The sequence below is a fragment of the Thermobia domestica genome, chromosome 18 (assembly GCF_964235325.1).
Source record: "Thermobia domestica chromosome 18, izTheDome1.hap1.1, whole genome shotgun sequence".
Classification (NCBI taxonomy): domain Eukaryota; kingdom Metazoa; phylum Arthropoda; class Insecta; order Zygentoma; family Lepismatidae; genus Thermobia; species Thermobia domestica.
Window position 1 is genome coordinate 158,129,918 of NC_137471.1, and position 72,089 is coordinate 158,202,006.

Consider the following 72,089-nt stretch of genomic DNA (forward strand, 5'->3'; position numbering starts at 1 on the left):
ATTCCATGATTTTCCGAAATCCGGAAAGTGAAAGTCCCGCTTCCGAAAAATGGATTTATTTTGGTTAGTATGAATGGTGGCGGGAATAAATCTTTGACCAGGTAATGGCGACGAATATGAAAGAAATGGGGTGTATGAGAATTCAATCTGTCATATTTGTAGTTTCGTGTGGAGAAAAAGAAAACTTGTGAACCAGCGGTTTAGAACAACTCAAGTTATTAATGTAAACGTTTCCGAGTTCATAAAGAAATACGAAAGACATTTTGAATCAAAGAAATATAACATACAAGTTTGCAAGCGGAGACAAAGAAACCTAACGTAACCAGGCTAAAAACGAATTTTTACCGCATAGCGATCGCGGTTCAGTGGTCATGGTGCTTGTGCAAATGCACATTGTATATTTTTTTTACTTTAGGATTTTTGATGGCGATTGATCGGCGATAACATATGTTTTATTATATTCAGCTATTTGAATACTCGGATGTTTCAATACTTGAACTATCAAATCTTCAGCAATAATAATAGTAATAATAATAAACTAATAATAATTATTGTTATCTCGTAGAAGATTAAAAGCTAGGAGCTAATTATCGCTCAGGTCATACCATTACAAGCAGAAACGTGACATTTGGAAAGAATATTTTGGTTTGGTTTAATGTTGCACACGAGAAGAGGAGTTTCTCATCTCGTTTCTAAAACAAATAAAATAACATGAGAATTAACATTTTACATTCGAGACGGGTCAAGGCTAACTCAAAATTTTCGTCTGTCTTTGGAGATGAGAATCGAGATGAGGCGAAAAGTATGGTAAACATTTCCCGTCTTGTCTCGATTCTCGAAATAGTGTATGTCCATTCTTGAAGTAACAATTGCTCTGTAGACTGAATCTCATAGGCTACTTCGTTACATTATATTTCAGAGCTCATTGAATTATGCTCTGTGTAGGTATTATGTAGCAAAGCTTTTATATTTACCTCTGCATATCCTAAAAATTAGTTTATTATATGCCGTACTGTTGCTTGATATTCAGTTATATTTATTACAGTTATTTCTTTAAAACATACAGTAGAATACTTTTTACATGAAACTTCAATGGAACATTGCAGTTTAAAATGTTGGTAGTTGCAGAGGTGTGTCTTGAAGGTACGGAACCCTTTCCCCGAAATCTCTACTTTTAAGTAAGATTTGCCAAATTTCAACGGCAAGTTTAAAACTTTTATTATTATTATTATTATTATTATTATTAATATTATTATTATTATTATTATTATTATTATATCAACACCGTGTATAATCTTTAAAAGATATACGGTTTGTATCTGAATAATAAACACTAATTGACTGTCGATGTCGGTCGTCGAGAAGTCTTCAGGAGGGAAGGACAGCGGTCACGCTCTGGGTTTGAGTTCCGAAGGGGCAAGTGTTCGGGCTCGAACCAAAAATTGTTAAAAGTTATAGGCTTCAGCCAAACATGTTCAAAATAGCTGGGACCGGGTTTAGGCTTCTCATCGGCTCGAGCGGCACGGCTTACAGCTCATTAACTTCGAACAGAACCGAGAAGTGAACCGAGCCAACCGCTCACCCAACCGAGCCGATTTGAGCCATCGGCTTAGTTGAGCTGAATCGAAACGTGTCGATGGACTAGTTTCAACTTAGCTGGCTTGAACCGGTTCACATGAGCCGAGTAGAGGACCCATCCCCACCGAGAAAGCTCGAGCCATTGGCTCAATTGAGCTGAGTCGATGGCTCGCTCCAACTGAGCCGGCTCGGGTCATCGGCTCATCCGAACCGAGCCGACTCGAGCTGTTCGCTCAGTTTATACGAGCCGAGCCGGTTGATATCACTACCCGAGTTGGTCTTCTGCTTGGGCTCAAGAATTCGACAGTGAAGGTCTCAACCTTGATTTTAAGAACTACCGTATATACTTACATTGGTGACTACGACATTTGAAGCTGTCTCGTAATAATAATAAGTAGAAAATCTCTTGTCTTCTCGTTATCTAGACGAGACGAGATACACTAAAATTGACCCACGAGATGCACTAAAATTACGAGACGAGACGCAGCCCTGTCGTGAGCAACACTAAAAGTACTCCACATTACTGCTTACATTTCTCATGGCTTTCGCTTTCCAGTATAATCAGACCATTATTTCAAAACGAGTTAAAACGAGCTGAACGAGCGAGCGAGCCATTATCAAACTCGACTCAACTCGAAACTCGCCCTCAAAAACAGCTTGACCTTGATCGCTACGCGGTAAACGACTCGTCTTTAGTCTGGTTATGTTAGATTTCTTTGTCTCCGCTTGCAAATTTGTATGTTATATTTCTTCAATTCAAAATGTCTTTCGTATTTCTTTTATGATGTCGGAAAAATGTACATTAATAACTTGAGTTTTTCTTAAACCGTTGGTTCACAAGTTTGTTTTTCTCCACACGAAACTACAAATATGACAGATTGACTTGAATTGAATACACCCCATTTCTTTCAAAGCAGTCGCCATTACCTAGTCAAAGACTTATTTCCGCCACGATTCATATTAATAAAAATAAAATCATTTTTCGGAAGCGGAACTTTCACTTTCCGGATTTCGGAAAATTATGGAATTAAGTTAAACTCCATAATTCAGAAGAATTCCGGAATTTAGAAAATTCCGGAATTTAGAAAAACTCAGGATTTCGAAAAAGATCCGGATTGTTCCGAATTCCGGAATGTTAACGAAATCAGAAATTTCTAAATTCCGGATTTTTCCGAATTCCGGAATTATTCCAAAATCGGAATTTTCCGAATTCCGAAATTTGCCCGCTTTTACCTTTGGGAGTCCGGAAAGTAATAATTCCAGAATTGGCTATCTCTAGTTTATACACAACCTTTCAGAACACTAAGCTAGTAGCTGTCTACAAACAAACAAGTAATGCAAAGCATTTTGTATCCTGCAACACGTCATGTATTAAAATCCGACAGCAGTTTCAGTATATAACCAGAAATTACATTTATCTAGTTACTGGAAGCTGAGGTATGAAGAATTGAATTGTGTCTTATCTTTTTGTGTCTTATACAACCCTGCAGACCACCGAATATGTAAACAGCTTTCGTTAAATCCAAGTTGTAGCACTCACAGTTACATCCATTTGTGTCTGTATGATCGTGTTACTAAAGCTTACTATATGACAGCGTTAGTAAGTCTTTCTCTGCTCTCCCGTAAAGTTGTGATACGATCTACTACAGAATAAAGAACCAATTATCAATTTAACCAAGTTGTTGTATTACTACACATTTCCTTCCGCCTCTGTCAACTGTGGTCAATCTCGTTGACGCGACATATTTGATTTTTTTTTACCTCTTTCTTTGTTTACTGAAATAAACAGTAACTATTCTGAAATATACTACTGCGTATGCCTCGTAGATAAATATTTCTGATGCCGATAGTTTCAGTTTTGTCCAAGGAATGTTCTTTTCCTTATTCCCAGCATGACCCTTTTATTACATTATATGAAGAGCATGTAGGCCTAAATACTTCATGTATTACATAGAATGTAGGTTTAACTCTTCCAGCAAAGAAGAAACATGTGATCATAGTATACAACCCACAGAAGTGATAGCTGGCAATACAGTGGTCGTAATCCCTAACGACACAGGAAGTAAGCAGTGTCGTCCCCGCTGGTCTAGTGGCAGTCGTGTTGTAGCAGCGGTGGCGAGCAGACCTGCGGAATGCGCTGTTGCTTGTTTATACGGCATACCTTTATACTTGAAGTTTGAATTCTTCTGATCGTCTAAATGGTGGTGAAACGAGTTAATACTTCGCGTGTAAACTTTAGTAATGTACCTACTCGTCCAGTTACTTATAGAATACATGAATTCATATTTGACAATTTCAAGTTAAGCAATGACCAAGTTGTGAGTATTGAATTAGACAATTACCGACGTTGTGTGTTTGTTAAGTTAATATCCCAGCTTTTGTGTGAACAGATAATTCGAGATAATAGTACTGGATTACGTTATACTGATGAAAATGGAGTGTATGATGTGAGTGTGGAAGTTGCAGATAAGCCTGTTACTTTAGTTAAATTATCTTTAGTGCCAAGTGAATTGGACGATGAAGAAATACTAAAAGTGTTGACCCCATATGGTAGTGTCAAAAATATCAAGGACGAGTTTTATGATAATAGTCATCGATACCGAGTGCGTACTGGGCGGAAATTGGTGTACATACAGTTAGATAAGGCAATTCCATCGTCTATTGAAATCCAAGGTCAACGATACTTAGTATCTTATTTTGGTCAGGAACGTACCTGTTTTGCTTGCAATAGCCCTAATCATCGATATGACCAATGTGATAGACGTAATGTAAACTCAAAACCTAGAGTGCAACCTTCAACCGAAGTTAACCTAGTCCGGACACCTAATTCGGTTACGGGTGTACAACCTGTTGTTTCATTACCTTCGTCTTTTAGTGACAAGGATTTTCCCCCATTAACTAGTGACAGTGATAAAGCTGTGTTACCTTCTTGTGCGGAGATAGTGAACGCTGACACTGCTACTGTTCCATCGGTAGCTTCGGCTACTTCTGAATGCAGATCTAATCCAGTACTTAAGCATACTCCGGATATTCAGCCACCTGTCGAGGTTTCTTTACCTCCCGCAACAGGTTCTGTTTCATCTCCAGTTATAATTAGTGTATCCGACTCGATACCTCCAGCGGTTTCTATTGCTGACGCTGCTGACTGTGTTCCTGACGATATAAGTGATGTGGCAGATGTTCCTATTACTATTGACAGTGGTCCATCTGAGAGTGAGAAATCCATTTCATCTTATAATCATACCTTCCTTTTAGCCTCAGTTCCCTCGCAAAGTAGTTCTAAAGAGCGCTCCTCTCAAGGTAAGAAGAGACGGAAAACGGTGAAAGACTGTACAATTTCTTCATCTGTTCGAAAACCTGATAAACCAGCTAGTGATGCTTTGTACAGGATAACTAGTGCTAATGTTACCAAACAATTGCAGCTTGCTGTAACAACTTCGGTAGAAGACAGTGCTTCTGTATCTGTAGAGTCTCCACTTTCTGGTGTAACTGTCACCTAGTGATTCTTGTGTGTGTGCCATGATATGTTTTCTAGTGTGTTTCCGAGTTAGTCCTCCCACTTCGTACCTACGTCATCTCATCATGTTCTATCAAGTCTGTCTCCTTCTCTACCTCTTCATGGCAATTGTTCTTACCATTGCTAGTATTAATCTAAATGGAATATCTTCACCCACACAGTATCACGCTCTGTCTGACTTTTTGTTAAAATCTGAAATTGAGGTGGCTTTTCTGCAAGAGGTAGGTCCGGAAGTGGTGAATGTACATGATTCATATCACGTTTATAACAATTCAACGTATAATCGTCTTGGTACTGCGATATTGGTTAAAGATGGGTTACCGTTTACGAATGTACAATGTCACCCCAGTGGTAGAATTATACGAGGTGATTTGTTCTGTATGACTATGATCAATGTGTATTCGCCATCTGGAAGTCATAATCGTGGTGCGCGCAACACCTTTTTTTGCGACTGATGTTGCGACATCGTTTAGTTGTGCCTCAGACCATGTCATTTTGGGGGGTGATATGAATTGTGTATTGAATAGAGCAGATATGGAACCAGGGTTTAATTATTGTGCTTCTCTTGATGAACTCATCTCTCATTATCCCTTGTATGATGCATGGCAACTAAGGAACAGTGATCTGTTGGGGTACACCCTGATTCGCCAGAATAGTGCCTCGAGAATCGATAGATTCAATTTGACGGAATCTCTTAAATCTCGGCTTTTTGATATATACCGTTATCCTGTTTGTTTTAGTGATCATCTGTCTTTAGTGATGAAAGTTAAGATTCCACATGATAAAATTGTGCGTGGACGTGGTTACTATCATATGAATGAAACACTATTAACAGATGAGGGATTTCTTACATTGTTTCAGAGTAAATGGGACTATTGGAGACAGCAAGCAAAACGGTATCCAAATATTCTCATATGGTGGACTACCTATTGTAAACCTAACCTAATACGCTTCTGTAAATGGTACGCTGGTTCTGGTGAACGCTCTCGTGATCGCCTGAAATTGTATAATTTTTATTACGGATGTTTATTAGAGGCTCAACGAGATGCTCTTTCCGATAGAACATTGTTGCCACTTGTTAATAAATATAAAGCAAAACTCTTAGATTTTCATAGGACTCAAGTTCAAGGTGTAAAAATTAGGAGTAAGGCTCTTATGTTTGATGAAACTGAACAGTGTTCTCTTACTCATGTTTTGCAAGAAAACCGGCGTGGCAAGCGCCGCCTGATCAAGACGGTTCTTACTTCGGATGGAGATCGCTGCAAGAATGTTTTTGCAATTCAGAAGGTATTTTATGATCATTGTTTAAAACTTTTTGGTGAATCGCGAGGACTGGATCTTGAGAATTTTATTTTTGAAGTTATTCCTAACGTCATAACAGATGATGATAATATGTCTTTGACGGAGCCTTTTACACTTGAAGAAGTAAAGTTGGCAACATTTGCTGCAAAGCCAGGAAAATCACCCGGACAAGATGGAATATCGGGTATATTGTATCAGAAACTTTGGCCCGTCATAGGTCAGACACTTACTGATGTGGTCAATGCTTGGTTTTTTGCTTCCGAACATATCTGTCGACCCAATCCTGCTGTCACTATTTTTATACCCAAAGTGCCTCAACCAACAATGGTTGCACATTTCAGACCTATTTCCCTTTTAAATATTGATGTTAAAATTATTAGTCGTTGTTTGGCTTCTAGATTAGCTCCATATATGAATAAGTTGCTGGGTGATTTGCAATATGCTGCAGTTAAGGGTAAGACTATATATCAGATTTTAATGAACGTTAGAGATTGTATTACAATATGTCAAGATTGTGAGATTACCGCAGCTATTGTTAATTTAGATTTTCAGAATGCATTTGATAACATTGAGCATTCCTATTTGTGGAGAGTTTTGACTGGTTTTGGTTTTAATGCTCGCATTATACAATGGTTTAAATTCTTCTATAAAGACGCTGCGACTAAATTAAATATTAATGGTCATCTTACCCTTCCCATCAAAGTAGTTCGTAGTATTCGACAAGGAGATCCTATAAGCTTACAATTATTTACCTTGGCTATTGCACCCTTCTTGTATGATGTAAACCGCAAGATTCAGGGTTTTGATGTTATTACATGTCCTCTACGTGTTTGTGGATATGCTGATGATGTCAATGTTTTCCTGCATTCTGTTCATGACTATAACCTTTTGATGCAAAGTGTTGCTAAATATCAACAAGTGTCTGGAGCTCTATTGAATAGAAAAAAATCAACCGGTCTTATAATATATAATTCTGAGGAGTTTAGTAAAATTCAGGACATTGCATTTCAATCTAGGATTAAAATACTAGGAATATCATTTATGAGTAATCTTGTTGAAACAGTAAGATATAATTATGACCTTGTCATTAATAAAATCAGGCATTTAAGTTTCTTGCATAAATGTAGGTCACTATGTTTGTTGTCTCGTGCTCGACTTCTCAACGTTTATATTTTGAGTAAACTGTGGTATGTTGCTAACGTCTTTGCCCTGCCTTCTACAGCAGGCAAAAGCTACAAAGTGTTTGTGGTTGGTTTCTGTGGAACAATTGTGTGTTTCGTGTTCGCTATAATGACATCTGTTTATCGGTAGCGAACGGAGGCATTAACATGACTCACGTGCAGTTCAAGGCTGAAAGTTTGTTTATACGACGTAACTTGACTGCCTTAGTTGAAGATGTACCTTCTCCCACTAGACACTTGCTGCGATACTTATTGGATACGATCGATCCAACACTGCCGTTGGCGATCACTTCCCTCCCCTCAAGTTGCTCTTACTTAACAGATGTTCCGTGTGCCTATATCTATCAATGTCATCGAACTCCCGATGTTTTGACTTTAACAAGTAAATAATGGTACATGCACCACCTACAACAGTTATCACCATGCAAATTAATAGAAAGAGAACCAGAATACAATTGGCATATAATATTTCGTAATATACACTCAAAATATTTAACAGCAGAAAATAAATCCTTTTGGTACATAGTAGTGAATGGAATTGTAGATACGAAAGTAAAACGAAATAAATGTGGGTTTAGTGCCGATATAATATGTTCTTTCTGTGGTGTTGCTGATTCCTTGAGTCATAGATTAACAACATGTGTGAACAGTAAACAAATCTGGTACCAATTGCAGCGATTTTTGGGTCTTATTATGCGCCAACCTCCTCGCTCAATCGAGGTCAATCTCCTGTTGCGACCGGAATATTCTCTGTATCCCAAAACGAAACACAATGCTGTTACCTGGCTTATAGCACAAACAATTACGTATGTACTCTCAGTGGAAACTGCAGGTAATTCTTCGTTTTATATTGAATACCTTCAATCTAATTATGAAAAAATGAGCTCCCTTATGAAAACTTGTACTTTTGCTCGTTTTCTCGACATTACCATATATGCGTAATTAACTTCTACTCCTTTGTTATTCCAATGAGTTTTTAGTAATTTGTAAAACTTGTGTATATGCTACATACGTTCTTTAAAAAAAAGGACGCACAAAATGTACAACTTGTATCTATGCTCCATAAGCAGTTTTTTCTCATTCCTTGAGTTATATTGTGCATTATTAGCTGTATATATTTATATTGTTCTGCAGTTGTGTTAATGATCGTATGTATCCAGCTTTATTAGTTAATAAAAAAGTTGTTTAAAAAAGTGGCTAGCACGTCCGCCGAATGTATGGTGTCCCGGGTTCGATTCCCGGCGGGAGAGCATCTCTGATTTTTTAACTGTCCTCGATGTTTCTGTGTTCGTGTCCCTGTCGTTGTAAGTTATTAGAAAAAGCAAGTTAAACGAGTGAAGCAAGTAAAATTAGCAATAAGTAAGTTACTGAAACACGTTCGGTGAGTCAGTTAAAAAAAAGTGGACAAAGCACTGGCTTTTTGCGCCGTCCATGCGAGTTCAAATCTATCTCGGCTTGAATTTTTATCCATTTCAGAGAAAGTATTGTTTGTTTTCGCTACAGGTAGCCACTCTTTTCGTATTTTTCTCCGTCGTTCACAGTTAAAGTAACTGACTATTCTTATTTTTTCTACGAATGATGGATCTTCTCTTTGGCTTCATGTCAAACATGCACACGTAATGAAAAGACGCTGTTGATAATAATATTAATATGAAATATTACTAGATAACTCGTGTGTGTATTTCGACAATATAATTTTATACTATTATGTGGAAGTAAGTAAGGTTGGCTTGCGCCCGCCCCCTAATTTTTTTTCGATGCGCCTTATGGGTCCACGGTGTCCAACGTTGTTCAAACCTCACTATCACCTCCTGTCCTCTCGATATAAGTTATTGACATTTTGCCTAAAGAGGACTCTGCCGTGGCCCCATGACTACCCATGACAATGACTCTTCATTCCTTTTGCATTGAAATCGCTTATTTTTCTAAGTAATATGAGTGCATACTGTCCAACGTTGCTCCCATCACTCTACAGTTTCCCGTTCTCTCGATATAAATTGCTAATATTTTGTTTGTAAGGGAGATATGGCGTTACAATCCTTTCGTTTGAAGCAGAGTTGAAAAAGATATTCCCTTGCCGCAAACAACACCTATTATTATTATTATTATTATTATTATTATTATTATTATTGTTGTTGTTGTTGTTGTTTTACTTACAACTAATGTTGCCTACCTTTATTTGCAATGCAATATGTTACTAAAAAGCAAATCAAATAACACTCCTCGCCATTCAGGCTCCCGAACTCGAAATACATGATTTACAGTTCTCTGTGTTAGAGTAAAGCACATTTATTATATTATTCTTTCAAATAACACGTTTCACAAGTTACTTCACTCTCAATGTGTAATTCCATATCATCACTTATAATCATCTTGTTCCGAAAGGAAAATACCCCTCCTCCTGCCCAAAAAGAAAAACAACAAAAAAGCCTACCGTAGCGAAAGGGTGTGAAAAGCTTTCTGAATACCAATTTATGGGTGAAATTTGGTTCCCTTGGAAGTTTTTAAAAGTTTGAAGGGGCACCATTATGAACATTTTCATCTGATTATTCTGGTTAACGAACTCATCAAGATATTTCAACAATTAATGTTTGTGCCAAGTTTCGTCTCAATCCGCTGAAAATTAGGGTGGTTAATGCATTCACAAATAGCGTTATATATATACAGATAGATAGATAAATAGACACACAGAGGAAGAGAGAAAAAGTGTTTTGCTCCCTTCTCGCACCTGTGGTGCGTCATAGCTAAACCGGGCCCCTTTGCAAAACTTTTTGAGCAGCCTAACCTAAACAGAAACCTCTTACTTGCTAACGTAGAAACGTGGTCGGGAGATGTAAGGCATGTAGAAATTGTATTTTTAATAACCATGAGTATGGATTCGAACACTCCACTTTCATGTTTTTCTTTTTACTTTTTTGCAGCTACATCGGAACGTTCAAATTTTATTCTTTACTGATTGCAAATGGCCTTTACATTCAAAATATAAGGAATTTTGGTGGCATTTGTTCGGATTTTCTTCTCTTTCAAAATTAAGACAAGAATAAAAGCAATACGCAAAGACAAAAAGTATTATCAGTACTAAACATTACCAATAATAATTGCTACGAAAAACTAAATACGACCTCTTTTACCATCTCTCAGAAGCTGCATGTATTATTAACAAAAATTTTTAAAAAGGTCCCCACCGAAGATTCGAACTGGCGACCTTTGCATTTGTAAGCCAGCACCTTAACCACTACACCAAGATCACGGTGTGGTGAACTTTTAGTTGTCGGCATATTTGTTGTATTTATGTTTTATGTTCCCACTTCGACAATTTGTACTCTTTTTTCTAAGTTTAACAGCTGTTTCTGGCTTTCTCTTTCGGTGTCGTCCTTTATTTTCACTATGCACTATTCGTATTCACAGCTTGTGCCCCTCTGCAGTGTCTTATTCAGATTGAACTTTTCTTTTTGCCCCTCAGTAAACATTTGATTGATTTAATTCTCATACTCTCCACGGATGGAGTACAGGAATGCCAGACTCGAACAATAGGTGTACATTTACTTTCCTGACAGATAATACATAAAAGTACCTACAAACAGGTTTCTCACTTTCTCAGCTTTCTGAAGACTTGATTCCGTTATGCTCTGAAAGCCTCATGATATTCGTAAGAGATCACCAAAAACCAATAAATTTATTTGTTCACGAATTATTGTCATAATGATTTGTTTTGGTTAGCGCATGTCTATAACAAAAGTTAAATGATGGTACCAGAAAGTTCACTGATTATCTTCTGATATATTCTGCTCTCTTATATTTTTGAGTATTGTGCATCTATTGTGTGCAAATGTACAATATGCATGCTTATGCACTTAGCTATATATCATGAAGACGTCAAGAGAGAGAAAATCACGTACACGACTGCAAGATGCCCAGAAGTGTTTTATTATTATTATTATTATATCTAGTTCAATTTAAAGCAAAGGGAATTTGAGGAACTGAGCTCGGGTGTAATACTAGAAGTAGGCGAGATGAGAATGATAGGCTTATGTGGAAAATAACAAGAGTTTGAGAAACACACCCATACCCTGGGGTAGGCGGTCTCAACAAGTAGCTTTGAGTCACAATCGCGTAGGAATGGATCGCACTGCATAAAACCGTTTTTACGATATCAGATGCCACATGCTTAAAATGAAGAAGGGGTCCAGTATTTGGACATTTCCAGGTGAAATCAGTCACGTCACAGCAAAAGAGTATGCAGAATAGTTACTTCACTCAGGAGACATAGCTGAAAAGTAATAGTGAAGAACTGACACAGCAAATACGAACACTATTTACAAAGTAATCTTCACAGAAGGAGCAATTGTGGACTGTCAACGATGAAGTGCTTTTCATTCTTTTCGGAGGTGCTGTTACAGGCTTACAACCTGAAACGTGTCAAGCTAGAAAGGAACAGCAATATTAAGAGAAATTATATAGGTCACTTGTAACCATAGAAACGGTTCACTGCTTCAAATTGTAATCAAAACTAGCTTGTAGTGGCCACCTTTAACAAATTAGTATTTTTCGACATCTTGCACGCGTATACCCACCACAGCTAACGTGCCTCTTCTCTATGGACACACACGAGTTGGTGAATAGCACGCTAGTAATATATATATATATATATATATATATATATATATATATATATATACAGGGTGTCCGAGAAGTCCTTCCCTGATTACAGAAATTGATAACTCAGGCTAGAAATAAGAGAGAAATATGAAACTGGTGTTGGATTGTTTACAAACTATAAAAGTTTTTGTCTGTCTTAGGTTTGTTCTGTTTTACCAAGTCTCAATTTTTTTTGTTTTAGGTTTGTAGTACGTAAGTAAGAAGCCCAAGAAGCCATGCCAACCAACCAGGAGAAGGCACAGTGTGTCCTGTGGTACCATGAGACACGATCCCCAACCACGGTGCAGAGACAGTTCCAGACAACATTTGGGAGGACTCCACCTGATGTCAAGAGCATTAAAGCCTGGTATGAGAAGTTCAAGAACACAGGGTCGGTTGCTGACCTTCCGAGGTCTTGTCGACCAAGAATCTCAGCAGACACGGTGGAGGTTGTGCAGCAGTCTTTTCTGAGAAGTCCTAAGAAATCGGTGCGCAGGGCCTCACGTGAATTACAGATGCCAAAAAGCTCTATCCATGACATTTTACACAAACGTTTATTGTTTCGTGCTTACAAAGTGCAACTCGTTCAGGCCTTGTTGCCCGACGACGGTACACGTCGATATGACTTTGCGGTCGAAATGCTATCACGTATTGAGGACGATAATGGTTATCTCAGACGAATTGCCTTTTCCGACGAAGCGACATTCTTTGTCAGTGGAGTAGTGAATCGCCATAATGTATCGTCATCCGCAAAAAAAAGTTCGCATATACTGTAACTTCCACATTTTCATTAATAACTCAGTTTTCTTAATATATTATCGCTTCTTTGTGCTTTCCTTAACAAAGCAATGTAGTAATGAATAATTATTTATGATTTTTGTGAAAAAATAAAGCAAAATAAGAAAATTATAAGCAAAAAAACTGTGATTGTTATGAAACTTTAGTCTGTCAGATAATTACGCGGAGAATATCCCGAGGGAAATTCACTCCATACAGTGCACAGGTATTAGGAGCACTCACAAATACGTAAAATTGAAGGAACAGAAAATAATGTATTTTTGAGATGAACATACAATTCACACTTCACGTGAAGTTCCAATATGGGAAATCAATCAATATCTTCAGTTGAAATTACTGAAAAAAAAAACAGAAAATGGCTATTTAAAACTCCAAGTGTAAACCTGCGCTTGGAGCGAGTCTATTTCTAATATCAGAACGCGTTATTTCGTAGCATGCCTGCGTGGCCAAGCGGGTTTAACAATGCTGTTGAAATTCTAGAACCGAAGGGTGGCAGTTCGAGCCTGAGTGCGGAACGCTTTTTTTTTCAACATAGTGAAATATTTTTTTAAAAATATAAATGTCTAGTTTGAAGTGCTTAAAAACACAAGACCAGATGAACAATCACTTTTCAAAGCTCAGTCACATTTATTCACTATGTTCATCAATTAGGCTATATACGAAGACACTAAAATGTGGAACGTTAACGATCCTTATTAACGTTAATACCACATCCGTTATAATGAGAACAGATTTGTGATCTGAATACCAACCTTAAACCATAAGTCCAAAATGAAAATTATTCATGTTCTTGATACCTATTGCAACACTCAGTTGTAATATAGAGAGTGAGAGTGCGAAAGAGAGAGATAAAATACTGTATACAGGGTGCGGAAAAATTCCCGGAACGGTCCAATATCTCGCGAAGTATAAATATCACCAAACAAAAATAACACATGTTAAATAGTTTTAAAGAAGCTATCCAATGATAGAAAACGCAATCACCTATCCCTACCTCCTTGGGGACTACGGGGGATAACTTTAAAATTTTAAATGGGAACCCCTATTTCTTATTTCATATGTGGATTCTCCAGAAAAAGTGATAGTGATTTGATCAAAAATTGAAAACAGTGTGTGCGAAGATGAAGTTACATGGAATACAATATCGATAATTGTTTTGCAAAGTAGCTTTATGAAGTAGTTCTTAGTAGTAGGGTTATTTACAACAAAAATAAGCCCTTTTTGTCACCATTTTTATTTTCTTGCAAATTAATAAATATGGACAAATGCATTATTTTATGGAAGTTAAAATGTATGAATTCGTTATGTGGGTAAAAAAATCACATAAAAGTTTTACTCTGCGTGGGAATCGAACTCACGACCTTTCATGCCGGAGTCCCCTACGCTAACCGCATGGCCCAGAGCTCGACACTGAGAGGCCACATTTTCATAAAGATTTACCTCATCCATTTTTTATGTGTCGATTCAAGTGCTATCCGTGAAGGCACTGTTTTTAATTTTGGTCAAATCACTGTTACTTATTCTGAAGAATCCAAATGTGCAACAAAATATGGGGATTTCCATTTAAAATTTTAAAGTTACTCCCCGTGTGGGAATGGAGGGTTGCGTTTGGTATCATTGGATAGATTTTTCAAAACTGTTTAACACGTGTTATTTTTGTTTTGCTGATCTGTATATTTCGCGAGATATTGGACCGTTCCGGGACTTTCCCCGCACCCTGTATAAGCTTGTATTTTTAATTAAAACAGTTAGTGTAAATCATAATCTGGATTTTTATAAAGTAAATTAAACAATCATATAGAAAATGTATACAGTTTAAAATTGAATTAAATTGCAATTCCAGAATCTGTAACATTGTACATTTCTTATTTATTTACATCGAATGTTAACTTATTGTATAGTTTATAGCATGAGTATCAGCTGATATGTAACACAAAATTATCTATAAATTGAATTTAAATAGGAAATGATATAGTTGCTATAAGAACAAGTTTATGAAAATGAACTGTATAATAATGGTTGTATTTGAAACAGAGTTTGCGTAATGGAGTAAATATTTGCACCGCCAGCTTTGCAATACTGTGCGGTTTAAATTGTCAATCTCATCAATTTTACTTATTTCGCTTGAATGCTTATGGAATTTAGTATAGCATTATGAAACATTCAACAACTGATCTAGTAGTGAAACATATTTAATAAGATTACCGCACATTACGGTAGAGTCCGAGATCGCTCCCAGCTTTGCGAGCACTTGATAATATTTTGTTATTACATTAGATAAAATAATATGTGGAAGAGCTAAATTAAATTAGAAAATGAAATGAAATATTTAACATCCCACTATTACGCCCTTTAGGCGGGAAGGTTCTAGATTGCTGGTCCTCACATAGAGGAGAATTTGGATTAGTACCCAGTTTGGTTCTTTCCTTTATCAAATCTCAATACACAATTCATATAGTAGTAATGTCGAGCAAGCGATAGCGAGTGAAGGCAGGTTAACCAGGTTGATTGCTTTCTTCATCACCACTCAATTGGTATACGGACCAGTGTTCTAGAATCCTGTTATTTTAGGCTAAGGGAGAAGATAATTAAAGTAAGAAAAATGATATAAGAATTGGTGGAATGAGAAAGTGGAAGGAAAAGGAAATGCTTTGAGAAAAGTCACGGACATAATGTTGTTCACCACAAGCTTACTTGGACGGAATAAAACCAAAGACCGCATGCACCAAAGGTAAGCGCTCTACCAGTGAACCATCGCGCCCCATAAATTAAATAAGAAAGATAAGTAGTAGGCATTTTATAATTGAATATTGTATGTAAGAAACTTATTGTCCATAAAGATTCTTTCTCTTCAAGCTTTTGTAATTGATGTTGCAAATTGTCCGATGCTTTGCAATGCGGGCCAAAGGAATAAATGCATTTTTTCGGGATAGTATCGTCTGCCCCGCGGTGGCTCAGTGGTAGAGCGTTCACCTGTGGTGCTTGGGGTCCCGGATTCGATCCCAGCCCCCGCCAAGTGAACTTTGTGGTGGACAAACACCGTGCTCGTGGGTTTTCTCGGGGTTCTCCCGTTTCCTCCCACTTTATTCATTTCACTCATCATCACCGTCTCCTTTAGCATAACCGCGGGACGTAAAACTGAAAGATTTCATTTTCATTTTTTCCGTTGTCCTTAAAAATCCACTTTTGAGGGGGAAATGGGGCAAGTTTCAAATAAGGCGGTCAATATGTAAAAGTGACGTCGTGTTTGTCTGTCCGATCATCACGGGAAATCAAATCAGCCGTTTGAAATAAATATTTGAATACATTTAGTACTTGGAAGAAAATGGTTAGCTGACGTTCACTATAAACTTGACAAAACTTCGATACAAATTAGAGGATAGTCAGCTATGCCTAAATCTAATATTGTAGGTGGAAGTGAAAACGACGAACGAAGTAACAGCGGATTAAAATTTAGCATTAGAAGTCATTGAAAACAGAATGTGATGCGCGAAAACGAGAAAAAAAGAAAAGAAAAAACGTAACGTTGCCGACGACAACACACTGGATCGTGCTTATCGAAAGACCCATAAACGCTATTCATTAGCTCATTCTTCACGGTTTGGATTGCAAGAAATAAAACTATTTCTTTGTGTTAATACGCCTCTCAAAACGAAATGTTGTATTTCTGCAAAATTTGTTTTTCTCACATGACTGGATATTTTTTTAAAAAAATCTATTGCGCTGAAGAAAACAAAACCATATGACAAGCTGTATTTGATCTGAAGACCCCATGATCTTTACTACATGTTGTTATTCATTACATCAGCGAGACGTTGTTTGCAATGACACTGATACATTGAGTGGTTTGTTCGAGAAAGTTGCTTGTCTCGATTTTGTTTACTCTTTAGGTTTTTCGTAGAATGCATGAAAAAGAAATACATTTTTTCGCTTAGATATCCAGGAATCCTGTTTTAACTGATCAGAAAACAGCAATCTACTGGTGAAATGATATGGGGTAATGTGTAGCATTTTGTCTTCACGCCATCGATAACAGCAATGAGCACATGAATTACATAAAAAGAGAGTGTGTTGTTATGAACTACTAATATCTTTTTCAAAAAAAAAATCTACGTGTTACTTCGTAGCTCAGGGGATAAGTGAGAGATTACAATACACAAGTTCGCACGATCGAGTCTTGTCCACTGCTATTATGTTGTTTTTTTTTCATTTTCATTGAAAGTGACGGTGAAAGTGACGTAATACATTTTCATTGGCATTCAAAAAAAAAAAAGAATGGAAGGGAATACGTAGCCCTGAAAAGGGCTGTTTATATATGTGTCTAATAGGAGGTCCAATGACCTTCTACATCGATGACTGCCTGGAGCCTTCTGGACATGCTTGTTTGACTACAAGGGAGCACTTCACAACTGATTACTGAATGATAAGATCTGTGGTATTCTGTTCAACTTTCCTTTAGGCAATTTTAAAGGTAATAGACAATATTTGTCTGACCTTGTCAGTGCCTGAGGCAGAAGACAAAATCAATGAAAATGTTTTCAACATAACATTTTCGATTTATGTTTATCTCCTATCCGTTTTTATTACGATTGCCTCCTTTAGAAATATCAGCTCTCTTTTTTAGCCCGTATAAGGAAATGCTATTGCGGTTTTCCAACGTTCAATATTTTTGGCAAAATTAACACTTTCAAATAAAACTAAACAAACATATGTTTCACAGACAAAACCATATGTAAAGTTCTACTTTCCAGTTAGGCAACGTTCCTTCAAAAAATTGCAACTATAGTTTGCATCTCAAGTAATTGGGTAAATGTGCCAGTAGTCGACCATTTAAGGAGATTTTCAACTTTGTTAAAGTATAAAAAAATCATTTTTAACTAATAACTTTTACTGCATATGTCATTAGAAAGAACAGTGTTTAAATTTTACGTTTGTGTAGCTCGCATAGGAAATCTTTTATAAATAATTATACAGGAAAAAGAAAATACCAGAAACCCTGAAAAAAAACAGTAGTCGGCCTATGAAAACCAAAGGTCAGCCATTACTTTAACCAGTACTCAGCCACACTATAGAATTGACTTTTTTAATGGAATTTTAGAGATCAATTCCTCAGTAGCAAATTAAGGTACAAATATATTGCACTCAGAGTTCCTACAAAGAAAAACTACGTGGAAAACAGGCCCACAACTAGAGGGAGCTAGGGGGCCTGGCCCTCCTAAACTTTTCGTGGCCCCTCCAGACCTCAACACAAAAAACACAATTTAGATATGTGTAAGAGATTTTTAATGACTTGCCCCCCCTAACATATCTATGCCCCCCCAAACCTCTGTGGCTAGAAGCAGGCCTGGTGGAAAATATATTGCGATACAGGAAAAAAGACTTCTTGTATGATATTTACCATAAACTAAGAAAAATGTGCCTCGGCCTAGACTAGCCTATTTAAAACTAATATATAGGCCTATTTATATTTACATTGATATTTATATTTAGCTATGACATTAACCCTTTAATATGAAGTTCATTAAGCACATTCAGGACACATAAGCACTTGTTTAGCAGGTTCCTCGTACGATAATTCACTGAGGCACGTGCATTTTAAGTGATACCACTGATCACAAAAGTGACACCCTAAATATTTAAGTGTTTCGTTCTCAATATCACTTATGAATTCTTCTTCAGGCCTTAGACGGCATTTCAACCACTTCTTGCGTCTCGTCTTTTTAACTACTAGTGCTACTTTGCTTGACAGTCCTTTTCTTTTTGTTTGACTTAAAATTTTTCCTTTCTTTTGTATTCTCTCCCTTTTTCATTTTAGACGTTCCTCTTCTAGTTTTCTTTTCTTTTCATTCTTTACCATCTGATAATTTCTCCATGCTTGGGAGGATACTGCACTTTGAACTTTTTCTCTGGGCACATGTTTGGTAGTTTTGTTTTTGATTGGAGCTAGCCAGAAAAGATGATAATCAAAGCCAGATGATATGGAAGTATTTTACGAAGGTTTTCTTTGAATTTTTTCTGAGATCATATGGACTTATTTCTGGCTCTACTGACTGTAGAAACAGAAGCAGACCTTTCACCTTGCGTCGCTTCAGTACAAGATGCCATAACTTATATGTTGTTTACCTGGTTTGGGTCAGACGTAACGTCTATTTCTGATATCGAAGATATATTTGTAGGCTCTAGACGGCCAATTGCTAAATTTGGTATGTTCCAGGACTAAGATATCGAACATTTCACTAGCAAGTATCTACTGATAGCAAATCGATCCTCTTCGGACAGAACAATAGCCTTATATGTGTTCATTAGTGTAGAATAAGAAGACTCTTTGGATAGAGTATCCTCAACGCACCTGATTGCAAAACATCTGACACTGAGTCTATTCCAGTAGATGTCTTTGGACTGGTTGAAAGAAACGCTAAATCACGCGTTCTTAAACTGTTAGACATATTTTCCTCACGCTCACAGTGAGTTAGAATGTAAATATTTATGATTATTCTGTATTGTTTCGGCAATCAGGCAACTCTAGGAACAGAGCAGATAAGAACAGATAATAATAATAATAATAATAATAATAATAATAATAATAATAATAATAATAATAATAATAATAATAATAGTTGAAGAGCAATTGCAGCCTTGGAATTAAAAACGTGCAGAAACGCGACATTGTGCGGAGTAATTTAAAAAAATAAATCAATTAGATATTGATAACCCTTACTTCCTCATAGCTACCTTAGATTAAAAGACTAAGCTATGATCAGGGTCAAGGGCGTCGATCCTGCTAGGGCCGGGGGGCCCGCGCCCCCAAAGCTTTTGTTGGCCCCCTATTGTATTTATGAATATACAATATTTGGCATAATTTGAATGCAAGTTGTCTTAAAATCCTAACCTTCCGCATCCGAATGACCCCCAAATTTACAGGGAAATCGGCGCCCTTGATTAGGGTAAAATAAATACTCATTACCTGTCCTTTTTAAATTTTAGAGAAATAATTCAGACCAGCCATAAATCCTTAACCTTTTTTCCCTCAGTTCTAGAAAAATACAAGAATTGAAATGGTTACAATACCAGACTGATATTAAAGTACGGGACAAAAATAAACGACCAACATCGTCATAAGTTTTAATTGCATTTTCGATCGTTTAATTTTGTCCCGTACTTTATAACTGTATTATACTTGTATGATGCAATTAGTGACATCATAACAGTTACTTTTTCATTAAATCGTTAGAAAAGTCTTCTACGTATTAGTTAAGTGTCTTAGTTGTATGTCATGTGTCATTTAAATTGAATGAATGATAAGTGGATGACTACTGGAGTATATGTATCCAGTAGTCGTCCCTAATGGCTGACTACCGAAAAACGTTATCAAAAATGCAACTTGTAGTCAGCCCCCTTATTTCTACGCAATATCTTGTTTTGTATCATAAACCACGAATTTTTAATAAGCTACGATACATTCATGCATAGAAGAAAGCAATAACTCGTACTATTTTACAATAATATAATTTTAACTTAACTTTCAAGTAAAGCTTCTTCCTTATTTTTTTTATTAACAAAATGCGCACTTTGCTCACTTGCATCAGCAGACCTCAAATGATAATTTTTCTTTTCTACCACGAGAAGTCACACCAGGCTAGAACAAATGAGGTTGAATACTGGAGCTCTGATTTTAGTTGTAGTTGATTATTTGTTTGATAACAAGCTACTGTATGTTTATTTAATATGCTTTTTACTGAAAAATGGCTGACTACTGGAGACGGCTGACTTTAGGCACACTTACCCTCCTAACTAACTAACTAATTCTATGGCCTATGGAACCCGGAGGTTCAATGCCGCATTCACAAAAGCTCTCCACTGACTTCTATCCTTAGCTAACTGGATCCAGTTTCTACTTTGTATTCCTATTTCTGCGAGATCCATCTTAATATTGTCCTCCCATCTGCGCCTAGATCTTCCTAATTATAAGCTCAAGTAATATGTAACATAATAATAATAATAATAATAATAATAATAATAATAATAATAATAATAATAATAATAATAATAATAATAATAATAATAATAATAATATCTTAGTATCAAACTTTAAGCGATTTTTATATGATGCATATATTCATGAAAATAGTCACTACTTGTTATGTACTCATTTGGTGTTCCCCTAGGGTTACTAGGAATTGAAATCAGGATCTCTGACTATGCAGTCCAGTATGCTAACTGTATGACCACAGAGCACGGATCTGACAAAAAACATTTTGATAACGTTTTGCTACCCCTCCTTTTCCCGTATCGATTGAAGTGCCATCCGTGAAGGAATTGTTTTCAATTCTGGGTGAAATCAGTCACTTTTCTCTGGAGAATCGAAATGTCCAATAAGAAATGGGGGTCCCACTTTAAAATTTTAAAGTTACCCCTACCGCCAAAGGGAATGGGGATAGAGGATTTTGTTTGGTATAATTGAACTATACATATAAAGCAGAAACATATATTCTCATTTTGGGCGTGTGTTTTCAATTTGATATTAACTTATAAATCTATTTGAACTTTGGTAGTGCTAGCATTTCCATAGCGTCATCTTCGTATACAAACAGATGGTGAATAAAAGTGACAGAGGTTTGAAAGCTGACAGTTTATCTGATTTTGTTTTTATAACCAATTCAAATGTTAAAAATGTAACGTTGTATTTAGAAAAAATAAAATATCCTTATATTGAAAGAAAACCGGACTGGGCACCGAACCGTCAATCATTACTGTAATTTCAATCGCCTCGCTAAACCCACTTATTTTCTTCTTAATTTACGTCGCGAAAGGCGGCCCCGAAGTTCACTTACCAAAGTCTGCTTTCCCCTTATCAGTAATTTCTGCTTATTTCTTACTGGGTTATACACGTTTTACAGTAACCTTGAATGATAGGGACACAAACACAGACACGTCGAGAACATTTAAAATTCCAAAAGTTCTCCCACCGGGAATCAAACCCGGTACCCTGTACACCACAGACACACATGCCAGCCACTAGACCACACAGCCAAGTTATAAAGCCAGCGCGTTTTAATAATTCTACTGGAAATGCACGAGATATGCACTTGTAATACATTGAGTGATTTATTCGAGAGAGGCAAAGCACTTTACTTTGAATTCATTTCTTGGTTTCGTTTCTACTGTGTTTATTCTTTGTATTTTTCGTACACTACTTGAAAAAGCAAATACATTTTTCGCTACGGTGTCCAGAAATACCATTTTAACTGATCATAAAACAGAAATCTTTCGGTGAAATAATATGGGGTAATGTGTGCTATTCTAGTTTCATACCGAGTTCCTTCGTAGCTAAGCGGTTAGCATACGCACCTTTGACGTAAGAGACCCGGTTCGATTCCCGGTGTGAGCTCATGTGGTTCGGATTTCACGATAATCAGTAGGTAAACGTCTCATATAGCGTCAATGCTGAAAGGGATGTTAAAACCAACTCAACATTATTTTATACCATCAATTGAAGCAAAAGGTAGACGATACTATCCTGTTAAAAACATGCATTTATTTGTTTGGCACATATTACAAAGCATTGGACTATTTGCGACACTTCAAGAAAAAGATGCTTTATGAATATTAAGTCGCTTCAAGCGTTGAAATCGCTTTGTAAAAATCCAGATTATGAATTGCAATAACTTTTTACGTTGTAATTAAAATAACAGCATATATTGTTTTCTATCTCTCTCACATACTTTCTCTCTCTCTCTTTCTTTCTCTATATATACACACCTGTATATTACAATAGGTATCAGAACATGAATAATTTTCATTTTGGACGTGTGATTTAAGGTTGGTATTCAAATCAGAAAGTTGTTCCCATTATAACAATGTTAACGTTCTTCATTTTAGCGTCTTCGTATATAAATGATGACAGGGAGAACAAATGTAACAGGCTTTGAAACGTGATAGTTCATCTGATTTTTTTTCAAGCACTTCAAAGCAGAACTTTATATTTAAAGAAATGTTTCCATATGTTGAGAAAAATCAAAACTGCCGGAAGACAGATTCGAACTGCGATCCTCCGATGCTAGACTTTCAAGAACACTACTAAACACGCTTGACCACCGAGACAATTCATGAAAAAGTATGTTGTAATAATGCTCATATATCGCTCCAAGCGCACGTTCACACCTGAAGTTTTAAATAGTCATTTTCTCCCTATATCAGTAATTTCAACTGAAGATATTGACTGATTTTGCATATTGGAACTGTGCATGAAGTGTGAATTGCATATTAAACGCAGAAATACGTAGTTGACTCTTCAGTTCATGTTTCTGTTCAATAGCTTCACATGTTAGTGAGTGTTTCCTAATACCTGTGTCATTTTCCCTCTTTTTTCCCACGGGATATTCTTCGTGTAATTATTTGACACATTAAGGTTTCATAAGATTAAAGGTTTTTTGCTTATAATTTTCTTATTTTGCTTTATTTTTTCTCTAAATAATAAATAATTATGCATTATTACACTGCTTTGTTAAGGAAAGCACAAAGAAGCGATAATATAGTCAGAAGAGCGAGTTATTAATAAAAATGTGGAAGTTACAGTATATGCGAACTTTTATTGCGGATGACGATACGCATTTGGGGTTCAGAACCCCCCAGGGAGGTCAGGGAGTTCACCAGAAGCAGTCCAAAGGTGAATGTTTGGTGCGCGTTATTGCACGATCGAATTATCAGGCCATTCTTCTTCGCTGAGGATACTATCACATCTGCAGTGTACCTGGATATGTTCAGCTGTATGCTGTACCTCCCCCGATGTCGTTTTTCAGCAAGACTTTGCACCACCTCATTGGGGTTTGGACGTCCGTGCCTATCTCGATAGGATATTTCCTGGGCGATGGATTGGTCGTGATGGACCAACAGCTTGGCCTCCACGCTCTCCTGACATAACCGCATTAGACTTCTTTTTATGGGGTTATGTTAAGGATGAGGTCTACCGAACACGTGTACCAGATCTTGAAACCCTGCAGCAACGAATAACCATAGTCGTTGCATCGATCCCTCCAGTGATGTTGGCTAATGTGTGGATGGAAATTGAATATCGCCTAGATGTGCTACGTGCTACCAAGGGTTCTCATGTGGAAGTGTACTGATGTGACCAAAACTTTTATAGTTTGTAAACAATTCTACGCCAGTTTCATATTTCTGTCTTATTTCTAGCCTGAGTTATCAATTTCTGAAATCAGGGAAGGACTTCTCGGACACCCTGTATATATATAACAGTTCTAAGATATTTGCATCAAATTTTGCCGTTTTTAATAGACGTCAGTCTGTCTCCTCTCTCTGACTCGAATTTCTGAAGAGGTACTCGAACTTACATGTGAATTCACGCATGGAATTTCGAGAAATAGGTAGGAAGAAAAGTCGTGTGTGGCAATGTTACATGCAAAATTTAAAAAAAAAGGAAATACATGCAAATATTGTGAACATACATATTTAACCCTTTGGGGATCTTATGGTACATTTTGTACCATACGCGTTTTTCATGGTACATTGCGTTATTTCTCTTCTATTTGAGCTTTTTCGTCCGGTTGTTTTTTTTTGTTTTTCAAGTCCAGAGACATTGTAGAAGGCATTACGTATGGTTTCAGACCGTCCTGCGTCCAGACATGGGAGGTGATGACGTCATAATCTTAAAATGTATTTTTTCCCTTTTTAAGCCTATGTTCATTATTTTTTGGCAGGCTTATTTTTGAACGTAGAAGATTGAAGTTTTGCACAAACATTCAGTCCACCGAGTAGTATTTACCAGATTTTTTGTTTAGATGTCAGTGCTAAAACAGGGGGGAACCAGAGGGGCAAAGGAGTAAACAAAGGGATATTTTTACCCCAAAAATTCCGTTTGTCGTCATTTTCCCGCCTCATTTACATGATAGGACCACGTGAGTCATACCGTCTGAAAGGCCGTTCCATTCTGAAGAGAATGACAGTCGAATTATTATTCTAGGGTAATTAGGGCCGTCTCAGTGAATTTTTATCCAAATATACTTCTGTATAGGGTAAAAGTGGGGCATGGTACTGAAATTTTTTCTGGCGGGCCTATTTTTTCACGTAGATGATTGAAATTTTGCACAAACATTCAGTCCACCGAGTAGTATTTATATAAGGTTTTCTTTTTGATTTCTGCTTTAAAACAGGGGGGTCCAGAGGGGCAAAAGTTGAGAAAAGGGAAATTTTCCAGAAATTTCCCGCCTTAGATACATGATGGAGACATGTAAATGGTACCGCCTGAAAGACAGTTCTATTCTGAAGAGAATGATTGGCGGATTATAGTCCTAGGGTAATTAGGGATGTCTCAGGAATTTTTTCCCTGAGATCATAGTGTTTTATGGTGATTTGTGGGATTGTGGGAATTTTTGATAAAAATTCTCTCTCCCTTACTGTTCAAGATAGAAACTTGAAATTTGGCACATACATTCAGAATAGCAAGTACAATCTATCAGATTTTTTTTTAGATGGCTACGATCACACAGGGGGGGTCCAGGGGGGCCAAAGTTCGAGGAATTTTTTTCCCTCCGAAATTTTCACTTTGACAATTTTTTTCCCGCTTCTGGTATATGGTATGAGCATGCAAGTGGTATCATTTGAAAGCCAGCTCTATTCTGAAGAGAATGAGGTATGAACCATGATCCTAGAATAAATAGTGACGATGCAGTAGCTGCTTGACTGAAAGTTTCAAAAATAGCCCAAAAAGCCAAGATCTCCTAAGGGTTAAACGCAAGTGTTGACAAAATGGTGGGGTATCTGTGTTCTGGCAGTTACCCAACCTAATTTGTTTATAACATTTAGAAATTTAATCCGCCTTATGCAAAGTCGTTTTGACAAATGATTAGCGTCATGCTAAACGCCCGATATCTGAAGGAAGCATATATAAGTCGAACGCTTTAGTATGATACTAATCACAAGCCAGAAGGACTCTGCATATGGCCCAGTTTTCTTTATCATCTCTGACGAGTATGATCATTTCTAATTCATTTTCGTACTCATTGATAATTAAATTCCATCAAAGTGTTGCAAATCACTCATCTCCTGCTCCAACTGATATTTGATTCTTAAATATGCGCCTCAGTTTGTCTTTTGACAATTCACTTACATGAAAGAGGTTAATGCCAGCAGCCCGTCCCATTTTTTCCACACTGACCTAACACTAATTCGAGCTTACTACGACACACTGGCCGCCAGACTGATCATCACTCAGCACCTATAACGAGGAATTTAACTGCTAGTGTTTCGAAGGATAGTTGGCGTTGTCGGCGGAAAACGAGTTTTACACAAGAATTACTTATCATACAGTGTTCAGTACTTAGTCCTGTATATGTATACCAAGCTTTATACCGATCATCGCGTTTTAACCGAAATATGTCCCTTGTTAGAAAAAAATCATATGACTAGTTATATAAAATACAGTCAACGAATTTTAATTTTTGTAGCCTCCAAATTGTTTAAAACCTAGAAGTATATCATAATAAATGAAAATAAAGTAATTTGTCATACTTTTCTTATAATTTAGAAAATAAAATAAAGAAATGGAAATAAATTCCTTCCCGGAAATTGATATGCAAGAGAACAACCCGGGAATATTCCCGTTTTTTATTTTCCTTTCCACCGTAAATATTCCCACTGCCTATCACTATTCTTGAATGAGTTGACATTGGTAAAAGTTAAATTGCACTAGTTATTTATTTCGTTTATTCTATTTGTAAAATGTTAATTTACGGTGGAAAACAATAATGATATCAAAACAAAAGTACAAAGAAAACACACCAACCACTTTTCGTTTATTGTTATGCATATTATTATTATTATTATTATTATTATTATTATTATTATTATTATTATTATTATTATTATTATTATTATTATTATTATTATTATTAATATATAAAGTCAGTGGTAGCTCATGCCTTCAACATGTATACAACAGTGGTTTCAAACACATTATAAATTTCTAATGGTCTATGTCAGGTCGGGCTTTATATTTGTAAAGAAGAAGAACTAATTTTTTCAATAAGCAATTATTCTGTATCATATTAAAACCTGATTGTGTATTTGATTGCAAGTAGCGTCTATAATTGCTGGGAGAGTATCCATGAAATATCGAGTAAAGTGGCCGTTACGGCGAGTGCATCGCGCTTTGTGTGTCCTGTGATGACGAGAGTTGTGTGGGGTTTTCTATACATATTTACTGAACTTACACACTTTTTCTTTCCTTTACACGTTCATACATTCCCTCATTTTTCTACACTTTTTCCCAGTCATTTTACACTCCTCAATTTTCTCTACCTCTTGTTCTGTTGAACTTGGCCTTCAGCCCCCTTTATGTGTTCGAAATTCTCTCCTTATTCTGATCTTTTCCTATTGTACCATACTTCTCTCCAAAAAATCACAGAAGAAACAATTAAAGAGAAAGCGCAGGAAAAGTGGTATGAAGAAGGTGTCAAGAAGAACAGTTTGAAAGGAATATAAACATATAAAAAGCGTTATAAGAAAATAAATTATATGAACAATGATTTGCGAAGCATTTTTTTTTCAAAGCCAGGTCAGGGAGCCTTGAAACAAGGGTAAGATTAAAAAATTTAAAGAAGTGAACGAAAAATGTCAATTATGTTTTAAAGAAGACGAAACATTAGAACACTTATTGTTAAAATGTGTAGAAACCTTAAGATCAGGGAAAAATGGAAATGGATCGATGAAAAGAAAAAGGAAGGAAATTTGGTTAAATAAGCTTGGAGGCTAGGCTTTAATGTAAATGGAAGTTAATTAAGTGAGAAAGAAATAGAAAAAACAAAGAACTTCTTGAATTTTGATGGAAAAAGAAAATGGAAAACTTTAAATGAAAAAAGGGCAGTACTTTATTTCTCTTTTTTTCTTCTTTCAGGAACGAAACTTCCGAAGAGAAGGAAGGAAAATAACTTGAACCTGAACCTGAACCTGAAACTTGACTTTTTCCCGATTGCGACACTTCTTTTTTCACGTATTTTCGCTTTATCATACTTACTACTTTCTATCTGTTTTATGACTTTGTACACATCTTGTTACTTTTTTATCATTTTTCAACTATTCTAATATTTACATTTTACACGTTTAATTACCTTTCTAAATTGCCGATATTCTTGTTCAATAGAGTGATAATGATACTATGCAAAAAATTTTTAATGCTTACTACAAACAAACAATCAATTGCCGAGAGAGGAGTAGTGGTTGATGAAGAAAAATAAGAGGAAGAAGAAGAAGATTGGAAATACAAAGTTACTCTTGTGAACGTACTTGTAAATCATTTCATTAACACTGGCAGCGTAAAATATAAGGGGAGTATAAGAACAGTATTAAATTCTTATTATATTTCAATTCAAAATGGCTGGTAAGGCGTCTGTTAAGTCGGAATTGATGTGCAAAGAAGAAATTGCTTATGACTTACCTAGTGATGATCCGCTCGAAGGGAGAGGGTGGACATACGAACTAATGAGTGACAAAAAAGAGTTAATATTATCTACAACGGAAGGAGATGTATCAGTGAACAAGGATAAAGCTAAGTGCTCTTTGGATGTGAAACTAAACGTTGATAGGGTGAAATCAGAATTAGCACTAGAAGAAGATCCTGAATTTGAAAGTAATATAGAAACGCTAAGAAAAATTGTGGTTCAGGAGACTTGCGCGTCGTATTCTAATGACTCCCAACAATTAACAACAAAAAGTTTAAATTCAGTTCGGCCAGAAAGGTAATGTTAAATTTTTCATTAACTAATTGGCTCAGATTGATAATACGGTTACATGGTTTCGGAAATTTTGTTGGTTAAAAGCAATACTTCACGAGAAATATTTAGGTATGGGAGATATCATGAACGTAAGTTAGTAGCCTACAATTTGGAAATGACATGGCACACATAGACAAGCTGTATACCAAATAAAAGTAATAACAAGATTGATACGATCCATACAATTCTTATGTAGTTCATATCTCGATAAAATAATGATTTCTTTATTATTGGTTACATATTTCTCACTAATTGTTCACATATTTAAAATATGGGTGCTCGACGATATTGTTTTATTTATATAGAGACTTATGTAAAATACCAAATAATAAGAATGGTAATTATTCTAAAATTTTACAAATGTAAACCTGTAATGTATTATATTCGAACATAAACTATGGACGTTTGTGATTTTATTTTGATTTAGCTCAAATGGGTGTAGCTTGATTTTTCCGGCTGGCTTCGAAAGACATAAGTAAAATACAAGATAAAGAATATTTTAACCAACAATGGATGTTCATTATTTGTAGAGGTCCATACATCAGTCCATTTCACAGCTTCACTCATTTTTTCAAGGAAGTCGACTTTTTACATTCCCAGGAATCTTTTTTAGGGTATGGACCTGTATTTTTCAATATGGGATCACTTTAGGGGCTTGGTGTACGTACATAATATATGAATTATTGTAAAAACAACGCTAATCAGCATGTGCTAGATGGCCGGTAAAAATAAGAGTTCTATGCAGATTAGGGCATTACGCAGAATGTGGGTAAACAAAGATAGCGCAAAATTCTGTATTTAGGATGACTTACACGTCTTACGTGTTGAATGTGTTCTTGTACGTTCCTAAGTATTTTGTAGGTAACATGCTGAAATGCTTTCTTTGCTTGTATATTTGTGTTCCAAAGTAACACAATATATTAGGGACGTAACATCTTAATTATATGGATCCCTTCATTCCCAAGCATTTTCATAGTTCCGTGTTATGATTTGCCACACTAAATTTTGATACTTCATTTCGCTTACAGTGGTTACTAGCTACCTTGACAAGGGGTTACTTTGCACATCGGGCATTACTTCGCCAAAATATGAAGAGAGTTTCACAGTCATCCGTCGGTAAAACCATGAACTGTATACAGTACACGAAGTTTCAACTACCCCCTACGATAGAACATGTAACTCTATTTTGGTGTTAATGTTGGGGTCAGCATCAGTTCTAATTACAGAGAGGCTTTGTTGTTGTAGTAGCGTGGAAAACAGTCACTGTAAGGACCGCCAAATTTTAAAAGAATTTCCGTCAATGTTAAGTCAGTTTCATTATATTAAACATTGTAACTTGCATTATGCAACGTAACTGATAACCGTTTGAACATTTTAATACAAATAAATTAGTAAAACGGCGGTTAAGCCATACGGAGCGCCATTCTGTGCGTAATTATTTGACAACACAGGTTGTAAGTCATTCATTAAAAATACAGATTAATGAATTGGATCCTAAAACCAACAGTTCTGACAATCTCTTACAGTTGAAGCTTGCAGGGTCCCTGACGATTCGAATGAATCGTTTCTACCCTAAGACCTTACATACCACCCTAGTTGCATGCCTTCGGTATTCAAGTCATGACAAATCAGGGTTAATGTCCGAACCCCAATTGGGCTTTCAACATTCAGGCCTTGAGGAGGAATTTTAAGAAAATAAATATAAGGAAGAGGACGACAAGAAATACATCCTGGGAGGAGATTTAATGCTACAGCCTCACATTTCAATTCATCAATTTTTTAATCATTAGTATTACTTCAGGCCCGCTCGTACCTACAAAATTGGTAGGTTTACAAATGTAACCTTTTAAAGAGCTCTAGCTAATACTTATGTGTGGCTTACTAGCAATTGCACTTATCTTTATCGAGAATAAAGTCACATCCGAGAGCATTTGTCACAATAGTGAAACACAAGATAACAGTAATATTAACTTGTTCATTAAACATTATTGTTGTTCATGGCCTACTCGTACGTAGCAATCTTAATATGTTCTCATAACATAAACCTTAGTATTACCATATACTGCGTAACTGACGTAGGCACTCCGTACTATCGATACATCATAGTATCCGGTGTTTATCGTAGTAAAGGGTAACGTGGAATCGTAAACGGGCTTCCCTTTTTCTTTTTCTCGAGATCGGTTTATGATTCCCGGCACAAGAATACAAGAGTTATTTTCAAATATCAAAAAGAATAACATTTAATTTACTTTCTCTAAATGCAAATCAAAACTCTAATTATTTTCTATAAATCCAAATCAAAACTAATTATTATATCAAAATCTAAAATCCGAACATCAATTTTATTACCATTATACTTTTCTCTAATTATGCCAAACATTAAAAATTATAACAAAATTTAGAAATTTTAGTCAATTGCCGAATTTGCACATTAGCTGGGACCCAACCAGGCGTCGGACTGGTTTCATCACTTTAATTTTATAACGAAAGTAGAGATGTCCCTAGGGGATGAACTATATTTTAACCTTCAACTCTTCTTAACTTATAATATCGCTTTCTCTGAAGTCAATTAACTTCAGTTATCATAAGTCACATTGAATGCACATTGACTTTTCATAGTAGACTGCATGTATATATTGAACGACGAACAAATCAACGAGCAACTTTATCATATTCAAGGTTATTGTCAATTACTTTCAATATTATACTAAATTGTGTTTAACTTACAGTATTTTGACGGCGACTTGATCTTACATTACAAATTTCGTATATTTTTTTATTATACAATCACAATCAGATGAAAAACTTCACTATCTGAAGAGCACATTTTTTAATTACCCAAAATTTTAAATTTATGATTAATTGTAGTTATTACTAGTACTTCACAAATTATGTTCGTAATTATATCTAATTGCCTAACAAATCTCTAAATGCTTGGTTGTATGGGGACAGTTAATGTTAATATAAACATAAAGGAGAATGATAAAAAACTCAAGCAAAATTTAATAATAAAATTTTATTATGAAGTATGGTTCCCAAAACTGGAAAGACCTGAAAAAAAAAGTACAAAACTTAAACATCCTAATAAGAATTCGATACTGAAAGTCCGCATCCAAAACGGGATAGCCATACTTTTCAAAAGTGGTGAGGTATTATTACAATTTCAAAGTCGGAAATCGCGTTCTAAATCAATTACCTGTTTAAAATTTCCAATGCTGTTTTTCCTCTCCTTTCCACATTCATCTTTCACCTCCAAATGCTGTAAGGAAATCATAATATATGACATCTAAGTAAACGTATCTGATTGTAGGGCGATATTGATGGTTTCTTGGACTGGTGCGTCAGTGGCGGTGGGCACACACTTTGATTCTGAAAAGTAACCTTCGAAATTCGGGGAGATAATCAAATAAATAAACAGTAATCCTTTTTTCATAATCTAAAAGTTTAAAAGTTCAAATTCGGTATTTCTAATTTCTCATCTCTTCCCGGGTTTAACCCGAGTTGGGGTGAAGTTCACGCTTTCTTTGTGCTAAGATTTTAATTTTCCATCTGTGCCGGTTACGCTTGTAAGCTGTAATTTAGCACGGTTACGTGTACTTTTCCAGTTAGTTTGTTTAATTTCGGAACTTTTCTCCTTTTTACAGCGTATTTACTAAATTTCCACGTAATGACAAGCCTTCCTTTACGACGTTTAGATTTACGCTGCATTGCGATACCTGTCATAAATTTCTTTTTAGGTTTGCGCTTACTATTACTATATTTTGCCATGTAGTGTACTATAAAATGTTCGTACGTGTTTTCGCTTAAGCTTTCTGGTGCTCTTCGGAGTCGATGTATACTTCTTCTGCATGTTTGACTCGAAGTAACCTCGCCTACAGCTCGACTTTAATTTGCATGTAGTTCGTCTTTGACCGAGTTTAGTGCGTTCCGAATTACGCTTACCAAGGCACTTTCCTTTTATTCTCAACTTATTTCCTTCTGCACGCCTAATGTGTGGTTGTGCGTGCTGAGAATACGCTGTACGTGGAGGTCGACGCACATTGTTTTCATCATGAGCAATCAACATGTCTACATTTTGTGTAGCACTACACTTAAACTTTCGCTTTTTACAATTTCGCAATAGTGTAGTACTAGCTTGAAAATTCAAACATTTCGGCAACTGAAAATTAATAAATGTTGCATCTGATGTACTGATATGATCACGTCTGCTCATTTTAATTCTACTGATTATGCTCCTCGAAATCGAGTTTACCTTAATAATGTATTACGAAAACTCAACTGGGTATCATTGGCCATCTTATTTTTCTTCTTAACTTTGGTGTTACATTTCGGTTCTATAACGGAAATATACTTTCGACTGCGTGTGCTTTATTGGAAGTGTTACGCTTGTTTACGGTAAACATTTCCGACCGATATATTATGTACGAGACCTTCACTACGTAAAACAGAATTCGCTTGGCGGGTCTATTGTGAATTTGAAGTCCTTTTCTTCTACAATACTCAAAGCTGATAAAGTCGGAATGGATTTGCAGCACTAAAATGCAACTTACGTTAGACATACACTGTTACAAAGACAAATTTGAATTTTTTAATTCGCGCAAAACCATTTGCCTGCGACACAAAACAGACAACACTGTAACTTCATTATCACACAAAATCATCAATTGAACTCTCAAGCCTTCCCTGGCTTTTTCGAGAGGGCGGATACGCGCAACCTGAACGCTACCGCTTATCGTGTGAAACATCAATATCCCTTGCCGGCAAAACAATTTCATTAGAAACAATTTTTTACAGGTACGCGTAACGATTCTTCTTTTTTGCTATCTCTACACTGCATATTTCCTTTTTCTGACTGTAATCGACTTTCTGGTTTATTTGGCACATGTCTTTCACAACTTGGGCTGGCTCGAATTCAAGACGGTTTCTTTTCCGCCTTGCACTCTTTTTTTTTTGTTGTTGGTTTGCCTACACTCAATCTGTGCCGTTCGCATGTATTCATAGAACACAGTGAGACCTTTCTTTCATTCCGCTACACTTTTTTTAAACTCAGCAGTTACTGAATCAACATGATTGGCCGCGTTAACTAATTCAGAGAGTACTTCAGTTAAGGAATTATTGGCTACTTTCATATTAATACGTAAGCTGTCTGCTTTGGCATTTAATTCGCTCTTTCCTACGCTCCCAAATCGTTCCTGTTACAGGCTTTTGAAGATCAACTACTGATTCATGTATTTTTTGTCCTAGGCATCCAATATTCATTACCATTTTTGAGCCATGGTTTCTATTTTTTTCTCTAATTCTTCTGTCAATATTGCTTGAAATTGTTCTAAAACAACTAGCCTCCATATTGATATGAGGTACGAGCAACTAATTCAAAGTACAAAAATATAAATGTCTGAGTTTAATACGAAAATAAGAAACATGCGCTTAAAACATGAAACACTAAGAATTTTGATATTACGATCATTAACAACCAATCCTTGTTTTTACAACTCAGGTTTCATTTTGCGAAGTGCTTCAATATAAAATTAACACAGATATAAACTAGTACCATATATAAAATATTTTCTATAACTATTCTATCAGGCTTTGATTCCATTTTGTACTAATACACAATAACACATTCTGCAAGGCCATGTGATAATATTTGAAAAACAGTATCACGTGACAGTTTCTACACAACAACTGTGTCTTCATCAGACTTCCACTCCTTCTGGTTGCTGGGAGTTGGTCATCACTTATATATACTGTCCGGAGATCAATTTTAATTAGGTTCCGCCCCTTCTTTAAAAAATAACACTTGTCTGGTTTTCACTTTCACTTTTTAGCTGCACACGTGTCAAATTAAAGGTTTACTTTTTTCCGCTGGATGCGTCCTGTCCTCTAATTATCCTTGCTATTTTGTTTCTCTTTCTTTCTTCTTCCTTTTTATTCCTTCTTCTTTAAGCAGAAACTTCTCTCACTCTTTATTTATCGAGAATCTTGCATTCCAGTTCATCACCTTGCGTCCTGCTTTCATAATCTCTCTGGCTTCCTTCCATTTTCTCACCAAAGACCTGTTCTCTACTTCTATGACCTCTGCTCCTTCCCACCCTATCCTGTGGTTTGTTTCTTTCTGATGCTTGTATATCGCATTGTTGTCCATTTTCAGTCTTACAACATCCAGGTGCTGCTTAATCCTTTTTTTGAATTTTTTTTTTGTTTATCCTATGAAAATTTTGTTACACTCCTCGCATCCTACTCTATATATTAATCCCCCTTGATCTTTGTTCGCTATTGCTTTTCTATTTTTTCTTCTGACTAGTTCAATTCTTCTGCTTCCTCTTTTCCTGTACGTCCTAATTCCTGCTTTCCGAAACATTCTCTATATGTTCTCTGTTTGTTTGCACAGTTATTGTGTTGAAACTGTCACGTGATACTGTTTTCTTTTTACACATTATCACATAGCCTTGCTCAGTGTGTTATTGTGTATTAGTATTAAAACATTTACTCTTATTCATAAATGCAATGAAGGTGCATAGTGTAAAACAGGTATGTATGTGTGTATACTCAATCAGCTGTTTGCTATCTACTCACATCTACATAGAATTAAAAATCAACAAGAAAAAATTTTATGAGCTACATTAATCTCTCTGTTGCTCTCAAGGTCAAAACATATTTACTTAACTTACTTGAAAAATCTACATTACTCAGTTCTTGTTTTTTTCTATCACTCCCCTTTATTTTTAATTAATTGCGTTCGCCGAGGATCTGATAGAAATTGACTGTCGACACTAGGCTAATCAGCTCCAAACTCAACACGTTATCTGTGTAACTAATGGTATTGTAAAAGCAGTTGTAGGAAGATTACTATAATTTAATCCGGAAAACGGTCGCCATGTGGTTGAAATTGTGTTTTTTGGTAGTTGTTAGATTCTTGTAAATATAATCGTAACCTTCACATTGATTTTAATCTTTTTCCCAAGATTTGTCACTTGTTTATTGCATTTATCCCAGCTTTGCTACGGCAGTGTGACGTAATATTGAGGTCTCAAATATTCAGTAACAATAATAATAATAATAATAATATAGGTAACAAATTCCGTATGAGGACATATTGTATTAAAGCCTGTAAAATAACCCGTAGCGTAAGCCATAAGTTACAAAATAGTCGGGATTTGAGACAAGTATCAGGACCAACAGCACATACCCTCTCGATACGTTATTACAACTAGCTACATGTTATAACGGAAAGTTTCCCTACAACTAGCTAAATGTTATCAAGGAAAGTTAAATGTTATAACGGAAAGTTTCGAGGTAATTTTGGTGTAGAAAGTAGAGATTCTCAACTCACAAGAGCCGTAATTACAGTTGTTTTTAACTAATGGTTATGCTGCCTAAGCTACAGAAGAAGTCGAAGGCGTTTCGGGAAAGAGGTTCCGTACCATCATGAGACATCTCTACAGCTACTCAAATTTAAACGAAAGATTTCCGCTAATATTTCGTGTAGAATGTATTCTCCTGTACGTTTTCAGGAAAAAAACTAAAAAAAAGAACTGAATATAATTGAAAACTAAAGCTTGTAATAAACTAACTTGTGAAGTTTGCAGATTTAATTAAAAAAGCTTTGCTACAAAAATATATACCCAGACCATAATTCAGTGAGCTCTGAAATCTTATCAAAATGATGTATAAGATTCAGTCTACAGAGCAATTGTTGCTTAAAGAGTGGCATACACTATTTCTAGAATCGAGATAAGATGAGATACGATAGTTTTGGTCTCGTCTCGATTCTCATCTCCAAAGCATGACTATAGTGTGAGTTAACCTTGTCCCGTCTCGAATTAAAATGTTTCATCCCGATTTTGTTTGGTTTGTTTTAGAATCGAGATAAGAAATTCGTCTTTTCATGGGCAACATTACACAAAACCGAAATATTTTTTTTGCCTAATGTCACGTTTCTGCTTGTAATGGTACGACCTGAGCGATAATAAGTTTTTAATTTTTAAATATTCTTCGAGATAAGTGCTGAAACAAACGTTTATTCAAATATTTGAATGTAATGAAGCGTGTGTTATCGCCGATCTATTTCCATCAAAATTCCTAAAGTAAAAAAAAAAAAAATGCTTGACGTGTATTCGATCGAAGAACTTCGAGATTACTGGTCAAGCCCCTAGACCACTGAACCACGATCACAACGCTGTAAATGATTCGTCTTTAGTCTTGTTACTGTAAGTTTCTCTGCCTCAGCTTGGAAAGTTGTATGTAATTTTTTAATTGGTTTCAAAACGTCTTTCGTGTTCCTCTTATGATGATATAAGTGAATTACCTTCGGTACAGTTTCTGTTAATGCGTTGAGTTGTTCTTAAACCTTTGGATCTGAAGTTGGTTTTTTCTCCACACGAATCTACACATAAGACAGATTTAATTCTCATACTGTGCATTTGTGTCAAGACAGCCGACAATACCTGGTCATAGGCTTATGTCCGCCACGATATAAATGATAGTTTAATTTGATATAGTGAAACAAACTACAGCAACTTATTTTGAGACAATAGTGATATGGTACTCCATTTCATATTTCTACAATATTTAATGTAATAAAACATGTAATATAGCGAATAATTACATGTTTTCTTGCTACTTAATCATTATCTCTATTTACATTTCATTGTTTGTTGAATTCGTTACAGGCGCGATAACATCTTTGCTTTCCACGTAGAAGGGAATACGTTTACTACATTAAATAAATCCATTTCTCATTCTTATGATGAATCTGATACTTCGACGCAGTTTGGCAAAGAATTTCATCGATCACGTTTGACAAAGAATATGGTGACACAGGAAAGTGAAAAAAGTCATACGTCCCAAAATAGTGATAAACGCTCTACTCAAAGTTCAACTATGTCAAGTGGTGAGTTAGTGCATTCAGGTGAAAAATCTCACATATGTGGAGTATGTGGAAAGGAGTTTAGAGTATGTTTAAGTTTGGCTACGCACATGGTGATTCATACAGGAGGAAAACTACACACGTGCCAAGAGTGTGGCAAGGCATATAATCAACGTTCACATTTGGCTAGACACATGTTAATCCACACAGGAGACAAACCTCACATGTGCCAAAAGTGTGGTAAGGCATTTAATCATCGTTCGACTTTGGCTAAACACATGTTAATCCACACAGGAGAAAAACCTCACACGTGCCAAGAGTGTGGTAAGGCATTTTATCGACGTTCAGAATTGTCTACACACATGTTAATCCACACAGGAGAAAAACCTCACACGTGCCAGGAGTGTGGCAAGGCATTTAATCAACGTTCAAATTTTGCTAGACACATGTTAATCCACACAGCAGAAAAACCTCACACGTGCCAAGAGTGTGGTAGGGCATTTAATCGATGTTCGACTTTGGCCAGACACATGTTAATCCACACTGGAGAAAAGCCTCACACATGCCAAGACTGTGGTAGGGAATTTACTCATCGTTCACATTTGGCTACACACATGTTAATCCACACAGGAGAAAAACCTCACACGTGCCAAGAGTGTGGTAAGGCATTTAATCAACGTTCACTTTTGGCTACACATATGTTAATCCACACAGGAGAAAAACCTCACACGTGCCAAGAGTGTGGCAAGGCATTTAATCAACGTTCACATTTTGCTAGACACAAGTTAATCCACACAGGAGAAAAACCTCACACGGCCAGGAGTGTGGCAAGGCATTTAATCAACGTTCATATTTGGCTACACACATGTTAATCCACACAGGAGAAAAACCTCACACGTGCCAGGAGTGTGGTAAGGCATTTAATCAACGTTCATATTTGGCTACACACATGTTAATCCACACAGGAGAAAAACCTTACTTGTGCCATGAGTGTGGTAAGGCATTTAATGATCGTTCGAATTTGTATTCACACATGTTAATGCACACAGGTAAAAAACCTCACACGTGCCAAGAGTGTGGCAAGGCATTTAATCAACGTTCACTTTTGGCTACACACATGTTAATCCACACAGGAGAAAAACCTCACACGTGCCAAGAGTGTGGCATGGCATTTAATCAACGTTCACATTTTGCTAGACACAAGTTAATCCACACAGGAGAAAAACCTCACACGTGCCAGGAGTGTGGCAAGGCATTTAATCAACGTTCATATTTGGCTACACACATGTTAATCCACACAGGAGAAAAACCTTTCTTGTGCCATGAGTGTGGTAAGGCATTTAATGATCGTTCGAATTTGGCTTCACACATGTTAATGCACACAGGTGAAAAACGTCACACGTGCCAAGAGTGTGGTAAGGCATTTTATCGACGTTCACAATTGGCTAGACACATGTTAATCCACACAGGAGAAAAATCTCATACGTGCTAAGAGTGTAGTGAGGTATTTAATAGACGTTCGACTTTGGCTACACAAATGTTAGTCCGCACAGGAGGAAAACCTCACACGTGCCAAGAGTGTGGTACGGCATTTACTCGTCGTTCATATTTGGTTGTCGAGGTTCCAGTTAGGCTGCACACATGTTAATCCTCAGAGGAACAAAATATCACACATGTTACGAGTGTGACGGCGAATTTAAATATCGTTTAAGTTTGGTTACACACATGTTAATCCATACAGGAGAAAGAGGTTAGGTATGCTAAGAGTGTGGTTAGAAGTTTAATCGAAGTTCAGCTCTGGCTACACATATTAATATGCCCTAAGTGTGGTATGTCATTTGATAAACGTTGAAGTTTGGCTAGAGAAATGTTAACCCACACAGGAGAAAAACATCACACATGTCGAGAGTGTGGTAAGGCATTTAATCTACGTTCGAAATTGGCTATACACACGTGAATCCAAACAGTAGCCAAATCTCACTTTGCAAAAATCCTGGAATATAATTTTTTCAACGTTCATACGTGTTCAGCCACACAATATCAAAACCTCACACGTGAAAGGTGTGAAAAACGATATAGTCTACGCTCAAACGTTGAAACGCAGTTGAACACATGTCAGTCACCAAAGAGATGCAAAGATCTTAGCAAGGCGTTTACTCAAGGTTCACATATTGCAAAGTAAATGAAAATCCACAAAGGACAAAAATCTCACACGTGCGGAGAGTTTATATGAGATGTCGCATTTTGTTGGAGGAATAGAGATGATATAATCTACGCTGTTATTTCTACGCGTGCTATGAAAATTGTACTATCCTAAATTGATGTTTGAGTAGAATAGTCGACGAAGGGATGTCATTTGTGTCTGACGTTATCCCATGTTTATTGTAGATCATATCTAAGCTCAAGTTATAGTCACCAAAATGAGCAACTTTGTCACCTTCTGACAACATCTGGAAATGTTCGTGGCATCTTTCAAGTAAACTTAGAGCACTGTTCCTATATGGTCTGCTGAAACACCCGACGAAGACTGTTTTTGGACAGACTTACCTCTGCTCAAATAGTTTCACACTCACGTACGAGATCATTCTGTGCTCTGCTGCCCCATTAATTTTAATACTACAAAGAATCCGCCTGTATGGTCTTGCGGTCTTATTTCTATGTAGAGAATTGGTTGAGAAACGACATTCCACTGTTCCTTATTGATATTTTCAGACATGTTTCGCTCACCACTAAACAGCCATATTTACGGCACAGTCTGTAAAATTGTTCGTAACACTTTGTACGTTTTTGTAGTATAGTTTAAAGGTGGTTTTCTGTTCACTGCACTTTTGAGCAGCATTCTACTGTACATCACCACATTAAACGCAGAATATAAAACATTTGATTTGGCACACTTCTCTAGCGTGGGATCACGTTGCCCAAGTCACTCTCACTCTTTTCTTGCCATCTGAGTTGAACATTGTAAATTATTTTAATTGAGTGTTCTCTACCAATAAATGATAACGATATTTCACTGCATCTCCAACTGTCAAACGCAGACTCTAGCCGTTGCCTTACTACTGGGTTCACAATGGAAATGATAAAGCATAGAGATAGCACAAATATTTTTCCCGAAGTAGTTGCTCGAACTTTAAATTTCTGCGGTTTGATGCCGTCTTTTTATATTTTATGCATAGACGATCCTAAGTACATAAAAAAATTTGTTACTGCCAAACTTAACATACAGATTTAGAGTGTGGATAACTTCATTATTCAAAATCTATGAAAGAAACTGTTGACCTTCTAACCAAAAGTTTTCCACATACCTTTCATTGTCCGGTTACGTAGTCCCACTCTGGAGCTATACCAATGCATAACTTGTCCATATTACACTAATATATCGAAAAAGTAAATATCACCTATATCAACAAACGCTTCCAAACTCAGCACTCTTTATTCATGCGATATATACTACCTCACTTTAGAACCCACACCAAATCGCTATCAGCATACTCCTTGTCCCTAATGTTTACGCTCTGCCAGTACACTTTACCCTCGTGAGATACATTGTTCTTAACCTTATAGTGGTAAGGTGAAAAAAATTTTTGTTAATGGTAACATTTTGCCTCCTGGACCCAGGAACATTTTTGTCTGATAAGATGTGAACTAGGATTTAAATTTGTATTATATTTATAATATTAAATACAAACACCAGACAGTGGATACGCTTTAAGCGAAACTATACATTTTTATTGAGGCAATACCTTTCTTGATAAAATTAAGTTCGATAATTATGTGACTATTTTATTGCTTAAATACCGGTACTGAAAATAAAATATTTATTAACTAGAAAGAAGTAAACCAGGATTTCTCCTAATAGCGGTATATTCACGTTTCAATTCTGCAGCAGTCTCCACACATCATTTTTGCGTGACTTAGGCAAATCCACTTACAGCACTTTTGGCAAAATATCTGGCCTTACTGTGTTTATACATGTAACATCGTCCTCGCTTTCCTACATGATTAGGTACAGAAGCATCTTCTAGAGTTAATCCAAAACCTTGCTGTGTTCGCTAAATGTATAACATTACCACTGGTCGGTTCTACATTTTAGAAGTGATAAAACCACGTTATTTGCCATCGTGTAGTATTTCTTTCTTCGTCATATTCAGTAGGTATCTGGTCTACTATGTCCATCCCACCTTTAGTATCGTTGTAAAATGTGACGATCTCTGGCTTCCTGTTATCTCTGGTACTCTCATCTAATTTGACGTCATTGTGCATACTTGAGATCAGCACTAAACACAGATATTTCTTAGATGCATACGAACCAATGGTGCAGTTCTAATTAAAACCAAATACACTACTGTATTCTTTCCTCCGTTTCGCATTCACAAACGCGGGGGCAACTCTCTTGTTTTTACGAATTGTCCCTATTATATTTAACTTACTGTCTCATTCCATTTATTTAACCAAATTGCAGCTTGCAAACCGATTATTGTAAAAAGGTCTCTTTGCAAGATGAACCATGAATCTGTTGATACAATCTCTTCACTACTTCTTCAGGTTTGTTATCTATCTGGAACGGGCCTTCTGGTTGTGTCCTCACATACACTTCTATATTTGTTGTGTAGTATAATGTTTCACCAACAAGAATAAAAATTTTAATTCTACATTTTGGAGGTCTTTTAGGCATATAAATACGAAATCCACATCTTCCCCGGAAATCGACAAGTGTCTCACCCAAAGTTGCTAACATACCAATTAAGAAAACTGTTGTTGCAGTTGTTTACACATAATTCAAAAAAAGTCACGAATTGGGGCTTATCTGGGGCTCAAGGTTATATCTGATTATGTTATTCATTAGCATCTTCCACTCTTTCATCCATCCTATCCTGCACAGTAATCACTTTCTGCTCAGTTTGGCTTCTCCGGTTCCCATCATCACATAGAGATGACCCTACGCAAAAGACACATTCATTTTTCTGATTAACAATACACATGTGTTAACTTCTGCTTCGCACCTCCCCTCATTCTCCGTCCTCGTTATCCCTTTACATATTTTTTATTTTCTCTAATTGTATTGTATTTATATTGAATCAATCTGTCTATATTAAGTTCTGTTATATATGTTTACTTACATAATAATGCTAAGAATCAAAGTTCCATACGCCCATTTTTCTTTTTCTTTTTGATTTTTTGTTAGTTTTTATACCGTATAATTGTAAAATTTCGATAGAGCACAGATCTCCACTTACACTTTGTAAATAAATTCTTTTCCATCACTTACGTTACAGAGGGCGTAACCTTTTCATAGGTTGCTAGTCATTTTGATTTGCCGGAAAAACGTAGTGCATTCACATACTTTCTCAGCTGGCGCACATGTAGTGAGGCGTAGCTGCCAAGTCTAGACTCTATTTATTGCACTCATGTGGGCGCACAGTGATGCTAATTCATTAACAGGCGACAGGTTGCAAGAAATTGAGAGTTTTCACGAGCGTAATTTGGCTGGAGTACACAAGTAGTATAATTTTTAATCATCATTATGATCATTTTCACTCTTATCCTGTTCTCATCACATAGTTTTGAATACTGCTTCAGTTCGGTTATTTTACCGCATATGATAATTGACGATGGAAAGTCTTTTATACATCCTTTGAAGATAAAATTGCCGGGGTGGCTCAGTTGTAAAGCGTTCACCTCTGATGCATGGGGTCTCGGGTCCAAACCCTGCTCCCGCCAAGTTAACTTTGTGGTGGACAAACACCGTGTCCTTGGGTTTCCTCGGAGTTCTCCAGTTTCCTCCCACTTTCATCATTCCACAATTTCATTCATGCTCAGCATACACTGAACCAAGTTTCCAGAGTTCTCGTTCTCCGATCAGTGGCAACCACCAAGCATCATCAACGAGTTCACCACCATTTAAGAAGCATACAAATGCACATAGCATCTCGAGCTCCGACTTTGACTCCAACCAGCTTATCCTCCTCTGCAGCCTGTCTACAGCTTGCTAAAGCAAAACTACAATCCAAAGTACTTTAGTTCGAAGGTTTTACTTCTTTAACTTTTCCAGTATTGGCAACGCAAAGATATTTCGCAAATGGTAGAAACAAAAAATGGATTCATCATTAAATCACAGTCGGCCAACTTCGCAAAATAATTCGTGACAATCCAGTTTCGAAATGTTCAGGAAAACTGACTTTAACTTATCTCAACAACATCCGACACTAGCAACCTCAGCCACATACCATGTCAATAGTAGTACGAGGGGTCCGTCTATCTATAACACTTGATATATAGGCTAAACTTCCTGAAGTGGGATAGACCTTTAAAAATGCATCCGTATTCGCAACAATCAGGGACCAACGTACATAGTTCGAATTCTGAGAACATCACAGGATACTATCAACGACCTTTTGCATAAACAAATCTTAGTTTTCAAGAAGAGATGCCGATTTGAACAATCTTGCTTATTACGACCAATTCCTCTCCCAGGTAAACGCTGTCAAGAAAACAAAGTACTTCCTACTAACAGGTGCAACCTATGAACCTTTTATCCTACAAAGAGGTGCACACTTTTCCTTTTCCTTTGAAAACTGTCCGAATCTGCAACAAGTTCCAATCTGCAACACTTGGTATCAATTCCCGCCTCCGAGATACAACTACAAGTGCAAGTCTCGGCTTGCTCCAGAAGAATTCAGGCCGAAACTTGTAGTACCACTATTGACTCATTATGTTCAAAATCGAAAACGTGAGACTTCGAAAGACTAATCAATGTCTTTATATGCATAAACTATTAGCATTTGTCACCCACACTCTTCAAAACGTTCGTCTTTTGCACAACCATTAATATTAAAACACGTTCAGCACGCAGCTCGCAACATTCTTCACCTCGATTTTCATGACACTTACAGTGGTTCGTACGTGCACTTTCATGTATCTCCACCCGAAACAACTATTTAACTTCATAGTGATCATGTATCTAGTTATTTGACTATGACTTTTATTTCTATTTCTCAACATTCTCCTGTACTTACCTCATAAACTCATATTTTAAAAACTATTACACGAGAAACAATTTGACACATTACTTATCAGTAAAACGCATCTCACTCCCAAACTTAATTGCAAATTTACCGGCTATCAACTCATTCCACACGATATGAAGCTTCCGGCTCGATGCGCTACTAGCGGCGTTACAATACTATTTTATCCTTACACATGTAATATTTTCCATAAGTAGAAGCTTTGCTTTATATATACTTAAACACAAACAAAATATTTGCTGACCAAAACAATATATTCACATAAAAATATTACATACGTGTTACAGTTTCGCCAACTAACATTTTGGCTTCATCAGACACTATGAGATACATGAGAAACGTGCAGTCTTATATACACACAAGAGCTGAGATATCTTGCTTCTGATTGGCTCCTCGCAGCAGCCAATCCATTTTAAGTATTCTAATTCGTATTTCCCTATACCGTGGCTTCCTATCTGTTGTAAATTACACACACACCTAAAAAGGACGATCTTGGCACAACTAATCTAAACTAACAAATAATTGGCATAAATAATTAAATAATATTATAAATATATATAAATCCACATAAATAAATAAATATATAAATAAACAGATAAACATACAATTACTCATACGCTTAAAAAGACGACACACACGTACAGTATATACTAGTGGTAGGCGCAGAAACCGGTTTTTCTGTTTCAAGTTTTCAAAAAAACCGGTTTAAAAAAAACGGTATCGGTTTTCTTCAGAACCCGGTTTCAGTTTTCTTCAAAACGGCTTCGGTTGACCGAAACCGGTTTCGGTTTTCTTCAAAGCCGGTTCAGTTTTTCATCAAAACCTGTATCAGTTTTTCCAAAACTGGTTCTATTTCTGACCAGAATATTTTTCGTTGTTCTCCGGAACCCATTTCCTTTCCACAGATAGTTTTTTGTGTTTTCCAGAACAGTTTTGAGTTTTAGTTTTTACTAAAACCATTGCGATGTTTACCGAATCCGGTATTCGTTTCTTGAGAATCTACATATGTCTTAGATCTTCAAATCGGCTTAGTTTTCAATCAAAATTGGCTTCCGTTTTCATCAAGAACTACCTTTGAGCTTCTACTTAAATCCAGTTTGAACTTTCATCAAAACCCAGTTGGGATTTTTGTTATAACGGTACTTTATTATTATTATTATTATTATTAGTTACGCTTAAAAACATGTTTTTCCTTCGATTCAATATTCACTCTTCTGTAAATCTCTAGTTGTTTCGAATACAATTACCTTCTTTATTATCAATAGATTTCCAGAACCTGGATTTATTTTAATTAGACTAGCTTAACCTGCACACTCTACACAGTGCATCATTCACATATGAGCATGAATCTTCTTGTCATTCCTCACAATATCTGTACATGTCCCCTTATAGACACAAATGAAAGACGTCTTGATAAAAATCGGCAAGGGGTACCACAAAGGAGAGATTTTTTGATTATTTTTCCAATATCTCGCACTGTTTGCAAGATTGGGCCTACTTCTTGTTGGAATTTCTAATTCATGTATGATCAGTGCTTTCTTTCTTCTTGCATGCAGTATGTAATAACCAAATACATTACATACACAATTTATTACAATGCCACTGATATCTGGTGTTCATTAGCAAAACATACTAAATATTAAAGATTCTCCATCACTCGAGAAATAGTTTTCTTCGATTTCCATTATCAATTGATCATGAAACAAACGCCTGAGAAATATACAACCACTGTATACAAACATGTTGTGTTGCAGTGTATAAATTATAGAATGTGTTATTTTTTAAAATGTCAACACTTCCAGTGTACCCTAAAATATGTATTAAAGAAATAATGGCCACGTTTTTTAAATATTCAATTGGAACTGGGCCAATCTACACAAAATTTGGAATCGACCAGCAAAAATGGCACGATTCTAGCACTTGTGGTTTTCGAGATCTCATTGTCAAAACGATTGGAGACAAACATATAAACTTTTCTTTGCACACAAACATATAAACCTAACATTTTAATATATAGATATTTATAGTCACAAGTGATCAATTTAATGGGGAGAATACTGAAATGAAACACTATGCCCTGTATGATAGAATTGCGTAATATTATGTGAAGGGCTCGGTGCAATAAGGAGCTAACCCTCACTTTTGTCAAAATTGAGATAAACAGTGTACTACATTAGGCATGAAGGTCTGCTTCATTCATCAACAGATGGTGCTTGTGCTGTGTCGTCATCGCGCGCAATCACGTGATATCCTTCTTGAGAAGAAACGTACAAGCGGAAAGTTGTGTGCAACAAGGTGTTAAGCCACAGGAAAATGTCAGTTATCGAGAATGTTATGCAGAGCACCTCCGCACATATTAGTGTTTCTGATGAAGAAGATGGCCCCCTACTCGGTGAAAACAGCTTTGATGACCCAGAGTATGTGTTTGGAGTGTCAAGCAACAACAGCACCGACTCTGAGGTAAGAAACGAGTTTTATTTTTGTTATTTTGTTAAAATGTTGGTTAACACCTTATTGCCTCAGATATAGGCTTGTAAAAAACGGTCTTTAAGTGTGAGTTTTTACGTGCATCTTAATACGCAAATCAATTCCCTATGCATTCGTCAGGACTCTAGCGAGTTGGTACAGAAAAATCTTGAACTTTTTTCTGATGACAACAGCTGCTAATATAATGAATGTTGGTTAGCGCCATATTGCTGAAATAATTAACCACAAAGAAAGCGACATTACACATGTACATTTTTCTCTGATTATGACAAATTCTGACAATGTAGCGTCAAGAACGGTGCTGTAAATGCTATGAAATGAGAAAGGTAATAAAGCAATCATGTCAGGACAGTGTTGCCACAGTCCTAGGTCTGAAGGGAGCTGAAAAATAGTACCAAATTGAAACAAAAAGGGTTGAATTTATTCCAGTGTAATACATGACTCTGTAACACGAAACTAAAATAAGTAAATTTCTAGACCTCCCCCCCCTCTTTCAAGGGTCCAAATCAACGCGTCGATACAGATCTATAAAACGGAGAAATGTTCGGGTATCTTTATATACGTCAATATGGCGTAATTAGAAACAACTTACCGCGGTAAGGCAGGAATTATGTCAATATATTTTTCGTGCTATTTTCGTTTGGTGTAAAATCTTTGCAACGACGCATAAATTATAGACTTATTTGAGCATAGGCTGGTTTTCTTCAGAATATTCAACACTTGGTTCAACGTATTTGTGTGTTATTATTATTATTATTATTATTATTTTAAGAATATATTTCCACAACACTGTTACTTTCTCGTCTAGTTCATACGGGGCTCGGATGCGCCAATGTATCGTCATTTATTTCCTGGTATAGTTTCTAGCGTTAAGCGATGCAACGTCAAAGAATGAATGTCCAACAGCATTTTTAAGAGTCCAACACACAGTATGAGTACTGTAAAATGTAGGAAAAATCTTATTGACATTTTTGAAAATGTGAGAAGTATTTGTTACATTGGGTACAATTGTACCAACTTTTTCACAAAAGGGGATGAAAATGGGCCGTTGAATGACAAAGTGCTGAATTTGGTACAATTGCACCAAGTGTGACAACACTGTGTCACGATAAATGATCAGAATTGTTTTGTCATTTTCAATAATGAATTTGTTTCGAATATTTATGATTTTCGAGTGGATTGTACAGTCAGTGACAAAAGTTCTTTCCATTTCGTAAAATTACTTTGGGAATAATGCTAGTGTGGCTGGAATGTACAGAAAATTACAGTCTTTTCAATTTGCTAAAAATGTATTCAAATTTCCCTTACATTCTGAAGTTATTTACGAAACAATTTTCATCAAATGGAAATAATTTTTGTTACTGACTAGGATTTTTGCTAAATTTCGCGCACGCAGAATAGCAGTGGGGTTGAGACGTCATATCGGTTTAGAAATACAGTAGATTCAATAGCACTATGGCCAGAATATTTTCATTAGGTATTTCTAATTTCCTGTTGTAAAGAACCTAGTGTGTATTTATTAAAATCGTACTCTTATCCTTTTCAGAATGACCTTCACATCACAAGGACGACAGAGGGATCTCCAATCAAACGTCCTCCAGCCAGATAGAGACGATGTGAGAGGGATAACTGGGAGAGAGTGAAGCGTAAGAGAAGAAGAAATAAAGGGGAGCAATATACCTCCAGTCATTCGAAGGATGTTGTTTCAGCCAGGAAAGTGGGTGAACCATGTAAATGTCCAAAAAATTGCTGGAAAAAAATTAAAGGGGACATAGAGTTTATTTTTCATTCATTCTGGGACTTGGCTGATTATGCAACACAAAACACCTACCTCATGCAAAATATGAGAATTCAGAATACGAAACGTTCCTACACAAAAGGACAATCTTCGAGGAGATCATTCACGTTTTCTTATAATTTGAAAATTAATGGTGTAGATGTTAGTGTGTGCAAGAAGGCCTTTCTTGCAGTTCATGGACTTCACCGCAGCAGAAAACGAATACAGCTACTTCAGGAACAAATCAAGGGTGGAAACATCACAGCCAAAAGTGATGGAAGGGGTAGGCATCACAACCGGCCAAATGCTTTTACAGAAGCCAGTTTGGAATCTGCAAGGAAGTTTATAACATCCATACCGAAATATGCCAGTCACTACAGCCGGAGCCAAAACGCGAACAAGCAGTACCTGGACTGCGATCTCACGATAAATTCTCTATATGAGACAAAGTATATTCCGTGGTGTGCATCTCAGCAGACAACGTCCATTAGTTCTGACAGATTCCGAAGGCTTTTTTGTGAGGAATTTTGTATAGGGTTTAAATTACCTAAGTCAGACGGGACCGCGCCAAGGTTGGACGACGACAAGGTTGGACGACGACAAGCCTGGACACTTTTTGTGTCCAGGCTTGTCGTTGTCCAACCTTGTCGTCAGCGACCCAAAATAAGATATGCCAAAGCATCTCTGGGACGATCCCGACAAACCTGGACACCTTCAGGAATGTGTCCAGGCTTGTCGTTGGCCAACCTTGTCGTCAGCGATCCAAAATGAGATGTGTCCAGGCTTGTCGGGATCGACCACGACAAGCTTGGACACCCCAGGAATGTGTCCAGGCTCTTCGTCGTCCAACCTTGTCGTCAACGACCCAAAATGAGATGTGTCCAGGCTTGTCGGGATCGACCGCGACAAACCTGGACACCCCAGGAATGTGTCCAGGCTTGTCGTCAACGACCCAATTTGAAATGTCTGTTCCAACAAACTCTACCAGTTAAGGCGTTTCCAGTTCATACATACATGCCCTTCAACAGGGTGCGAAATCATTTGAAAATGGGGGAGGGGGAAGAAGTTCAACGAGGACATAATAGGAAAACGTAAATGAAACAGTTTGAAAGATTGTTCTATTCTGAAGAGAATGAGGTACAAAACATGATCCTACGATAAATAGGGATGATGCTGTAGCTGATTGACTGAAATTCAATAATTTACCTTTAAAAAGCCATAATTTAAAATGGTTAATGTACGGTATATAGTTTCATTTGGAAATATAAAGTTTTTGCATATATTACTGGTTCATAGAAAAAAATGGTACCATATAAGACAGCTACAGGAATTGCGTTTTAATTGCAATTCAAAGGAATTAATATTATAATTGTGTCGTAGCATATCCTTGTATTTACTGTCTTTCATTTTCTAAGAGTAATAACATACATTTAATGGCAAGTGTGGAATTAAAAATATAAGTTGTTCATTAATCCCCAGTTTCAATATAACTTCTACAAAACAAGCCTCATTATTCATTAGTTTGATTAATAATATCCTTTCTATTTATTTGTTTTACAAATATGTTGTTAAATAATCTGATCACACAATTTTCCAGACAGAATTTTAAGATGTTCATGAGTAAGGAATCAAGGGTTAGTACCAGTGTGCGTTGCTCTTGTGAATTTATTTAATTAAATATGAAACACGATATACGGCATTTTAACTGAAAAAGATAGTATCCTATTAGTTATACAACCTTTCTTCAAAGTGTTAGAAACAACCAGAAACACTAACATTGATATACACATATTCAGATCATATCTTGACCCCCCCCCCCACTTTTAACGTCCAATCGCCGCCACTGTGTATATTCATACTAAATTTAGATTCATCATCTACAACAGTTTGTGTGATCCAATAAGAAGATCAAAAATGTTGATATTTATTGGTTAAAATGTAAATACTTTGCCATGCACGAAAGTAGGTTGTCCTATAATCAGGGCTCGACTCGGACCGGAGCGGACTACAGCGTTCCATAACTTGTAAATTTCCATTTCCAACCCTGTCTATATGTGTTGCTTCCATAATATTATTTTCCATTACATCATCCATATATATTTTTTTTATTTTTTGTATCCATAAAATATTTTATACAACCCAGATACTTCATGGATTTAGAAGCAAATGTATTCATTTGAATCCTACCTTCATAATAATGTCTAGACTAATGATAGGGTAAAATAGGACCTGCAAGAGATAATATATGTCATTACATATCAAAACATGCCTTTTTTTTAAAAAAAAGTAGGCCTACTGCAGGACTTAAATAATTTATACCATGCATGTCTCATAGTTTTTTGTGGAAATACAATTATTATAATAATTTCTTGCCTTGAAGGTTCCTGCGCCGAAACTTCCTAGCTATAAGTGAGAAGGATGAGTTTCTCAATAATTTTGAAAGGATGTTAGGGGGAGTTTTGAGGAATATAGAAAAATCCCTGCCCTGCAGATCTTATGGTAATGCTTTATACCTTCAAGTGGGGTGAATACAAACAAAACTTTCATTTTTTTAATTTGTTCACTCTTAGGTTTTATAAATGCAAGAGAAACCCTATATTAATTATTTGAGGTACTCTTCATACTCTAATCTTGCTATGCATGCAATAATAGGATTGGCGACTTGCTTTAACATTTTTTCTCTGCAACTATTTTTAGCTACATTACTGTTGACAATTTTTGACCGAGCTTGCGAAGTCTTCTAGTCGAAAGTTTGGCAATTGTGTTGTCTGTCTGTCTGTCTGTGTGTATGTCGCACGATAAAAGTCGAACGCGTGAACCGATTCAAAAGAAACTTTCACAGATTGTTTATTTGTTCAAGTTACAGATCATTCGTTGGAGAACAAAATCGAACCAAGGGGAGGGAGTGGAACCCCATTAAAAGTGCAAAAATGTAGAAAAACACAGAAAATAAAAAAACGAATTTAATGGTCTATTTTCTGTTGCAAGAGCTTTATAAATCAGCAAATATACTTCGAGGATCTGGAGGTATTTCTTCGGAAAGGTGGGGGGTAAATCGGACAAGGGTGTAGCTAGAAAATTACAAAAGGGGGTTATCTAAAAGTGAAAATTGACAAATACGAATGAAATTTTCGCAGGTTTATCACGAGGTCTATTGTTCGTTTCACAGAGTGTTTATTGGTTCAAATGACAGGTCGAGTTCGTTGGGAAACAAAATCGGACCAGGGGAAGGGGGTGAAATTCCCTCTTAATAGTGCGAAAATATAGAAAAACGAAGAAAACCACAATTAAAAACGAATTTGATGAACTACTCTCTGTTATAAGAGCTTAATAAATAAGCAATTATGAGCTATTGATTCGGAGGAAGGGGAGGGGGTAAAAATCGGATAAGGGTGTAGCCAGAAAGTAGAAAAGAGGGTTATTTAAAAATGAAAACGGACGAATCAAAACGAAATTTCCACAGGAAATGACCAAACATATTTCGGCCATTACCTGTTACTTCGCAGGTGTGGGGGGGTCGGATAAGGGTGTAGCCAGAAAACGGAAAAGAAAGATCTCAAAAAAAAATAAAATAAAACTGACGAATCAAAACAAACCTTTCACAGCAAATGAGCAAATATATTTGGGGATTACGGCATATTGTTTCGGAGGGAGCGGGGTAAAATCGGATAAGGAATAAAATCGCAAGAATACAAAAACGGGGTGATCTAAAATTGAAAACTGACGAATCAAAACGAAACTGTCACAGCAAATGAGCAAACATATATCACGACCTTTGTTTCCGGAGATGCATGAAATCGGATACGGTGTAGGCAGAAAATGAAAAGGGGGTGATCTAAAAATGAAAACTGACGAATCGAAACAAAACTTTCCACGCAACACACAATGTATAATATACGTATATTAAACGTATAATAAACATTCTATCGTGTATTAGACGTTTAATATGCGTATATTATACATTATGTGCTGTGTGGGTTTCACAGAAAACGAGCAAACGTACTTCGCGGATTACGGCATATTATTACGGAGGGGGTGGGGGTAAAATAGCTAAGGGTCTAGCCAGAAAATGAAACAGGGGTGATCAAAAATGGAAACTGATGAATCGAAACGATACTTTGACAGGAAATGAACAAATATGCTTGGAGAATTAATTTTGTTTCGGAGGAAGGTGGAAGGGGTGGTGAAATCAGATACGGATGTAGCCAGAAAATGAAAATGAATTATCCAAAAATGAGAACTGACGAACCTAAGTAAAACTTTCAGAAATTTATCGCGAGGTCTACTGTTCAAAGAATCTTAATACTAATTAACTTAGTTTAACTTTGTTCACTCCAAAGGTGGCGCTCCAAGCAATTTGACTTGTGGAACTTCAAAGAATTTGTTTTTGACTGCACTTCGATGTTTCATGTGCAAAACTAGTTTTGAAATTTCATAATTTGATTTAAAGACATTTTTATAAATTAACAACAGCATTTTTGAGAGTGGCAGGTGAACAGGTACGTAATATCTTTAAATAAACCATAACCCCGTGCCAAAAAATATCGCAAATACCCAAATGACCTAATTGAAAAAGCTAAAAGGGCATTATGGTTAACAAACTAACGTAAAAGATGTGTTAGTAAAAAATATGACATACCCAAAACAGTTTTACAGAGACATGTAAACCAATATAACGTGAAGTCTCAAGATCGAATACTGTAAAAAAAAAAATACAGAAGAAATGATTATTGATAAAATTGTGGAGTGTGTAGAGTAGGGTTATTCCGTACAAGAGTATGACATAACACTGATGATCAAAAGATATCTTAACAAATAAGGGAAAACATTTCCAAAGTTCAAAAATAATTTGCTCGTAAGTTTTCTTCAACGTTTCATTCCGAAAAATCTCAGATATCGATTTCGTGTGTGGCTATCCCGACGTTCCAGATGTGTTCGATTTCCATTTTGGGCAGGTAAAAAGGAAACTCTCGCAGCCAAAGCCTTACTGTAAGGGAATGATGATAATTCATGTCAGTTGCAATGCAATAGGAAAGTAACACCAAAAAATTAATGCGTGTTCCTATTCACCCCACCTGTTGAATAGAAAAAAACAACATTTAAAAAATTAAAAATATATAACTAAGGAAGAGTATTTTAATTTAATATTTGCAACAGTTTCATTGCCTCAATAAAGACTGTCATTTTAGACCAAAACTTTATTTTCATTGGCCAACTAGTATTAAAATAATTTGGTTCAAATTTGCGCAGTGCTGACCCCACGGCCATCACTCAGGTGGAAATAATTGCACATGATATTGGGGCAGGCTCAGGGCCGCAAGGTCTGTCACGCCAGTGATACATATATATATATATATATATATATATATATATATATATATATATACTCATATTAAAAAGTAAACTGCCGATGTGTCTGAAACGAAAAGTTTTCAATGAATGTATTCTTCCTGTTTTGACATACGGGGCTGAGACATGGACACTAACAAAATCAGACATTCATAGTCTGCAGACTACACAAAGGAGCATGGAGAGATGTATGCTCGGAATAACCCGAAGAGATAGGAAAAGAAATATGTGGATCAGGAAGATGACAGGAGTGACGGATATTATTGCGAAAATAAAGGGACTGAAGTGGCAGTGGGCGGGACATATCGTAAGAAGAACTGATGGCAGATGGACAAAGGCAGTTCTCGACTGGATACCTAGAGACAGGAAACGCCCAGGAAAGCGTCGTAATACAAGATGGAGTGACGAAATGAAAAAGCACTGTAAAATAGCATGGAAAAGAACAGCAGAAGAAAGATGGTTATGGAGAAGAGTTGGAGAGACCTTCATCCAGCAGTGGATAGACATAGGTTGAAAATGATGATGATGATGATGAAATTATATATATATATATATATATATATATATATATATATATATATATATATATATTTAAAAACTATTTTTCCTCAATGCATTATATCATTTTAAAATGTTCTAAACTGCACAAGAATTGCTAGGAATGATGGATTGCTGATACAACAGGTCCAGGGTCTGGAAGCGTCCACCTTATGTCCAGGGCCTGCACCGAACTTCCTTACACCGAATCTTCATATCCCCGCAAAAAATACCCTTTCTTGCAATTTGTCCTATTTTTAAAGGACGAATACCCTTTCTTGCAATTTGTCCTATTTTTAAAGGACGGTAAAGTCCCTGGACTTCAGAACCTTCATCTATATTTCTAGGTCAAATGGCTAAAGCTAGAAACATCAAAGACAAATGTTGATTATGATGAATGGGAATGAGAATGAAAATTAGAAATACGAAATTTGATATAAAAACCTTTCACCAAACGCGTATTACGAAAATACTTTCTTTAAAAAGTTCATGAAGTCGCCATCTTGAATCCAATATGGTGGATGAGAATGTATTTCACAATCGCTGGGGATAGAAATACCAAATGAAATACACATATTGATTATCAAGATGTGATCACGAAATGATAAATAAAGTGTGAAAAAGTCGTTGTCTTGAATCCAAAATGGCCTCCTATAATAAAAATCGAAGGTACTAAATTTGGTAGAAATGTTCATGAGAATGGGCAGGTAAAGGGAAGAATACCAAATGTAGAAAAGTTCCCATCGTGGATCAGTATGGCGCCCTGAATAAATAACGAAAGTATATGCACAACCCAATAAATGGATGAAGGCAGAAACACTGAATTTGGTATAAATGTGCATTATGATTGTTAGGATATAAAAAGGGCAAAAAGTAATCACAAATAAGACACAAACTGTTGCGTTGTATTGAGAGATATTCTGTGCAAATATAGATGATGATTAGGAGAGATTTTTAGAAGGATAGAATATAAGGGAAGATATTATGAAGATACAGTGGAAGATAGACTGATATTTTGATTTATGATTACGATGAAGATTACAAATGTAAGAAATACGATTAAGATTATGAGATATGTGAAGTTCGGAAGTTTATGAAAGATACTGATTTACGAGATGCATAAGATAGACCAGGTTCAGATTAAGAATAAAGGATAAGAGAAGATTTTAGTTTTGTGTATTTTTGATAGATTTTACATTGGCGCAGTCGTGGTGAACCAATTTACGTTCTAACAATGACAACAAGTTTTTATGAATCCAACAGATTGAAGATGAACTGTAACGGTCAGAAAGAATCAGGAGTTCAAAGTAGTCCAAGCACTAACAAAACACATGTTACCCCTGCTGAGGCTTGGTTTAGGACGGAACTGGCTAAAAGAGATATGCTAATTCAATACTTGGTCAAAGATGTTGCTTATCTGAAAGAAATTGTTCTGCAGCTGAAACCACGAATTTACGAATGTTATCGTTGTTCTAAAAAGTCGTACATCAGTTCAAATCGCTGTTCCTCTTGCTTATTGAGTCATGGGAACGCAACGTGTCCGGCTGAAAACAAAGCTTGTTTCAAGTGCAAGGTGCAAGGACATTTTGCATACGTTTGTCCTTTGATTAATAATTCAAAACTAAAAGCAGGTAAAGTGAGACAAGATGCTTCTCTAGTAAAACCATATTCCTCACAACAACGTAAGTTTCTTGGGAAGTCATCTACTGTCACTAATCACATGAAGCAAAACGCCTTGAATTTGCAGGTAAAGGGCAGGGCGTCACAGGAGAATGCCAGCAACCCAATGAAACAGGAAGGAAACAAAAAGAGAAAGTGCAAGGAAGAAACGAAAGAGACAAACCAAGTATGTGCGTCTAAGTCCATAGAAACAAACCAAGCTAGCTTTCCTTCCATGGAAGTTGTTGAAATATCTGAAGTATCTTCACGCAAGAAATTTAAACAAATAGTCGCTAAATGGGTAGACAATAGAAGAAGAAGAAGTGAAAGACGAGAGAATACTACAAGTGATACTAGTCTGCAGCCGTTCACGGGAAACAGAGATAATTCACTGACAAGCTCTACAGTGCTCACCGATCAACAGCAAGAGCAAGATAAAATTATTGCGCAACTCACTGAGAAACAAAATATTATGCGGGCGCAGATTGATTTCCTGAGGGCCAAAGGGTGCACACAAAAGAAAAGGAAAAAATCAGCGGAATTTCAGGATAATGATTTTGATTTTGATTCCTAGATTTGCTTATTATAATCATTGTAATATTTTGCTTCTTTTGGTTAGGTTCTAATTATGTAAACGGGGGAGAAGTGTTAGGATATAAAAAGGGCAAAAAGTAATCACAAATAAGACACAAACTGTTGCGTTGTATTGAGAGATATTCTGTGCAAATATGGATGATGATTAGGAGAGATTTTTAGAAGGATAGAATATAAGGGAAGATATTATGAAGATACAGTGGAAGATAGACTGATATTTTGATTTATGATTACGATGAAGATTACAAATGTAAGAAATACGATTAAGATTATGAGATATGTGAAGTTCGGAAGTTTATGAAAGATACTGATTTACGAGATGCATAAGATAGACCAGGTTCAGATTAAGAATAAAGGATAAGAGAAGATTTCAGTTTTGTGTATTTTTGATAGATTTTACAATGATGACTACGTAAATGGGATAATATGAAACTTTGAAATGGTTTTCATCTTGGATTCTATATGGTCGCAATCACGAAATAGGAACTTTTCCCTGTATATGACTTTAATCGAAACAACTACTAATTGCCATCTGAATTTAACCAACAAAATGAAAATACAGAAAAAAAGCGAAGATGTCTGAAAAGCCCTCGAAAAACTGGACGAAAAAAAACTACGCTTACATTCTACGGAAATGGTGACTACTTTGAAATTGTATGTACGGTTGCCGTATTGAATTCAAGATGACAACATTTTCAAAGTTTCCAGTGATGTCATCCTAAAATTTTAGGTGGGATACGCTCTGACATTTATTACACACTCTATAGATGCGGTATATAGACTTCATAAATTTTAGGTAGCCATACAGTGGTGTCTCAAAATTGAAGGTGAGTATACGCCGAATATCATCGTATTCCCTCCATTGCATTCTTGGTATTATCCAATTTATCTAATGGATTTACCAATTTATCATAATGCACATTTATACCAAACTCTGTGTTTGTATAGCTTTAGCCATTTGGTTTGTGCATATACACTCCTTATAGTCTGGAGGAAAAACCCTACTTTTGGACCAAACCAAAAATTTCAGTATGTCTAATGTTTTTCAGCGGTTTTTAGCTCATTTGAGGGTGCTGAATCTGAATCTGCCGGATGTACAAATGTACACCTTGAGCGTTTCGAGTAATTCAAGATGGCGGTCAATATGGCGACTGTAAAAGTGACAGGAATATTTTTGTATATTTTATCAAGATGGGTATCAAATTATATGTTTTTTGGGTTGCAGATTCCAATAATAAAGTGAAAAATGTTATGAAATTGATACAAATCGAGATATTCAATATGGCGTCCAATATGGCGGCTGTAAAAGTGACAGGAATATTTTTGTGTATTTTATCAAGATTGGTATCAAATTATATGTTTTTTGGGTTGCAGATTCCAATAATAAAGTCAAAAATGTTATGAAATTGATACAAATCGAGATATTCAATATGGCGTCCAATATGGCGGCTGCAAAAGAAGTTTATGTTGCCATTTCTGAAACCTATTTTTGAAAAAAATATTTACTGACATGAGTAATAATAAATCGTAAAATCTTAATTTTGTGCTCACAGATGGCAGTATTTTCATAGAATTTAGGAAAAATATCTCAGAAACAAAATAAGAGATACTTCCAATACTAGAACGATTTATGAAAGGCGATCATTTTCTGCGTCGCAAATCAGGTATCTGGAATGCTATATGGTCAGACATGTTCATTGAGAATACATTTATGCGTCATGGCCATGGACCAGGAGGAATAATCGGACTTACACTAAATCCATCAGCAGTGAAGCGATGGGCTTTCAGCCTTCACACTTGCAGTCGTTTAGTAAATGACATTTATGTCATGAGAGATGCTGGACGAGATATGGAAATAACTAAGCATAAGGAAGGAATGCCATCTCCAGTAAAAGGAGATGCTGCAGACCAAATTAAGTTAAAGGAAAAGCTGTCTCATTGTATAGATCCTCTGAAGCCCGATGATCACCCAAAAACTATTGTGAATATTGTGACAGGAAAAATTTGTTCCCAGAAAGTGAATGTTGATAATGCTGTTGAGATAGGTGAGAAGGCGTTATGTTCTTACGAAGAAAAACTACCAACTGGTTTTCACGATCCAATCTAAACAACGGTTCGTAATGTTTCCTGCGATGACGTCAAAAGAACAGCTAATATTGGTGTCATTGACACAGAACTCTTGTACACGCGTGCAATGTGTCTCATATCTACAAGAGATTTTGATGCTAAAGGAGTGATTTCATATGAGCTTGCCGCTGTCTCCACATCTTTGTTTGATGAATGTGGGACTCCCAGGTTCTGCAAAAGTAAGTCAAAACTGAAACAAATATTACAGGTAGAGAAGTCTATGAGATCGTACAAGCACGAAGATGCTATCATACTTGATGGTTGTGCTGTTTTGTGGGTGATCAACTGGCCATCTAACGGAACTGTTCTTGACTTCATAAAATTGTATCGGTCATATGTGCTTGAAAAATTGAACAAATGCAACGTGTACCTGATATTTGACAAATACAAGGAGTTCAGCACCAAAGGAGGAATAAGAAGCGTCAGAACAGGATCAACATATAGCAGGTATCATAAATTGTCTTTCAACACATCCTTGCCCTCCCAACAATTTGTGCTGAATGTTACGAAGAATAAAGTACAACTAGTACGGCTGATCTGCAAGTATATAATGACAGAAGGGTTGCCACCAGATTCCACCAAAAGTCTATTCATCACTGGACCAGAAGATGTTACAACAGAAATAGCTGCTGATTGTATCAAGGAACGTCCAGATATGAAAAACACTCTCGAAGAGGCTGATGTCATAATTATCATACAAGTAGTGATGGTAGCCAATCAGTTGGACAGAAATTGTACAATAAATGTAATTAGTGACGACACGGATGTTCTCCTCCTGATGCACCACTACCACACACAAAAACTTACTTGTAACATTTTTATGGAGGCAACTCAAAGTCATAGAGGAGTTATTGACATTGGATTGTCTGTGTCCAAATACCGTGATATTGTTTCAAACTTACTAGCACTTCATTCTCTTTTTGGCTGCGATACAGTTCCTACTCTTTATGGCATTGAAAAGCAGAAGGCAATGAAAGTACTACAAAGTGGGAAGGAGCTTCAAAAGCTTGGAAATAAGACATCACTACTTGCAGATGTGGTTCAGGAGGCAACTGAGTTTATAGCTTCTTGCTATGGTAGTAGGATAACTGGCCCTACAATGTCTGATGTCAAAAGAGATGTCTGGCTGAAGAAATTGTCAAAGAAGTCTGCCGTACATATCCCGAAATTGAAGAGCTTGCCACCAACTTGCCACCAACTAGCCACCAACTTGAGAGGCATTTTCTGAAAATGTAAAAAGAGCTCATTTCCAGGCTTGTATTTGGAAACAAACAGATAAACCAGACCCACCAGACATGGATCCGACACATTTTGGGTGGTATCGTGATGAGTTGAACAAAACATTGGAACCAGTTACTGTACCACCAAGAACTGTGATGGCACCGAAAGACATCTTAAAGATGGTGAGTTGCAGCTGTTCTTCTGAAAACATGTGTAAAGGACGTTGTGGCTGTGTGAAAAATCATAATAGCTGCACTGACTTCTGCAATTGTCAGCCTCTAAACGATGGTGAAGCTTCTAAACTATACCAGAATATCTTCACACGTCAAAATACTAGGAATCTAGAAGACGAAAACATGGATACTTCTTCTGACGAAGACTGACAAGTGACTGATTTGTGATATTTATTATTTTGTTGCGGAGTAACATAGAAACATCGGTATTTTGTATTGTAAATGTACATATTTCGCATTAATGTGGTCAGCAACATAATTCTTGATTAAGAAAACGTCCAGGAAAAAATATAAGAAAATCTTCAAACCTAAACTTGTGTTGTTTGTTTTCTTTTGCACGCAGAAAGGAATGGTTTTGTAAATAAATATAGAGAAGCCCAAAATGCAGAAAAAATGTTCTGGAGCGCAAACAAGGTGAGTTGCGGTGACGGAGAAAGCATCAACACCCAATCCAAAATTTCAGTGTATCAGATATTGTTCTAAGTATGTACCTAGCTCGAGGGTCGCGAATCTGAATATTCCATATTGAATATATTGATTTCTATCAATTTCATAAGGTTTTTGAAGTAACTATTGAAATCTGCAACCCAAAAAACATATAATTCGATACCCAAGTCGATACAATACTCAAAAAATATTCTTGTCAATTTTACGGCCGCCAAATTGGGTGCCATATTGAATACCTCGATTTGTATCAATTTCATAACATTTTTGACATTATTATTGGAATCTGCAACCCAAAAAACATATAATTTGATACCAATCTTGATAAAATATACAAAAATATTCCTATCAATTTTACAGTCGCCATTTTGGCCGCCATCTTGAATTACTCAAAACGCTCAAGGTGTACATTTGTACACCCGGCAGATTCAGATTCAGCACCCTCAAATTAGGTAAAAGCCACCGAGAAACATTAGACATACTGAAATTTTTAGTTCCGATGGATTTCCTCCAGACTATTATTTTATTTAGGCTCCAAATAGGATCCACGATGGCATTTTTTTTTTAAATTTGGCGTTGTTTCCTTGACTTGCTCATTCTCAAAAATATTTCTACCAAATTTGGTACATATAACTTCAGAACTTTGACTGTACATATAGCTTTGATTTTTATTTTAGGAGGCCATATTGGATTCAAGATGACGATTTTTTCGTACTTCATTGCGTGATCACATATTGATAATCAATATTTTTTGTTACATTTGGTGTTTCTATCCCCAGCGACTGTGAAATATATTCTCGTCCGCCATATTGGATTCAAGATGGCGACTTCTTGAACATTTTTATTATTCTTTTAATGCACGTTTGATGAAAGGGTTTTATACCAAATTTCGTATTTTTAGGTTCAGTAGTTCGGGCTGTGCATATACTGTGCTTATATTTTAGGAATCATATTGGATTCAGGATGGAGACTTTTCCCAAATTTATTTTCTGCTTCTAACCTCCTCGTGATGGTCATTATTTATACCACATTTGGTGTCTCTAGCCTCAGCGTCTAGGCTCTGTATTTTTATGACAAATGCATTCGGCCACCATATTGGATCCAAGACTTTGGGAGGTGATAGGGAAGGTCATTCTAAGCAAAAATGTTTATGTGAACATATAGGGTTTCGGAGATAGAGGTGGAGAAAACTTTTTGCATCTTGCACTTGCCCATTCTTGTTTCAAACATTATAGCACACCCTGTAGTTTGTCTTACATTACATATTATAGCTTGTTTTAAAGCTAATGAAACATGCTTTTAGGAGATCTGCAATTTGTCTCAACACTGTATAAAATAGGGAAGTAACAGAGTTTATTATTATTATTATTATTATTTTAAATTCTCTTTTGCAACACAATTTTTCACTGCTCTTGAGTAGAAACTCTGTCAGTAGAGAAACTGTTTCTGATTTGGGGAAAACTATACACAGGTGTCAAGTTGTTATCTTCTTTAGAAGCCATACACACTTCTTACTAATCGGTTTATTTGTTAAATAATGACTTCCACTGGAAACAAACAATTTTGCTTGTTTAGTAATAATGATTATTATAATTTCTTCTCTTATTTTAATTGTTACTGTTATTTTTGTCACAATTTTTATTGTAACTTCTGTTCCTACGTGGAAATGTAGAGCTTTCGTATGTTTGAGAATAGTATTGTATTTCCAGTTTTGTAGAAAAACGGCTTATTAACCAAGTAACGGTTATCCTTATATATAAAAATGATTGTATATATGTACGTATGTATGTATGTATGTATGTATGTTCCACATCTCCTCCTAGACGGTTGAACCGATTTTGACCAAACTTGGCACAAATATTTCTTGCTACTAGGCAACCAACACTGTCGGGGTTAGCTACCCCATACTCACCCCGTTGCAGAGGGGGAGGGGGTGGAACACTACACAATGCTTTTTAAATGGCGATATAATTGCATAAATGGTTTTAATGAATTATCTTAAGAACGGTTCGACCGAAACTTGGCCCACATATAGCTTATAGTCCGGCGAATAATAATGTTGGAGTAGAACACCCCTAGCGCGTCCAGGGGCGGGGGTGGACGGAGTGAAATATAAATAATGGCATAAATGTTGTTAATGAAATATCTTAAGAACGACTAAACCGATTTGAACGAAACTTGGCACACATATACCTTATAGTCTGGTGGATAATAATGTTGGAGTGGAATACCCCTAGCGAAGGTGGAGAGGCTAAAATGTAAAATTTGTCGAAAATGACCAATACATCCTGTACATAGGTCTTGTACATAGGTTTTGAGGTCACTTAGATCAATGTTAACACTCCAAACGCCGTAATAGTAGTAGTTGCTGTTGTTGTTGTTGTTGGAGTAGTAAGTAGTAGTAGTAGTAGTAGGTAGTAGTAGTAATAGTAAGTGTAGTAGTAGTAGTAGTAGTAGTTGCAGGTAGGTGTAGTAGAAGTAGTAGTAGTAATAGTAGGTGTAGTAATAATAGTAGTAGTATGTAGCTGTGTAGCAGTAGGTAGTTTCAGTAGTAGTAGTGGTAGTATTAGTATTAGTAGTAGTAGGTAATAGTGGTAGTAGTAGTAGTAGTAGTAGGTAGTTGTAGTAGTAGTAGTAGGTAGAAGTAGTAGTAGTAGTAGTATAATGTAGTAGAAATAGGTAATAATATTCCAAAATATTTTTAAGAAACCAGATCTCCCCGTACGAAGTCGGGCGTTAAGGCTAATAACCTTTAAAAAATAGGAAAATACTTGGATAAACTGCATGTAACGTAAGACCAACTACAGGGTGGGCTACGGCAAGTGCACCACGAAAAACGTTACCCCCACCCCTATCACCGAAACGAAGGGGAATAGACGCTATGTTTATATAAGCATTTTTGCTTAGCATGACCTTCCCGATCCCCCCTCCCCATCACATCCCAAAATCTTTGCATTTCCTCACCGGACACCGTGTATACATTGTAATATACTTATTGGAAATATCAATAATATTTCCAATAAGGGTGATGTTTTTATCAGAAGTGATATTCGAAAAATCTGCATAGAAATTTTCTAGAATTTCTAGCAGAGGATCTCTAATAGTGGATTATCACCTGTTCTCACTTTGTGTGGGGTAGGATACATTAACGAGACTGTTTATGTTGTTCTACTGCGAACTACCGTGAATGAAATGGGGAATCAGTATTTTGCATATCGATAATACTCGGGAAGAAGAAGAAGAAGACTAGATCCACAGATTCTACTCTATAGCGTCTAACGGTGCCCCCTACACTATGTTGCGTAAACCAAATTTGAAAATTGTTCTTCGTTCCAAAGATATTTTGATTTGTCAAATTAAATGTACATAAAAACCCTGTATATAAAAAGTGTATAATTTTTTTTAACTTTATGAAAGTAATTTTTAATGCTGAAATTGTATTCAAACCACATTCTATATGGTTATTACTTTTAACAAACATTAAGAAAACACAAATAGCTCAATATCCGCGAACTTGTACCTTTTCATACACACGCACAAATATATTCATTTTCATAATTTTTTTAAAATTTAAATCTTTCAAATTTCATTCAACACATTTACCTACATAATATTTCAATTGTTAACAGGGTTTAGTATTACAATAGTTTTGTAAAAATATACCATTGTTATTACCATAAGTAATTACACAAGAATTGTAAAATAACAATGATTACCTATTCCCCTTCGTTTCGGTCATAGGGGTGGGGGTAACGTTTTCATAAAATTTATATTTGAATTGAAATATTTTTGGTAAAAAAGAAGAAAGCAACTTTATGGAGCCTGCGGTGCTACTTTCCGGGGTATTTATCATCTCCCGAACCTGGAAACGGAACGAAACTTTTCTGGTGGAAATTCACGCAATGCTGCTCTTTCAGTGCTAAACAAACTTATTTCTACGTGCTTTGAATACACCAAATCGGCCCATTGGAATGTGTCCAGGCTTGTCGTTGGCCAACCTTGTCGTCAGCGATCCAAAATCAATCCCGACAAGCCTGGACACCTCAGGAATGTGTCCAGGCTTGTCGTTGGCCAACCTTGTCGTCAGCGACCCAAAATTAGATGTGTCCAGGTTTGTCGGGATCGACCACGACAAGCTTGGACACCCCAGGAATGTGTCCAGGCTTGTCGTCGTCCAACCTTGTCGTCAACGACCCAAAATGAGATGTGTCCAGGCTTGTCGGGATCGACCACGACAAGCTTGGACACCTCAGGAATTCGTTCGAGACTGGTGCAAGAGGATAAATTGAGAAGTGTCCAAGCTTGTCGTTGTCCAAGCTTGTCGTCGTCCAAGCTTGTCGTTGTCCAACCTTGTCGGGAGCGACCAAAATTAAGTGTCCAGGCTTGTCGTCGTCCAACCTTGACGGCGTCCCAGTCAGACACTTGTTCCTTTTGCGACTCGAATAAAATAAATTTGGATCATGCTAAATCTGTACATGACGAAAACGAAGCCAAACAGTTAGAAGCCAGTAGAGCGCTACACCTAGCTAGGGCAGAAGCCGCTAAGGAGAAACTCACCTATCTCTCACAGCTTGCTTCTTCAGATCCTACGAAATATCATGTAATCTGCGTTGATTTACAAAAGACCCTCCCAACTCCAAAATTAACGGTTGGTCCTGCTTTCTACAAGAGAAAACTCTGGAGTTATAATTTCGCAGTTCATGATTGTGGCTCGGACATTGGCTTTATGTTTCTCTGGAGTGAAAATATAGCTAAACGCGGTTCCTCTGAAATTTCTAGTTGCATACTTAAATACATTATGGGAAATAACGTGCAAAGTGAAGAACTTCATATTATTAGTGACAATTGCAAAGGGCAAAATAAGAATTGGACCTTGATTGCCTTATATGAAGCACTGCTTCGGTGTGGACGATTTAAGAAAATTTTTCATCATTTTCCAGTCGTAGGCCACACACAACTGCCATGCGATCGTGATTTTGGCCGCATAGAACTGTACGCACGTAGGCATCACCCCATTGTGTATACAACAGATGAGTGGGCACATGTAATCAGCAGTGCCAACAGAAAGAAGAAATTTCATGTAACTCGCATGCAGCAAACCGACTTCAAGGATTTCACACCACTTGTGTCATCAATTTCCAAGAAAATAACCACAGACACCAAACAGCCTCTCAAGTTTTCAGATGCAGCCGTGTTTAAGATGGAATCAGCTACTCCCTATGTTTTGCATGTAAGCTATTCGTACCAGAAGGAAGCACCTGTATGGACTACGTGCAACCTAAAGAAACGAGGCCGCCCACAGCCAGAAGTGAACCTCAACGATTTGCCATGCAAGTACCAGGAAGGAATTCCTATAGATATCCGGAAATACTCTGATCTAATGTCTCTGTTGGAATGGATCCCCCCAATATACCATAATTTTTATCGTAGCCTTGTTCCGACGGAAGTAGCTGGAGAAGAGTGTGTAGAAATGTTGGATGGACTTGATGATTGATGCATAAGAAGGGTCAACCTTGGTTGAATTCAATGTAATTTGTGACCTGCAATAATATGCCACTATTTCATGTCAGCGCTAAGAGCATTGTGACTGACTTACATATTCATTAAACTTGTAAAGTATTTAGTTTTCCTTACATACTTCAGTTTGATTTTTCATTATTATGTATATTTTTTGTTCACAATATAATTCTTGTGCATTTATGTTAGTTGTTATCCCACAGAACTGACTCCTAAAATTCTGATGCAATAAGGAGCTAACCAACAATGAGTAATATTGAATTACAAAAAGAACAAATTCAACCTCTTTTCATTTTAATTGTACATAATTGTATGTCTTTATATAAACTAGAAACTTTAGTGAAGCTTTTCGAATGAACTGCACAACATAAAAATAATAATTCCGATTTATGGATTTTTTCAAACTTTCAAAAGCTATTATCTCGGAAACAACTTTTTGAGGGTTAGCTCCTTATTGCACCGAGCCCTTCATGTAGTAGATAGAAGAAATGGTAATACTAGTACAAAAATTGCTTGATTTATTGTCTTCACTAATAAAGACAGACGGAGGCATTCCTACGGAAGCTCATCTACCGCTTTTTCAAAAATTACTGTGTATTGTTTCTTTGAAACGGCTCATTCTTAGTACCGTCGTTGAATTAACCTACTATAGCGAACTTTTCGGCTTGTTTGAGAACTGGATACCGAAAGTCCGGATAACTATTTACCAGTAAGAAATTGAAATGTATGTACGCCTATTGGTGTTCATTTCCTGGACTCAGAGTACAAAATTATTGTGTAAATCAATTTTTTCAAGCGCTCTGAGCCTCATTCACTAGCGGTTTTCGAGCTCGACACAACGTAATATTTGCGTTTAGTTTGCGGTAATGAAAATAAGCATTAATAAATAGCTTTTTTCAGTTTTGTATTGTGCTGATGTACGCACATTTTGCTTTGCATGAACACAAATCTCTACCACGCATTGGTCTCATGCAGTGACACACATCACAAATGGAGTGTTATGTCGAAGCTTCAGATTCTTAAGGATGATCCTATTTCATTCCTGTACAGTTAATGGAGAAATTTTTGTGTCTTCTTTACAGGTCAAGTTGCTATGATCAAAAATACAAGAATTTTAAACCATCTAAAATGTTCTAATTTGGGGGTCATAAAAAGGGGTAAAAGTGGATCTGAAAAGGTAGGAGGACGGTAGGTAGCAGCATGACGTTACGCTTGTTCCCCCTTCCTATATTTCTCCATTGTATTTTTTTTAGGAACTGGGCGACGCCTAAGTGTTTTTTCGAAGTCGGGACGGAGTCCCCCCGCGTTTAGAATCTATACCCTAAGTTGCCGTTTATATATATATATATATATATATATATATATATATATATATATATATATATATATATATATATATATATATATATATATATATATCAACGCACGAAATATTGATTTAGCCTCTCATCGTCAAACAGTTTTGAACAATGGAATAACAAGGCTCCCTCTACGCGGTATGTTCTTCCTCATATAGGTATTATTTTCTCCCTTAGTGTGATTCTAGGAAAGTGAAGTGCATTTGATTTTAAAAATAAGAAAATTAAAAATAATAAATAAGTAAAATAAAAATATTAGGTTCATTGTAGTTCTAAACTGGCTATGATATGCTATACCACCAATTACAGTATCAGATTTAATTTCTTGTGGACACAATCGAAGGGTGGATACATTTTACTTGAGGGGGGTTATACTGAAAAGGTTAATTTCACATTATTTGCGCGATATTAATATATACTACCAGTCTGGGGTGCAGGTATAGCCTACGGGTAGCGCCCGCCTCCTTGGCCCCCTTTGGCAATGTTATTTGTACCGGATTTCAATAACAACTCCAGGTAAGGACAGTTCTATTAATATTTTATTTTGTTTAAGAGATGTTAGCTTAAAACTAAAATATTGTTGTATTAAAAGATGTTTCGATGTGCACAATAGCTAGCATTGTTAAAATATACTGGTAATCAAATGTACGAAAATGTCATTTTCTGTAATATATAAAACAAAATCCTAAACAACGTTTTTGATAACGTATAACGTCCTTAAATGTGCTTTATTCTAATTTGAACGTTTTGGAACCTAAAAGTCTTAAGCCTATAATGTGTTGAGCTCTTGATAGTAAACATTTGCAGGTGCATATGGTGCAACGATTGTCAAGGTCAACTGCGCAAACGCACTGAGCAAGCATTTAATATTTCAGTGAACTGCAAGATAAGGGTGAAAGTAGCAATTAAGTGTTAAGCAATTAAGGTGAAGCAAAGCACAATATGTCACGGAGTATTGTATTAATAAAGTGATTGCACGGAACACTCAATCAGAAGATGATGACGATCCTGGAATCTCTGGTTCTACAAAACACATCACGTTAAAGTAAGAAGATTTAAACACTTTTCTTTCTTATGTAATTTGATTCAAGGGATATATACCGTCGTGTGTTTTATCATGCAATATTTCATTTAATATTTAACTTTCGTTATTTTGGACATTCGTTTGGTCTAGTGGCTAACAAGCTTGCCTACGGCACGCGTGGATTTGGTTCCCGGTGGGATACAGTTGAACGGAAAAAGTGGTTCAGATTCCATTATAATCAGTAAGTCCAAGTCTCTTTAGTCATCATGGCATAACCGTGGGGCGGTAAACTGAAACAAACCAAAACTTTCGTTATTTTATTTTACCTTAAAAATGGCTTTAAGAGATAAGGGGATGTACAGTAAGGGCAGTGTTTAAATTCGTGATAAAAAAAGTACCGGGGCCCTTCCTGGCTACCATATATATATATATATATATATATATATATATATATATATATATATATATATATATATATATATAATGTGTATGTGTGTGCGGTTTAGTCAAATCTTGTAAAATTCCAGGCACTTCAATATTAAATAGAGTTGGGAAAACTTGTGCAAACACAAATCAAACAAATCTCATGACAACATAGTATTATAACATAATGTTTATGTGAATAACAATATCAAAATAGCTGATAAGACAATGAATGCAGTTAAGTCACAGTAGTTTCCATAAAGCTTCCTTCGATTTGTTTTCTTCTGCCTAGAGATTTCTTTCCTAGCAACTTGAGAGGGCGGTGTTTCTTCCTTGTGATATCCAGCGCTTAACGTACAGGAGGGGTTGCGGACAATGGCAAACCATTAATATTTATTGTCATTAAAGATGACACACTTCTAACCGATAGCGCGTTTCTAGTTGGCGTGAAAACATTATTCATTACACTGAAACCCCTCTCACACTCAGCATTGCTGACTGGTATCGTTTGCACACACACTGCATTAGTACCTTCATTCTCCCCAAGACCTGCCTGCCTCCACTATCCTTAAAGTCGCGATAAGTTTGAATAGTTTCTCGAAAACACAAAGAAAACAATTCACACAATTCTTTTAAGTCTTGTTCGCTATAATCGACATTAATATTTTCCGGCCAGTACTCAGGGTAAATAATTTTCATCATTTCGGAGTACACAGTGTCCTTCTCAGTCAAGCACCTTCTGTTCATAGAACTGGCCTTTGTTAATTTCCGAAGCGTCGTTTTTACTGCCATTCATTTTCAAGGGAACTTCTTTAAAATATTTCTCTTTTATGGCTCTCTGTACTTCTCTCCAGTATATGCCTCCTCTCTCTTTATGGGCCTTAAACACCTCGATTGTTCTGTATATGAGCTTGTTTGCCTTCGGTAGGGCTATAGTCTTTTCTTGCAAGGACTCTGAAAAGCTAGAAAGCTCACACAAGACAGTAGAAGAAAGAACTTCTTAGTTTCTGTCACTATCCGCCCCCCTCCTCCCCCAAGGATTTTATAGCTCAGCTATAGCCCCTGTTGAAAAACAAATAGAAAAAAGAAAACTACCAGCAGCGACCAGGTAGAAAAGAACCTTGTTTCTGATATTTTCTCACTCCCCGGTTGCCTCAGTAATGCACTTGAATTTTACATTAATGTGAGCCACCGAGCTACCGAAACAGTGACAATGGAAAGTTAAAGTACGGATTTTATCAACATTATTTCAGAGGCGGAGAAAATTTTTAAAAAAGCAACGAGAGAAGATCCGGGGCTGAGCCCCGGCAACCAAAAAAGTACCGGGGCTGAGCCCCGGTGGGCCCCCGCTGAATTTAACCACTGAGTAAGAAACACTTCTGGATGGTACACTTTTGCCGTAAATTTCCATATGGTGTACCATTCAGAAGTGTTCCTTACTGTACATAAAAGTATGAGACTTCTTATATTGTTATAGCCCTGTGCATACTAACTGGGGTTGCCAACAGCCCGTTATTATATATTGCGGTTATTTTTATTAAGGTCGGTAACCAGTACACACTATAAACTTCTTACCAGCCTCTTTATGACCACTATTTTGAAATTTATAATCCAGAATAAAACATTAAACATCCTAATTCTTGAACAGTAATAAGTTTTTATTGTATTATACATTCGGTGACTTTTTTAAACCTAGGGCAGTTCATTTCATGATTTTCATTTTGAGTTTAACGTCCCTTTTAGCAGCAATGCTTATGAGTGTTCTTTTCATTTATTTAACAAGAAATTTGATAATTAAGTTTTATTGTGAAACATTGTTTTCGACAATAGACACAGACAGAGGCGGATCCAGAACCGACTTCTGGGGGGCGGTGGGTTGTCATACTGCTACCTTTAAAGGCTCCAAATTTTGGGATGGGTTTTATTTATATATATAAAATAAGAAAGTTTTCTCTTCTGGGGGGCGATCGCCCCGATCGCCTCCTTCCCTGGATCCGCCCCTGGATACAGAAATGTTTAATTTGTCATAATTGTGCGGCATAAATATAGCGTGAGGATTTGTGCAAAAATGACACGTACAGATTAAGATACTCTTTTTTCATCTCTCGATAATTTTAAAGAAGTAGCAGTTACTGGTAAATAGAAGAAAATGATCGATACGACTTCAGAACACAATGTATATATTACGCTTATAAGTGCATGTATTAAGAATATGCAGAATACGGGTCCTAATGCATTTTGGTGGCCCCGCGTAGCGAAGTCGCTAACGCTTTCGCCTTCGGTGTGAGCGGTCCCGGGTTCGATTCCTGGTGGGGGCACTCGGTCGAAAAAGTGTAAAACACTTTTTCATGCCAGCCATCCTGAATGAGGTTTTCCTGGGTTTTCCTCATTCACACCAGGCAAATGCCAGGGTGGTACCTAACTTTAAGTCCCAGGCCACTTCCTTCCTTTCCCAATCCTTTCTTCCTTCTCTTTTCCCGGATTGTGTGCTCGCCGAGGGACGTCATCCCTCAAAATGTTAAGGGCTAAATGGCCTTAAATGCCGATAGCCCAGAAATCAAAATCCTAATGCATTTTGTCCAGGATAGTACATTTCCTTCCCATGGATGGGTTCGAAGAGAGAGACTTTTCACTTAGGCCTATATC

At 36.5% G+C, this 72,089-nt stretch overlaps 1 protein-coding gene and 1 long non-coding RNA gene across 2 annotated transcripts; both read left to right on the forward strand.

Annotated features, from left to right (window-relative positions):
- The first annotated feature begins 27,974 nt into the window (after window positions 1-27,974).
- Window positions 27,975-40,680, forward strand: LOC145675836 (uncharacterized). The gene is made up of 2 exons (XM_081746577.1): window positions 27,975-28,763; window positions 37,472-40,680. Exons 1-2 carry the CDS (start codon window positions 28,399-28,401, stop codon window positions 38,538-38,540), a joined length of 1,434 nt encoding a protein of 477 aa, XP_081602703.1. The 5' UTR covers window positions 27,975-28,398; the 3' UTR covers window positions 38,541-40,680.
- Window positions 40,681-40,817: 137 nt separating this feature from the next.
- Window positions 40,818-50,733, forward strand: LOC145675837 (uncharacterized). The gene is made up of 2 exons (XR_014129224.1): window positions 40,818-47,153; window positions 48,727-50,733. It is a non-coding gene; the product is annotated as an uncharacterized LOC145675837 (long non-coding RNA).
- Window positions 50,734-72,089: the final 21,356 nt, after the last annotated feature.

Excerpts from the sequence above, each read along its gene's own strand:
- LOC145675836 (XM_081746577.1), top strand. The coding sequence starts at position 28,399 with ATGGCTGGTAAGGCGTCTGTTAAGTCGGAATTGATGTGCAAAGAAGAA. Across the intron at positions 28,764-37,471 it reads AATTCAGTTCGGCCAGAAAG|GCGCGATAACATCTTTGCTT; the intron begins GTAATGTTAAAT and ends AATTCGTTACAG.